This window comes from Muscardinus avellanarius (assembly GCF_963383645.1).
Source record: "Muscardinus avellanarius genome assembly, chromosome: 1".
Taxonomy (NCBI): domain Eukaryota; kingdom Metazoa; phylum Chordata; class Mammalia; order Rodentia; family Gliridae; genus Muscardinus; species Muscardinus avellanarius.
Window position 1 is genome coordinate 227,911,767 of NC_137786.1, and position 67,636 is coordinate 227,979,402.

General features: G+C 58.6%; 5 protein-coding genes across 7 annotated transcripts in view; 3 read left to right on the top strand and 2 right to left on the bottom strand.

The window, feature by feature from the left end:
- DAGLA (diacylglycerol lipase alpha) overlaps positions 1–10,392 on the top strand; it is a gene marked incomplete at both ends in the record, with an annotated part of 22,497 nt that extends 12,105 nt beyond the window's left edge. Inside the window, 11 exons of the mRNA XM_080705777.1 lie at positions 2,590–2,743; positions 3,140–3,223; positions 3,320–3,397; positions 3,752–3,832; positions 4,466–4,608; positions 4,960–5,028; positions 5,257–5,329; positions 6,429–6,625; positions 7,205–7,334; positions 7,674–7,861; positions 9,432–10,392. Coding sequence (XP_080561903.1) covers positions 2,590–2,743; positions 3,140–3,223; positions 3,320–3,397; positions 3,752–3,832; positions 4,466–4,608; positions 4,960–5,028; positions 5,257–5,329; positions 6,429–6,625; positions 7,205–7,334; positions 7,674–7,861; positions 9,432–10,392 — 2,158 coding nt within the window. The remainder of the gene's footprint in view (positions 1–2,589; positions 2,744–3,139; positions 3,224–3,319; positions 3,398–3,751; positions 3,833–4,465; positions 4,609–4,959; positions 5,029–5,256; positions 5,330–6,428; positions 6,626–7,204; positions 7,335–7,673; positions 7,862–9,431) is intronic.
- Positions 10,393–18,592: 8,200 nt separating this feature from the next.
- Positions 18,593–51,650, top strand: MYRF (myelin regulatory factor; the record flags this gene model as incomplete). Of its 3 annotated transcripts, XM_080711944.1 has the most annotated exons (27): positions 18,593–18,638; positions 32,179–32,266; positions 32,370–32,633; positions 35,686–35,747; positions 36,623–36,884; positions 38,229–38,479; positions 38,554–38,677; positions 40,602–40,797; positions 41,942–42,018; positions 42,188–42,298; positions 42,572–42,662; positions 43,036–43,236; positions 43,464–43,575; positions 44,355–44,464; positions 44,996–45,156; positions 45,233–45,305; positions 45,490–45,578; positions 45,878–45,946; positions 46,297–46,377; positions 46,533–46,618; positions 46,707–46,880; positions 47,353–47,604; positions 49,411–49,513; positions 49,719–49,793; positions 50,151–50,256; positions 51,312–51,386; positions 51,570–51,650. In XM_080711944.1, 27 exons carry the CDS (start codon positions 18,593–18,595, stop codon positions 51,648–51,650), a joined length of 3,420 nt encoding a protein of 1,139 aa, XP_080568070.1. The 3 variants fall into 3 exon arrangements, with proteins under 3 accessions (XP_080568070.1, XP_080568071.1, XP_080568072.1); XM_080711945.1 differs by lacking the exon at positions 46,297–46,377 and having other exon boundaries at positions 46,530–46,618; positions 49,426–49,513; XM_080711946.1 differs by lacking the exons at positions 18,593–18,638; positions 32,179–32,266; positions 32,370–32,633; positions 35,686–35,747; positions 46,297–46,377 and adding an exon at positions 36,008–36,026 and having other exon boundaries at positions 46,530–46,618; positions 49,426–49,513.
- Positions 51,651–54,985: 3,335 nt separating this feature from the next.
- On the bottom strand, positions 54,986–55,688 carry TMEM258 (transmembrane protein 258; the record flags this gene model as incomplete). Its single annotated transcript, XM_080693457.1, has 2 exons — positions 54,986–55,112; positions 55,591–55,688. 2 exons carry the CDS (start codon positions 55,686–55,688, stop codon positions 54,986–54,988), a joined length of 225 nt encoding a protein of 74 aa, XP_080549583.1.
- A 5,759-nt stretch (positions 55,689–61,447) lies between these two features.
- FEN1 (flap structure-specific endonuclease 1) lies at positions 61,448–62,590 on the top strand (the record flags this gene model as incomplete). Its single annotated transcript, XM_080701584.1, has 1 exon — positions 61,448–62,590. One exon carries the CDS (start codon positions 61,448–61,450, stop codon positions 62,588–62,590), a length of 1,143 nt encoding a protein of 380 aa, XP_080557710.1.
- A 5,003-nt stretch (positions 62,591–67,593) lies between these two features.
- FADS1 (fatty acid desaturase 1) overlaps positions 67,594–67,636 on the bottom strand; it is a gene marked incomplete at both ends in the record, with an annotated part of 13,578 nt that continues 13,535 nt past the window's right edge. Inside the window, one exon of the mRNA XM_080697711.1 lies at positions 67,594–67,636. This exon is cut by the window's right edge and continues 9 nt beyond it. Within this exon, the coding sequence (XP_080553837.1) occupies positions 67,594–67,636 (43 nt within the window).

A 67,636-nucleotide genomic window follows, 5' to 3' on the forward strand; every position in this document is an offset into this window, starting at 1 on the left:
AGCACTTTTGCGAATCAGGGAGTTCCCGGCAGGTAGGGCTGTCTGGTGCTCTGCAGACAGCAGGGGTGTGGGCATCAGCCTTCTTAGTGCCACAGAGAGGCCCTGGGAAGGCCCAGTCGGGTCCCTGCTGGGAAAAACCAGGGGTCAGTGGGGTGGAGAAGAGGCGGACACGAGGCCCAGGCCTGCAGCCGAGGTCACGGGTTGGGGGCTGCCCACCTGCCATGAGCCTGGGCCCCTCCCCTGGTGACCCCTTCTGTCTTCACACGTGAGCACAGCGAGCCAGGCCTGCCCCTGCGTGGCTGCCCTCGGGGCCCTGGGCTCCCGTCCTGCCTGAGTGTGCTTGGCAGAGAGGCCCCACCGCAGGCCGATCACGCCTAGGCTCCCAAGGGCTCTGCAGGCCCCCAACCGCTGCGGCCGCGGCTCATGATTTCCCCTGAGCCACTCAGAGGCAGCTGGGATCGCCATCGATTAAGTGTCCATGCATGCCAGCCTTTCTGCTTCTTGGGCCTTCACTCTCACACCAGCCCGAGGAAGCAGCTGTTTCTTTTCCTTTCAGAGGAGGAAACTGGGGCCCAGATGGTTGATCAGCCTCTCCCTCCAGGCCCACAGACTTGAGCAGCGGCTTGAAGGATTCAAACCCAAGACTGGCTTCTAGACCACAGGGTCACAGCCTTGTTGAGCCAGGGGGAAAGAGGGCAGCAGAGCTGCCCAGTGGGGGCCCGGCCCTGGGCTGTGTGGCAGGGTGGTCCCACCCCCAGGCCCCAGCTTCCAGGTCTTGGCTTGACCTGGGGTTTCTGCAGTTTCTCCCCCCAGGAAGTAACAGTTCCAAGGTGCTGAGGGAAGACGGACCTCACCCACATCAGGGTGGTTTTGTTTTTGTACTGAGGGTTGAACCTAGGGTATTATATATGTATCCCTATTCCACACCTAGCCCTATTTTTTATTCTTTATTTGGAAACAGGGTCTCGCTGAGTTGCAAAAGGCCTCACTAAGTAGCTGAGGCTGGCTGCGAACCAAGATCCTCCTGTCTCAGCCTCCCGAATGCTGGGATTCCAAGCGTGTGCCACCATGTCTGGCTTTTCTAAATTTTGAAACACGGTCTAGCTAAGTTTCTGAGAGCCTCTCTATGTTGCTGAAGCTGGCCTCCACCTGCCATCCTCCTGTCTCTGCCTCCTAAGTATCAGGCAGGGTTCTTAATAAAATCCCCCTGTCAAGATATCTGTCAAGATAGCCCGCAGGCCAGTCTGAGCTCTGTGGACTGCTGGGGTCCCTGCTGGGTGCTGGCTCCCCCTGGTGGCTTGAAGAACAGCTGCACCCCAGCTGGGCACCCAGCTCTCAGTCCTCACTCTCCCACCTTTGGGGGGAGTCTCCCACGTGCCTGGCAGGCTTGGGTGCCGGGGACATGGCTGTGACCATCACAGAGCGCACTCTGCTCCGAGACGACACAGGCAGCTTGGAGCGTGTGGAAACCCGTGGGTATTTTGCAAGAGGGCTCAGGGGCTGGTCAGGAATGAGAACGCCAGAGCTGGGGGCAGAGAAAGGCCTGAAAGAACGCATGTAACATTTGATAGAGGCCTGAGGGAAGAGCCTCGCAGATGTGGCAGGAGCGGTCAGCACAGGGGGCAGGGCGGTGAGGAGCCAAAGGTGGCCATCACACGGAGGAGAGGCGTGGAGATGTTCAGAGAGCGGGGCCGGGGCCAGGGCCCGCAGCAGGACTTGGGCTTTTATGCTGGGCAGGACCTGTGCTACTGTTGGTTTTTAAATGGAAAACTGACATGGCTCCACTTAGCCTCAGAGGGTCATCCTGCTGCCGAGCTGAAATGTAGGGGCAAATGGGGACAAGGGAGACCAGTCAGCAGCCACAGAGGTGCCCAGGCAAGGAGAGGGGGTGGGAGCCTGAAGGCAGAGGTGCACTGGTGCGCGGTGAATGGGGGGGAGGCTGCCGGGGAGGGCGCGTGTGGAGGGCCTATAGATGAGACGCGGTTTGGTACCTAGAGGGTTGTCTGACATCTAAGAGAAGATGTGGTGGGGGGAGCAGTGTTGGACAGAAGCACTGGAAGTTGGGAGCAGGCCTGCAGCGGGCTTCTGAGCATGCTCATGGCATTTGAAAATAAGCCCAAGCCGGGCGTGGTGGCGCACACTTGTAATCCCTGTACTTGGGAGGCTGAGACAGGAGGATCGCGGTTCTTAGACAGCCTCAGCTACTTAGGCCCTCTGCAACTTAGTGAGACCCTGTTTCAAAATAAAAAAAATAGGGCCGGGGGTGGAGCTTAGAGGTAGAATGCTCCTGGGTTCCATGCCAAGCACCACAAAAAATAAAAATAAATAAATAATTAATTAATAAAAATAAGCCCGAATGAGCACACAAACAGCCGGGGGTGGGGGGTGGGGGGCAGGGCGGAAGCCCAGCCTGGACCAGAGCCGGGGTGTGGAGGGCTCCAGCTGGCTGGTGGACCCGGGGGTCGGGGGCTGTAGCCAGGGCCCCCAGCTCCTGGAGGTGGAGTGGCTGGAGCGGGTTCCGAGGGGGATGGAAAGAGAAAGCTGCTTCCTGGGGCGTCCCCGCCCCTGAGCCCTCCGCCACCCACCCAGGTGCTGCCTGTGCCCCGCGCGCCCCCGCTTCGCCCCCGGCGTCACCATCGAGGAGGACAACTGCTGCGGCTGCAACGCCATCGCCATCCGGCGCCACTTCCTAGACGAGAACATGACCGCGGTGGACATCGTCTACACCTCCTGCCACGACGCGGTGAGGGCCGGGCCCAGCAGACTGGCCACCTGGCCTCCAGGCCGCCCCTGCGGGCAGCGGGGCCTCCTCCACAGCCGAGGCCCCCGCCGTGGCCGGGCCAGGGAAGTAGGCGCCAGCCCTCGCCTTGCACGGGGGCTTCTGGCCCTGGCCTTGAGGTGGGGGGAGCTGGAAGGCTCAGGGAGCCCGACCCTGGCCCCCAAGGGCAGGAAAGAGAGGAGCCAGAGCGTGGGGGGCCTGTGAGCTGGGACATGGGGTTCCTCCGCGGCTTCCAGGAGCCTGGCCCTGGCGGGCAGTCCATCGCGGCTAGTGGAGCCGGGTTTCCTTGCCGGGAAGATGGGCTGAGGTCATTTTCCACGACTCTGCCCCACCCTGGGCTCAGCAGCTGCCGCCTCCTAGGTTTACGAAACCCCCTTTTATGTGGCGGTGGACCACGACAAGAAGAAGGTGGTGATCAGCATCCGGGGGACCCTGTCCCCCAAGGTAGGCACCCACAGCCCCATCCCCGTGGGCCCCCCGGTCTGCCTGCCACGCTTCCAGCCTCCTCAGCTGCCCTGACCCACCTCCTCTCTCCTCAAGGACGCCCTGACCGACCTGACAGGGGATGCCGAGCGCCTGCCTGTGGAGGGGCACCGGGGCACCTGGCTGGGCCACAAGGTACCTGCCTCACCCCCTGCCCTGCCGCGTGCAGATGCCCACTGCTGGGGGGGTTCCTCCCTCCACGCACGAGAGAGGTGCTGTCTTGGTCAGAGAGCCATAGATTAGTTTGGAAGGTCCACGTGGCCCCACCTGGCACCTGTCCCCAGAGCGCCCAAGGAAGCAGCCAGGGAGAGGCCACTGCAGTTTCTGAGACACACCACCCCTGAACCTCCGCTTTCCCGACCGAAATGGAGGCGCTCCGCCGGCGTCTACCAGCCTCCCGTCTGAGGCAGTACAAGGACCAAAGAGACCGGTGCACCGCAGGTCACGGTTCCGCTGGTCCCTGTCAGCACCGCTCTGTTCTTCACCCAGGGTATGGTGCTGTCTGCCGAGTACATCAAGAAGAAGCTGGAGCAGGAGATGGTCCTGTCCCAGGCCTTCGGGCGAGACCTGGTGAGGTGCTTCCCGGAGCCCAGCCTCCCTCCCCTCCCCCAAGCCACAGCTGGACGACGGGACCGCACCTCCTGGAGGCCAGATGCCCGCGCCTCCTCCCACCCGGCTCCCGTGCCCTCCTGGCTCTGCACTGACCACCCCCTCTTCCGTGCCAGTTCCTCCCAGGGCCCTGCTTGTCCCCAGCGGCCACTGAACCCCTGCTCTGTGCCGGGCGCGGGGCACTGCAGCCTTGTAGCTGCAGCACCACTTGTCCAAAGGAAATGTTACAGAGAAGCAGAACAGCAGAGAAGACAGTGACAGGGCAGGGGCGGCTGCTGCAGGCCCGGGCACTGCCCCTTCCCTAGTCTCAGATTCCAGTCTGGAGGACGGGTGGGCGTAGGTAATCACTGCTCATAACCACAGAGGAGCGGGCCGCTCCCAGGAAGTCAGGGAGGGCTTCCCCAAGCAGGTAACCTTGGAGTAAAGTTTTGGAGGGTGTGTAGGAGTGTGTGAGGATGGTCTGAGGGGACTTAGCCAGTCTCCTTCTCTGCCCTCACGCCCACCCACCACAGGCATGATCCCAGGGCTCTGGGCAGCCCCCTCTGCGTTGACAGGCCGTGGGGGCAGGGCTCTCAGGCTCCTCTTGGTCCCCAGGGCCGCGGAACCAAACACTACGGGCTGATCGTGGTGGGCCACTCCCTGGGCGCGGGCACGGCAGCCATCCTCTCCTTCCTCCTGCGGCCACAGTACCCGACCCTCAAGTGTTTTGCCTACTCGCCCCCGGGGGGCCTGCTCAGGTGAGCAGCAGGGCCTCATAGTGGCCGCAGAGTTGAGCGCCCTGCCGGGGCTGAGGGCAGGCTGGGCTGGGCGGCTGCGAGCTGGGCTGAACTGGCCAGTCGAACTGTTCACCTGGAGGCCTGGGATGGCCAGTAAGTGGAGGTGCTGGCCGGGTGGGGCTCAGTCCTACCCTGGCAAAACCGTATGGGAAGAAAGGTAGGCTGGGCCAGCCAGGGCCCCATGAGCTCCCTAGAAGGCCCTGAGGCCAGAAGGTGACCCCAGGAGCGCCGGACCCAGGGCTGCTCCTAACAGAGCCCCTCCGCCGGCACACCACCCCCTCCGCCTGAGCACCACCTCGGTTTCCCTTGCAGCGAGGACGCCATGGAGTACTCCAAGGAATTTGTGACTGCTGTGGTTCTGGGCAAAGACCTCGTCCCCAGGCAAGTCCCTCCCTCCGCCTGGTCCCCTGGCAGGGCCTCGCCCCAAACCCTAGGCCCCAGTTGCTCTGACTCAGCCTCCCGTCTCCCCGGCGACCCCAGGCAGCCACCCACCCCGCACCCTGTGACCCTGGCTGACTTGTCTTCCTGTTCCTGGGGACGGGGCGTGGGTCCTGCTCCTCTCCCAGCCCCTGGCCAGGCCCGGCTGACTCTGTCTTGCTTTCTCCCCAGGATTGGCCTCTCCCAGCTGGAGGGCTTCCGTAGACAGCTCCTGGATGTCCTGCAGCGGAGCACCAAGCCCAAAGTGAGCGCCTGGCTGGGCGGCCTGGGCTCCAGCGCCCCATGTGTCCCTGCCCCGTCCCCTGCGGGCAGCATGGGCGCCTCTAGCTCAGCCCACCCACACGGGGAAACTGAGGCCCTGCCTGGGAGGGACTTGCTTTTGCTCAGATAACCCCATTTCGGAACTGGAACTAGCACTCCCACTTCTGGGAGCTGCCTAGAGTCAGCATGGGCGGTCCCTAGGACTTAGTGCTTTAAGGGGCAGAGGAAAAGGCCTTCCACAGCAGTGGGTGGAGGGTGTCTAGGCTCAGGCAGTGCCCTAGGGGGAAGGGTTTGGGTTCAGTCTCCTCTGATCTGCTTGGGGGCAAGAGGAGAGGGTCAGCGTTCCTAAGCTGCAGCGGGGCTCAGGGGCTGCAGCGGGGCTCAGGGGCTGCTGCTGGGCTCTTCCTGGGTGAGGCGGCCTTTGGTGCCCCTGCAGATGGCGTGGGGTGGGGCTGTGGCTGGTCCCGCGAGCAGGCCAGGAGCAGACAGAAGCACAGTGGGGCCCGTGTGGGCTCGCCCTTCTTTAGCCCCAGGGGGCCCTGGCCATGTTTGCGCTGTGCCCAGCCTCTGTGCCCTGGGTCAGGTGCAGGCAGTGGGCGGGGCGGCAGAGCTCCATGGGACGGCATCTGCCTGGAGCAGCCTGGTTCTGGGGAGGAAGCGCTGCTCCTACCAGACCCAGGCCTGGCATTGACCAGGCCGGCAGCAGGCGGTTTTCCTGGTGGGTCCCGACACCGCTGAGGGCTGTTCTGCCTCTGACTTGCAGATGTCCTAGAGCAGCCCCTTCCCTCACCGGGCCTGTCTCCCCACCCACTAGATGAGGGCTTGGCTGGCCTTCCGGCCCCTTGCCAGCCCTGAGATTCAACAATTCCATGTCATCTGTCCTTGGCATCTTATTGGCCACCTGGCCATGGCCCACCTCAGCCACTGCCTCCTCAGGTGGGCACTGACCTTTAATGCTCCGGCCACTGCCCCCCCGCCCATCGCATCCCCCCACCTCCTACCTGCCGAGCCCCCCTGAGCACCCGGCCCTGCTCCCCCAGCCAGTGATCCTCAGCTCGGTTCCATCTCCCCTGCCCACGCAGTGGCGAATCATTGTGGGGGCCACCAAGTGCATCCCCAAGTCCGAGCTGCCTGAGGAGGCGGAGGTAACCACTCTGGCCAACACGCGGCTGTGGACCCACCCCAGCGACCTGACCATCGCCCTTTCAGCCAGCACCCCACTCTACCCGCCCGGCCGCATCATCCACGTGGTCCACAACCACCCTGCGGAGCAGTGCTGGTAGGTGCTGCCCGGGCCTGGCTCCACTGCTGCGGGGTCAGGGTCTAGAGCTGGGGGCCAGGGCGGCCTCTGCTTAGTTATTACTTGGGACCTGGGGGTGACGGGCCAGGGGCCCATAGAGGGAGCTTCCCAGCCTTGAGCCCTGGGAACAGATCAAAAGGTCAGCTCCAAGCAGGACACCAGGCTCCTCTCTGAGCAGCGCCAGCCTCTGCCCCCGCGGCTCTTCCCTAGCGTGCCCCAGCGCCACTGCCCCCCGGTGACCATGTAAAAGTGGGTACATGGAGGGATTGCCCCTTGGCCCTGAGGCTCACGCCTCAGCATCGCCAAGGGCATTCTTGACAGACAGCCAGGCCCAGGAGCCAGGGCAGGAGCAGGAGTAGACAGGAGGCAGCCAGGTCATTCTCAGAGGCCCGGGCCCTCCCCAGGTGGGCCGCCTTCCCTGAGCAAAACCTGGTGAGCCGTGTCCTGCCCCGTGGAGCGGGTGAGGCCCAAAGCAGGTAGGAGGCTGTGGCAGGCCCGGGGCTGAGGCTACAGCCAGCCCCCAGCCCCTCATCTCTCCTGCCCCCGTGTTCCTTCCAGCTGCTGCGAGCAGGAGGAGCCCACGTACTTCGCCATCTGGGGCGACAACAAGGCCTTCAACGAGGTGATCATCTCGCCGGCCATGCTGCACGAGCACCTGCCCTACGTGGTCATGGAGGGGCTGCACAAGGTGAGCACAGCCGCACCTGCCCGGTGGCCCTGCAGGACACAGGCCTTACAGGTCAGGTCGCTGTCCCCTTCTGCAGACAAGGGGCCGAGCCAGAAGCTCCAGTCCTTAGGCTCTGCACCCTGACTGTGTTGCCTCCTGGAGCGGAGGAGTTGAGGAGACTCCCGGCCCTCGGGCAGGCTGAGCTGAGGCCGGCCAAGCAGGGCCAGCTCAGCTGTCATTGCTACTGGAGGGTGGAGTGTCGGCCACAAGGTGAAGGAACAGGGCCCTTTGAGGAGAGAGTGCGCCCGCCCCACGCCAGCCCTGCCTCCCCTCCAGCCAGCCTCGCTGTCCTGTCCCCAGGTACTGGAGAACTACAACAAGGGGAAGACAGCCCTGCTGTCTGCCGCTAAGGTCATGGTGAGCCCCACGGAGGTAGACCTGACTCCAGAGCTCGTCTTCCAGCAGCAGCCGCTGCCCACAGGTCCACCCTTGCCCACCGGCCTGGCCCTGGAGCTGCCAGCTGCAGACCACCGCAACAGCAGCGTCAGGTGCGTCCTGCCCCGCCTCGCCCCCGGAGACGTGCGTGCGTGCGTGCGTGCGTGCAGGGCTGTGCGGGATCCTGTGCTTGTGCACACACGCGCACTGTGTGCGAACTGGGCCTACATAGGTTCACAAAGCTCTGCAGGAGTGACAGGAGGGGCCAAACTTGCCTCCTGGGCTCAGGATCCTCCCAGCCCTGTTCTTGCCCACCTTCAGCTTGCCACCACTGAAGGGGGCAGTGTCCCAGAGGATTCCCGGGCTAGGGAGGCCCTAGGCACACACAGACCCGCAGTCCACAGGCTGCAAACACATTCACTCGGACCCATATGTTTACATGGACATGCACACATATTTGTGCTGAGGCTTATACAAGCACATGCATGTATGCATAATTATGTAAAGTACACAAATTTCCCTATATAGACATATACATGCATAGGACACATACTCAAACAGAGGTAGAACACACACACACACACACGCACACACACACTTGGCTGGGCAGATGTGTGTGTGAATGCATGAACATACCTGTGCTAGACACACATGACCTGGCAGACATGCACAGACCATGGGTGTGTGCAATGGGCACACAGACACGGGGCACACACAGATGCACACATTCCTCACAGCCATGCACACTCTTGGGAGGGCATCCGATTCTGAAGCCATGCTCTTCCAGGGGAGGCCCGCCCTGCCTTCCAGGACACCCCACGCCCCAGCCCTGTGCCCTCTGTCACAGATCTGGCCAAGAGGCTGCTGAGAAGGGCAGTTTCTGCCCTGCGGCACCCCTCGGAGCCCTCTGTGCATTTCCTCACAAATGGGTGAGGGAATCTGTGTCTGTCCTCCCTCACTCCCTGACCCCATCCACACCCTGAGTCTGGTCTCAGTGCTCAGGTTCCCTGTCCAGCAGAGGCCTGCACCCCTGGGAGGGACAGAGGAAGAAAGCGACGGGAGCCCTGCAAAGGGTGGGGGCGGGCACACGCTTGTAATCCCCGCACTTGGGAGGCAGAGACAGGAGGATCGCGCAGGTTCAAAGCCAGCCACGCGTGCTGGCTTAGGAGACCCTGTTTCCAAATAAAAATTATAAAATAGGTCTGGGAGTGTAGCCCAGAGATAGAAGGGCTTCCAGGAACCCCAGTGCCACCAAAATAAAACAAAAGAAAGAAAGAATAGCTGGGCGTGGTGGCGCACACTTGTAATCCCCGCGCCTGGGAGGCAGAGACAGGAAGATCGCACAGGTTCAAAGCCAGCCTTGCTGGCTTAAGAGACTGTTTCCAAATGGAAGGTCTGGGAGTGTAGCTTGGAGGTAGAAGGGTTCCATCCCCAGTACCACCAAAATAAATAAATTAATTAAAATTTTTAAAAAAAAACAGGACTGGGGGTGTAACTTGGAGGTAGACTGCCCCTGGGTTCCATCCCCAGTACCACACACACACAAATAAATCAGGATTCCTTACCCCAATCCATTCAACATTGGCTGAATTAGCTTGCCCTGCCCCTTTCCTGCCGGCAGAGAGCTGGGGTTTGGTCCCTCTGAGCCTCACCTGCCCTCCCTGTCCCCCACCCTAACCCCAGGAGCAAGTCCCAGTCTGAGATGAGTCTGGAGGGCTTCTCCGAGGGGCGGCTGCTGTCCCCGGTGGCGGCGGCGGCGGCGGCCCGCCAGGACCCTGTGGAGCTGCTGCTGCTGTCCACCCAGGAGCGCCTGGCGGCTGAGCTGCAGGCCCGGCGGGCACCACTGGCCACCATGGAGAGCCTGTCGGACACGGAATCGCTATACAGCTTCGACTCGCGCCGCTCCTCGGGTTTCCGCAGCATCCGCGGCTCGCCCAGCCTCCACGCGGTCCTGGAGCGCGACGAGGGCCACCTCTTCTACATCGACCCCGCCATCCCTGAGGAGAACCCGTCCCTGAGCTCTCGCACCGAGCTGCTGGCAGCCGACAGCCTGTCCAAGCACTCGCAGGACACGCAGCCCCTGGAGGCGGCCCTGGGCAGTGGGGGCATGACTCCCGAGCGGCCCCCCAGCGCCCCAGTCAACGAAGAGGAGGAGGAAGCGGCGCACAGGGAGGACGGCGAGGCGCCCCGCGGAGAGCTGGCGCTGCACCAGGGCCGCCTGGGAGACTCACCCAGCCCTCAGGTGCTGGAGTTCGCCGAGTTCATCGACAGCCTCTTCAACCTGGACAGCAAAAGCAGCTCCTTCCAGGACCTCTACTGCATGGTGGTGCCCGAGAGCCCCACCAGCGACTACACCGAGGGCCCCAAGTCCCCCAGCCAGCAGGAGATCCTGCTGCGTGCCCAGTTCGAGCCCAACCTGGTGCCCAAGCCCCCACGGCTCTTCGCGGGCTCAGCAGACCCTTCCTCGGGCATCTCGCTCTCACCCTCCTTCCCGCTGAGCTCCTCCGGGGAGCTCATGGACCTCACGCCCACGGGCCTCAGCAGCCAGGAATGCCTAGCCGCAGACAAGATCCGGACTTCCACCCCCACTGGCCACGGGGCCAGCCCCGCCAAGCAGGATGACCTGGTCATCTCAGCACGCTAGCACCCCGCCCAGGCCCAGGCCCGTGCAGGTGGCCCTGTGGACACCTAGAGGCCATCCCCAGGCCAGGTAGCTTTAAGAGGGGCCCCCAGGGGCCGGTTAGCCTCAGACCTGAGGCGCTGCTGCTGAGCTGGGGGTCCGCATCCCTACCTCAGCTTAGGACCCCCAGAGCCAAGGTGGCTGGGATCTACCCCCCCCTCAGATGGGGAGTGGTGAGGGGCACGGTGGGGAGCAGCCGCGGCAGCCTGCTGGGCGGGACTGCCCCCCACAGGAGCATCCTGGTACCCTCTGCTGAGGGATAGGCGATAGGCAAACTGGCTTCCCCGCCAGCGCCCTCCGGTTGCACCCCCAGGGCCGAAAGGGAGAGCGGCCCCTCACCAGTGTTCTGACCAGGCCACCCTCAGACCTGGTGCTGCTGGCCAGCCCCCTGGGGTGATCTCACAGTGCTACAAGCGTTTACAGAAGCTGTGAGCTTGGCTCAGGACGCGCCTAGACGAGCCCCCTCGCCCCGTCCTGTGTTCAGTAGTGGCCCCCCCCAGCAGGGCCCGAGGCCGGCCAGGGGCCTGCCCCTCCTCTGCCTGGTGCCTCTCGTGCTGGGCCCTCTGTCCGTGGGCCCTGGGCGCCCCTGGCCCACTCCAGCTACCTGCGACTCCGTAATACCTACCTTCTACCCCCAGGGATCCTGGCCACTCAAGGGGTGGTCGCACAGCTATGACCACCCTGGCTGCAGGGTCAGCCCTGGGAGGAGTGAAGGCACCCAAGCCCCCTCTCCAAGGGTCCCCCTAACCCCTACGTCACCCACCATGCCTAGGCACCTCCAGGCCCTGGGATCTGAAACCAAACGCACCTCCGCCTTGCTGCGTCCTGGCTGGCCTGGGCTTCCTCCTGGGAGCTGGGCTCTTCCCTCTCGGGGTCCTGTTGCTAAGGAGTGGGCCAAGTGGAGGGACTGTGGGGGGACCTGGCTGGAGACTCTCTGCCCAGGGGAGGGGCCAGGAAGGCCGGGGCTCAGGACTGTGCCAGTTTAGCCTAAGACCCCCAGGGGTTCCTCCCGTGCTGGGTTTGGGGAGTGTGGGGTGGGGGACCGGGCCTTTCCCCGAGGCAGGCGTGGGGCGGTTGTGCATGCTAGTGTCGGGCATGAGTGTGCATGTGCATGGGTGTGCACCATTCCTGAGGGGGGCTGCCCACGCTCCCCGCCTGCCAGCAAAGCTGTCAGTCAGCAAGCCTGGGGTCAGGACGCCGGGAGCTGGGGCCCTGGTGTGGGCGGGCGCACTGGCTGCCCGCTTGTGCCTCGTCTCCCCGGAGGCATGGGCCCTCTTGCTCTGGGCCCCCCACAGCCACCCAGTGCTCCTGAGCTCCCCGGGACCCCTCGTGTGATCACTGGTGTCAGGGCCTTGACCCTCTCCGTTCACGTCCCCCACCACACACACGCACAGCTGGGGCTGGCCTGGACTACTTCCCTGGGAGCCCCCGGCTACCCTGACAGAGGGAGGCAGAGGCGGGGGGGCTGGGCCTCCCCTTACTCTCTGTGACTCCCCCACCCCCCCCCAGGCTGAGCCCCGGCCCAGCACAAAAGCAAGACAAAACCAGTGTCTCCTAGAACAGCCAACAAAGAGATAAGATTTTAAATCCCATGAAAGTTCCAGCAAGCACCCAGGCCAGTAGCAGGGAGAGACTTGGGTCTGGCCTTTTCATTCCTCCTCCACCAGGGTGGGTCTGGGGACCTCTAGGGTGGGTGTGTTCCCACACACACACCCAGGACTGAGCCATCAGGGACAGACCCCCACCCCCAGGGCTGCAGACACACGTTACAGGCTTGGGGCTGGGGCAGACTTGGACTCAGCCCTGGACACCCGGGGTCAGCTCACGCCCCCCCTACCCCCCCCCCCGCCCAGCCCCTGAAGGATGGGCCTGCTGCACGTCTGCCCTTCCCCATGCCACCTCTGGGGGGTCTGAGCCACCCCCCTCAGCCCAGCTAGGCTCAGAATGACCCCACACCATCCCCCAGACCCTCAGCACAAACTCTCCCGGCCATGCGCTGGCCTGGGCCCGGGGCCTGGTGACTCCATATGCAATCGGTGGTGAGCAGCCGGCCCACAGACCCTGGCTCACGCCGCGTGCCATTTTCCCTTGACTTTTTTTTTTTTTTGTACTTAATGTATGAAAGATCCTTACTAATATTGCTGTAAAAAGGAGAGACAAATTAATATAGCTTATTCTATAAATATATCTGTATATAAAAGTTTCTGTACATTGTATAGAGTGTGTATAAACTGGACGTAGAAGCACACTGGCCAGCCTGCGTGATCTCTCTTCCCATCGGGTAGGGCTTGAGAGGGGCCTCTGCCGCCGTCCCCTGGGCATACCAGAAAGCCCAAGAGGGAGCCGGGCGCGGTGGCGCATGCCTGTAATCCCAGCATTCGGGAGGCCGAGACCAGAGGATCGTGGTTCACAGACAGTCTCAGCAACTTAGTGAGGCCCTCCGCAACTCAGTGAGACCCGGTTTCAAAAGTAAGAATAAAAAATAAATCGGGCAGGGGCTGTAGCTCAGAGGTCAAATGTCTCTGGGTTCCATCCCCAGACCAGCAAAAAAAAAAAAGCCGCCCAAAGAGGCAAGGCATGTTGGGTGGTTCACACGCCGCCCGTGTGCGGCCAAGTATTAGGTTAGATCTCTGTGGCCCAAAGTTGGCACAGTCTCCCTGGGTCGTGTTAGGATGTGGGTGCTGATTCCGTGGGCCGGGGAGGCTGAGGGCCTGTGTTTTTCATGGGCAAGCTCTGCCGGCGCCAGTCCCAGGACCACCCACCCCGAGTTGCAGCACAGGGCAGAGCCGGGTGTGCGTGGCACCGGGGCGCCCGTGTGAGAAGCGCCGGGGGCTCGTGTCTGTCAGATCACAGGACCTTGACAAATCCAGCTGGGCAGTCCTTTCTTCCTTCTTGAGGGGTCTGAGGCTCAGAGAGGGTAAGCTACAAAAGACGGCACAGCCAGTGACAGGCCGAGAGCCAGGGCGGGGATGGAGAATGCCAGGGGCCGCTGAGTCTTGCTGGGGGTGCCCTAGGAGAGTACAAACACGTGGCTGGACCAGGGCACCCCAGGGACCCAAGCCCGCCTGGCTCCAGGGCAGTGAAGCCTGAGAGTGGCTGGAGAGCCGGTGGACAGGCGCCTCCGCCTCCTGCCAGCGCCAGGCGGGCCTGCCCCTTCTGCACAGCAGGGGGCGCTGTTTCTCCAATCCAGCCCACGACAAGTCCACGCCCCACTTTCTCCTCCTGCACTCAACTGTTGCCCCGGGTCTGACCGACGTCACTGGGCGAGGGGCTGGGGAGCATGGTTCTGGGGCTTAGGAACCTGTCCTCACGCACAGCCTTGGCTCCAGGTCACATCAGAGGTAGGGACAGACCTGGGAGCAGGATCCAGGCCTCCCAGCCTGGGGTTCTGGCCTCTGCCCTCTCCTGACGCTTTCCAGAGGCTCTTCCCGCTCTGCGGTGCCATTGGGCTACAGATTCTCTTTCCCCAGGGGAGGAGAGCAAACGGGAACAGAGATGTTCTGTAGCCTGCCCAGGGCCACCCAGCACATAGGGGGACTCGTCAAGGATGGGACCCCTCAAAGTCCTGGTGCGCAGGCCTCCCTGGGGTTCCGTCACCAGCAACAGCCACTGCTTGGACCACAACTACATCATGGTGGCTAAGCCTGGAGCCCGGGCTAATCCTGCCTCCCCTTCTCCTGCAGCCCAGACTTCAAAACCTCTGGGGACAGTTGCTCCTTTGCTTGGTGACCCAGCGGGATCAGGGGAGATGGCAGGGCCCGACTCCACCCCCACCCCAACATCCCCAGCCAGGGGAGCTCCCAGGGAATTAATAGGAGGCTCCTCCAGCCGGGGGTGGCGGCGCACGCTTGTCATCCCAGCATTTGGGAGGCTGGGACGGGAGGATCACAGTTCTCAGACAGCCTCAGCTACTTAGGCCCTTTGCAACTCAGTGAGACCCTGTTTCAAAATAAGGAATAAAAAATAGGGCTGTAGGTGTAGCTCAGAGGGAGAATGCCCCTGGGTTCGATGCCCAGTACCGCAAAAAATGAAATGAAATGAAATAGGCTCCTTCCCGCCTAGTGCAACTTCAAGGCTGACCCGGGATGGAATGGAATATCCTATCATCTTACCGATGAGGTGAAGTGTTAGGGACAATATGTCTCTCCCTTGCACCCCAGCCCTTGGTGGCCAGGACAAGGGCGAAGAACACGCGGGCACTTTGGGAGGAAAAGACCTGTGGATGGGTGGATGGTGGACACTTGTAGCCAAGACCTTCCCAGCTGGTCCCAGGCAACTCAGAAAAAAAAATTTTTTTAACCCCTGAGCTACACTCCCAGCTCTATTTTTTTCTTTTGACTTTGAAACGAGGCTTCACTAAGTTGCAGAGGGCTTCACTAAGTTGCTGAGACCGGCCTCGAACCTGTGATCCTCCTGCCTCAGCCTCCCAAAAACCGGGATTACAAGCGTGCAGTAAATTAGTTTTATAAATCGCACTTTGCTGGGTGGGTGTCTGCTTTGTCCGAGGGCAGCCTTGACCCCGGTGCAGGAGGGGCCAGAGCGGAGAGTAACAATGGTCTCGCGGGAGTCTGCAGAGGGATGAACTTCTGGGTCCATCAGCTGGAAAAGAATGGACAGTTCAGTATCGCCTGGCCCCTCAGCCCAGCCCCTGCGGGTGAGGGAGCGTCGGTCAGCGCACAGCTGGGCCTCCAGCAAAATCCCGTTCTATATACCTAAGAGCGACAGCTTGGAGCTCCGCAGGGACAAAACCTCATTGTGAGGCACCCGCCGGCCTGGGCGCCCCCTCCCCCAGCCCAGAACTGTCGTGGCATTGACCCTCCCCAGCAGGCCACCGCGGGCTGCGGACTGGGCCACATCTGGGGCTCTGGTAATGGCCGCCCCTCCCCCCCGGCTGGCCACCGAGGAGGAGGGAGGCCAAGGGGCGGCCCCTCAGGACCTCAGCCGGCCCCCTCCCCTCCGCGGGCCCCAGCCAGGCAGAGTTGGAGGATGTTAGAGGATGGAGAGGTCGCATCTCCACGGCCCGGGTCCCGCCCCTCGGGTCATTTGTCAGAAGGCGGTGGGGTGGGCCGGGTCGGGATCCGTAGTGGCCTGGGATTCCCGAATTCTCTGCTCCCAAGGCGTTGGAGGCCTAGAATTCTATACTTGAAAGACACCGTCATTCATTCGCCCAACATTTATTTATTGAACACCTACTGTGTGCCAGGTACTGTTTTCTTGGTGTGGAAGTTACAGCAAATGACCGAATCAGAAATATCTCTGGAGCCGGGCTTGTCATCCCAGCATTCGGGAGGCTGAGACCGGAGGATGGCGGTTCACGGACAGCCTCAGCTACTTAGTGAGGCCCTCTGCAACTCAGTGAGACCTGGTTCAAAATAAAGAATAAGCCGGGCGTGGTGGCGCACGCTTGTAATCCTCGCGCTTGGGAGGCAGGGACAGGAGGATCGCGCAGGTTCGAAGCCAGCCGTGCGCGCTGGCTTAAGAGACCCTGTTTCCAAATAAAAATGTTAAAATAGGTCTGGGAGTATAGCCCGGAGGTAGAAGGGCTTCCAGGAACCCCAGTACCACCAAAAAATAAATAAGAAAGAAAGAAAGAAAGAAAGAAAGAAAGAAAGAAAGAAAGAAAGAAGAAAGAAAATAAAAATAGGGCAGGGGGTGTAGCTCGGAGGTCAAATGCCTCTGGGTTTCATCTCCAGAACCGCAAAAAAAAAAAAAAAAAAAAAAAAGAAATATCTCTTGCCTTCAGAGGCTTTCTGTTCTAAAGAGAAGGATAATAGGAGAAACTAAATAAAAATCTACGTGGTAAGACAGGCCTAGTTGGGAAGATGGGCCTGGTGGCACACCCTGCAATCCAGTACTTGGTGCAATCCCAGTACTTGGGAAGCTGAGACAGGAGGATCACAGGTTTAGGTTTGAGGCCAGCCTCGACAACTTAGACACTGTTTCAAAATAAAAAATAAAAGGGCTGGTGGTAGAGCTCGGAGTTACACTGCCCCTGGGTTTCATCTCCAGTACCAAAAAAAAAAAAAAAAAAAAAAGCCTAAGTGGTAAAGAAAGGCAAGGCTGAGAGCAGGGAGATGGGCATGGAGGCTTTTTCCTGATACATGTACCAGTAAAACCTTCAGATCCTGCTCTATCAGGTGAGAACATCGATTCCTGAGTGAGCCAGGATTTGGCTCTGAGCCCGACTGGCCTTGAATCTCTTGACCTGTATTGTCTGATACCTTAGCCACCTGTGACTTTTTTTTTTTGGTGGTACTGGGGTTCCTGGAAGTTCTCCGGGCTACACTCCCAGACCTATTTTTACATTTTTATTTGGAAACAGGGTCTCCTAAGCCAGCGCGCGTGGCTGGCTTCGAACCTGTGCGATCCTCCTGTCTCTGCCTCCCAAGCGCTGGGATTACAAGTGTGCGCCACCACGCCCGGCCACCTGTGACTTTTTTAAAAAGTTAAAAAAAATTATTTTCATAGTACTAGGCATTAAACCCAGGAGTGCTCTACCACTGAGCTATGTCCCCCCCCCTTTTTTGGTGGTACTGGGGTTCCGGGAAACCCTTCTACCTCCAGGCTACATTCCCAGACACCTATTTTTTATATTTTTATTTAGAAACAGGGTCTCTTAAGCCAGCGAGGCAGGCTTCAAACCTGCGCGATCCTCCTGTCTCTGCCTCCCAAGCGCGGGGACTATAAGTGTGCGCCACCACGCCTGGCTATGTTCCCCCTTTTTATTTTGAGACAGGGTCTCACTCAGTTGCAGCGGCTAGCCTCTAACAATCCCCCCTGCCTCAGTTTCCCAAGTCACTGGGATTACAGGCCCACGCCACCATGCTGAGTTCTCACCGGCGACTTCTGTGGTGCTGGGACTGAGTCCAGGGACATTGCGCCTCCAAGCTTTACCCCCAGCCCTGTTTGGCAACAGGCTCTCACTAAATTGCTGAGGGTATCACTAAACTGCTGAAGCTGGCCTCAAACCTACAATCCTCCCATCTCAGCCTCCCCAAAACTGGGATTACAGCCCAGCTTCTCCTGTGACTATTTTTTTTGTTTTGTGGTACTGGGGGTAGCACCCAGGAGCATTCTACCTCCGAGCTGCACCCCCTGCCCTATTTTTTATTATTTACTTTGAAACAGGGTCTCACTAAGTTGCCCAGGGCTTCACTAAGTAGCCGAAGATGTCCACGGACCACAATCCTCTAGTCTCAGCCTCCCGAATGCTGGGATTACAAGTGTGCGCCATCACGCCCAGCCCATGTGACTATTTTTAAGCTAGTTAAAAATTAAGTGAGGGTGTATTCATTCGAGTCACCCCTCCATGCCACTCTGGCATGGGGCTGTATTTCTATTTTCTGTATTTCTATCTTTCCAATAAACTTCTTTAAATCTTCAAAAAAAAATTTTAAGTGAAATTGAAAACTCCGTTCTTCAGTTTCGAAAGCCACTGTAGATAGACACTGCCTTTCAGACAGCACCATTTGCATGAATCCAGAAAGTTCTACAGGACAATGCTTCCTCAGGCAGAATTTAGCCTCATCAGGCCTCAGCTCCCTCATCTGTAAAATTCGGATAATCATATCCTTAAATGCAGATTGGGAGGAGCATAGTGGCAGGAGCCTGTAATTCCGGTACTTGGGAGGCCGTGACAGGAGGATCACAGGTTCGAGGTTAGTCTCAGCAACTTAGTTCTGTTTAAAAAAAAAAAAAAAAAAAAAGTTTGTATTATTGCTGAGATGGGGCAGGTAACAGAGGAATGGGGCGGGGGGGCTTGGGTACATCTCAGGGCTTGTCCTGGAAATATCAGACTCAGAATCCTGGAACTCTGCCCTACCCTAGAAGGGAGCAAGCAGCCACTGATTCCAGCCCCAGCCCACTGCGACCCTGGCTCCGCCGCAACCTGCGCTGAGCGCCTTCTGGGGCCGCCGCGGCGTCCTGCGGTGCGGGCCGGCGGCCGGCAGGGGGCGCTGCGCGGTGGGCGTGGCCTGGGCGTGGCCGGGGCGTGGCCGGGGCGTGGCCTGGCCGCGCTGGGGGGCGAGCGCGGGGCTGCCGCGCGGGCTGGACCGCAGCGGCCGGAGCCCAGCCGGGATTGTCGCGCGGGTCGCGCCGGCGATGCCGCGCCCCCGGGCCGGGCTGTAGCGGGGCCGCGGCGGGAGCTCGCGCCGGGCAGCCGGACATGGAGGTGGTGGACGAGACCGAGGCGCTGCAGCGCTTCTTCGAAGGTGAGAGACCGCGGGCTGGCGGGGCGGCGACCTTTCTGAGCTGGGACCCCCAGCCGATCTCCCCCGCCGGGGTCCTGAACACCTCCCCAGCAAGGGCCGTGGTCCTGGGTGGCACCCGCCTGCTCGCGCGGCGCCCGGGGCTGAGCGTCCAGGAGGTTCCTGCCCACCTCTGCTGGACCGGCCCCTGCCCACCGCCCAAGTGTGGGGCTGTGTCGGGGACCTTTCCTGGAAAGGCATCCAGACCAGACCCCTAGAGCACCTTTTTTTTTTTTTTTTTGGTGGTGGTACTGGGGTTCCTGGAAGCCCTTCTACCTCCGGGCTACACTCCCAATTTTTACATTTTTATTTGGAAACAGGGTCTCCTAAGCCAGCGCGCGCGGCTGGCTTCGAACCTGCGCGATCCTCCTGTCTCTGCCTCCCAAGCGCGGGGATTACAAGCGTGCGCCACCATGCCCGGCCCTAGAGCACCTTTTACAACCTCCTAAGGCTGCCCCCCAGAACCGAGCCTGCTCCCCAAACACCTAGGCTCTGTGTGCCTTTCAGGTTGGAGCCCTCCCCTCTGACTCCCAGGAGTCAGGACCTCAGAGTGGGCTTCTCTGAGGCCAGGACCCCCTTGGAGACTGTGACCCCCGTGGAGACTGTCACCTGCTTTGGGCAACACTGCCCCCTCCCACCCCCGGCAAGGCCGAGATTCCCTTTGAGACAGCTCCCCTTCCCTACCTGGGGCTGGGACCCCCCCTCCCCAGCATGCCCTGCTAGGGCTGGAACCTTCTCGAGGCTGGCATCCTTGCTGCCAGCCACCTCTGCTCAGGAGATCCTCCCAGTGCTGCAGACGGCAGCTCACGGGGCCCCATGAGGCTGCCCGGGTCGTGTCCCCCACACCTGTCCCAGCAGGAGTGACCTCACCCCCTCTCCTGGATCGTGAAGTCAAGGTCCTCCCATGGGATCTACACACACACACATCCCACCATATTTTTACCCCACCCCCACATGGGTTTTGGAGGTCTGCCCCGGGTCTAACCACCTCCCTGAAGCAGCCCGTGTCCCTCCTCCAGGGCTGCTCCTCCTCCTCCAGGGCCAGTGGAGGAGAGGTGGGAGGGGGAGGGGAGGTGCAGGCTGACATCTCACAGCCACGGGGCTTCTCAGACCCTCACTACAGCATCTAGCCAGGCCTTCTTCTGGGCCCTCGCTACCATCCTGGGGAGCCCACCTCTTACTCTGGGGTGTATTCAGAACCCTCAAGTAGCTGGTCTTGCTGTGCTGGGACTGTGAGTCCGTGGGGCAGGAATCGGGGCCCAGTGCCTGCCTCTCTCTGTGCATGTGGTGCTGGGGATTGCATCCAGGGGTGTTCTATCACTGAGCTACACTCCCAGGCTTTTTTTTTTTTTTTTTTTTTTTTTTGGTGATACTGAGGTTCCTGGAAGCCCTTCTACCTCCGGGCTACACTCCCAAACCTATTTTTTACATTTTTATTTGGAAGCAGGGTCTCCTAAGCCAGCGCGCGCGGCTGGCTTCGAACCTGCGCGATCCTCCTGTCTCTGCCTCCCAAGCGCGGGGATTACAAGCGTGCGCCACCACGCCCGGCTACTACCAGGCTTTTTTATTTTGAAACAGGTTTATCACTAAGTTGCTGAGGGTCTAGCTAAGTTGCCGAGGCTGGCCTTGAACTTGCAATCCTCCTGTCTCAGCCTCCCAAGTACAGGGATTACAGACATACACCACCACTGCACTCAACTCCTGAGGCTCAAGTTTCAAGCCCAGTCCTCAGTTTGAAAGTCCTCTGGGCAAGAAAGAAAGGCCCCTCTCCCTGCCCGCGTCTCTCTTTGTCCATTCCTGCTCCTGAGCAGCCCAGCCAAGTGCGCCCCAGGCCTCAGGCCGCCCCGCTTCAGGCCGCTGGCCGACCCCAGCCCAGGAAGCCAGCCTCACACTAGGTTAAATGGCCGATCCTGAGACCGTGGTGGCCACTCGAAGGTGCTAGGCGATCTGCCTTAGTCCCAAGACCTCCTCTCCCTCCCAGACACTGTTCATCCTTCAGTTCTCAAGGGGCTTGGGGTCTTTGGGGATGGAGGGGAGGGGACGCTGGTCCCCGCCTGGGGGTACTGATTGCTGGTGCCCCATGCCAGTGAGGTACCCAGCCCCGATGACCCAGGAGCCAGATACCCTTTTATTCCTAAAGAAAGCCCTGTCCCTCTTCCCTTGGGCCCCTGGGCCCCGGCTGGCCAGGGCTCCCGAGCTCCTGAGCCCAACCTTCACTCCTGGCGTGGGGGGGGGCAGGGGCTGACGCCACGGCTCAGCCATGCGGCCGGCCTGGCAGGGAGGCAGTGGCTGCTCCCTCCAGAGAGATAAGAGGAGACTCAAGAATGTCTGTGGGGAGCAGGGCTGGGTGTGGGGCGGCCCAGGAGGGCCGAGCTGGAGGACTCTCCCAGAGCCTGGGATGGGGGTGGGGTGGGCTCCGAGGGCAGGGGGCTCTGGGGGAGGCTCTTGGGAGGGGCAAGCCTGGCAGGGAATGCGGGTGATGGTGGAGACACCCGGTGGGGGGTGCGGGAGCCTGTGGGCGCGTAGGGCGCTGCGTGCTCTGAGCGCAAGGGACCAAGAGCAGGAAGCGTGTTTGCGCCTGCGTGGATGTGTCTGCCGCTCCCGAGTGCATGGATCAACCCTGCACTCGCCCCGGGGGTGGCAGCACCCAGGCCCCTGCCTCCTGTGGTGCCCGCTCGGGACACAGGCCGAGGCCCTGGGTCCTGCCCTGAGCGGGCGGTGGGGCTGGGGGCTAAGGCGCTTTGGGCCTCAGGTGGGAGGCCGGGACAGGGCGGCCCCCGGAGGCTGGTACAGCCGGGCCCCCGTGTGACTGCCCAGCTAATCCCCTGGAGAGAGGTAACGGCAGCCCTGATCAGCGGGCACAGGGCCTGTTAGAGAGGGGACCCGCCGGGCAGGATGCACTGGCTCCCAGCAGGTAACCGGGTGGAGGTGGCAGGTGTACCTCCCATCCCCTGAGAGGCGCTCAGGTCAGGGATGGGGCGGGGCAGCATCGCAGGACCAGGTTCTGGGGCAGGCTGGGCTGCAGAGTCCACCTTCTCTGGGCTCCTTTTCCTCACCTGCAAGACAGGAGCGGGTGGCAGAGGTTTCCACGGCGCCTTCAGCTCTGATGAACTTCCCCTTTCAGTCCTAAGAAGGAGAGACATTTTAGAGTCTGAACAGATGAGCCCGGGAGGAGCTGGGTGCCGTCTCTGATTCTAGGGGCACAGGAGGCCCACACGGCAGGTGGGTGTGGAGGAAGCCTTAGGGACCAGGGACCTGGTTTCAGCAAGTGACGGAAAGGCCATTGAGTTTGGGGGCCTCCCCCTGGTCACTGGAGCCCCGCCAGGGCTGGGGTGGACCCTGGAATCTGCTGCTTTCTTCCCCGGCCTCGTTTCCCCCGAGAGAGTAAGTTTATCAGTTGGACCAGAGCAGGGTTCAGTATGATGATGGTGTGGATGGTACAAGCGTTTGAACCCAGGGGCATTCTTTTTTTTTTTTTTTCCATGCTGGGGATGGAACCCAGGGTCATTCTGCCTCCCAGCTACACCTCCAGCCCTATTTTTTATTCTTTACTTTGAAACAGGGTCTCACTGAGTTGCAAAGGGCCTCACTAAGTAGCTGAGGCTGTTTGCGAACCGCGATCCTCCTGTCTCAGCCTCCCAAATTCTGGGATTATAAGCGTGCGCCACCACACCCGGCTCCCAGGGGCATTCTATCTCTGAGCTACACCCCCTTTTTATTTGGCAGAGCATGCTTGTAATTCCAATACTTGAGAGGCTGAGACAGGAAGATTGCAGGTTCATGGCCAGCCTCAGCTACTTAGTGAGGCCCTCTGCAACTTAATTAGACCCTATTTCAAAATAAATAATAAAAAAATAGGATTGGGGGTGGAGCTCAGAGGTAAAATGGCCCTAGGTTTTATCCCTAGTACTGAGAAAGAAAGAAAGAAAGAGAGAGAGAAAGAAGAAGGAAGGAAGGAAGGAAGGGAGGGAAGGAGGGTGGGTATCTCACTAAGTTGCTGAGGCTGGCCTCTAACCTCCAATCCTCCTGTCTCAGCCTCCCAATCACTGATATCATAGGCATGCATGCACAAGTGGGCACTGCCAGTATGATTATTTTTAGCCATCAAAGACAAACGCACAGCCTCCTGTTAGGGACATATAAGGTGGACAAGGGTGGCTGGGCTCCTCACAGCCCCCAGAACACAGGATCCTGATGTGAGAGCCACTCTGGCCTCTTTGGGCTGGGTGAGGGGACCGAGACTGAGACTCAGAAGCGAGCTAGCCAGCGCTGACATGGGCCCCAGCTCTGTCCTCCACCAGCCGGGCCTCGGCGGGCTGCTCGTCAGGGGACAGTGACTCTGCTTTCCCTCCAGAGGGTGGGAACCCCGCTGTCTGCACGGGAGGCTGAGCTGAGCTGCAGTGTGTGATGGGGTACCTCTGCGATCAGGCGCCGTTTGTCTGTCTGTCTGTCTGTCTGTCTGGGGTGGCCTCAGGGAATAGGTGGATGGGGATGCAGCTAGGTGCAGGAGGTGAAAAGAGGTGTCTTGGGCGCACTCAGAAACCCCCTCCCTAGGACTCCTGACCATCACTCATCCATGAGCTGATTGCCAGACCCACCTCTCAGGTCCCGCGGCCCTGCAGGAGAGGAAATGAGAGGGGGTCTGACTCATCCCCCTGTCCCCACGCCCAGCCAGGACCACAAGGCCCTGTGGGTGGCAGGAAATGTTCCTGGTCAGCGGAGGCTGCGATTGGTCCAGGGGCCCCTCCTGTAAGCAGTCCCTGGGAGGGCCTGGGGGGTGGCACGGGGTGAGGAGCAGGCCTCCAGCGACCCTGCCTTCTGAATCTGGGGTGCTGAATAGAGTGCCCCTTGGGGCTCTAGACTGTTTGGGGACAGATAGGCCACTCTGGGCAGAATGGCTTCTTCCTCGGGGACCTGGCCCCCCTTCCCAACTCCCAGGGCACTGGGGGGCCCTGGCAACAGAGGCTTCTGGGTAACACTCACTAGGGCCGCTGATTGGCTGCTGGCCCCGGACTTTGTCCTCCCCGATAAGAACCAGTACAGAGATCTTTCACTGAATCATTAACTGGGAGTGGTCCAGCCCTGCATGGGCAGCCTGCCTCCTGATTGTCACCTTCTTCCTTACAGCCTAGCCAATTCCTCTGGCCTCAGTTTCCCTGACAACCTAGGGGGCCTCCTCTCCCACCTCAGGGGCCCCCGCCCTGCCGTCGCAGGTGTGGGTGGCTGCGGATGGCTGTCGAGGAGGAGGATGTGATGGACGGCGCAGACCCTGGTGGGCCCTCTGGCCTTCTGGGGCGGCTCGCTGCCCCTCACTGCGGTGCTTAATGTCCTCCCAGGGCTTCTGGGATACTGGGCATGATAGCGCCTGTGAGGGCCCCCATAGCGCCTGGCCTGCATAATGCTCTATCAGTGCCAGCTGCCGGCTGATGATTATACCCAGGCCCTGCACAGCCCATTCAGCGGGCTCCCCAGGGTGGCAGGCGCCCCACCCGCCTCGCGTAGGTCAATGCTCCCAAGCTGGGGCCGGGGCCCTGTAGCTGGTGCTGTGTACTTCTGGAAAGCACCTCGGCCTCTCTGGGGCACTTCTTTCAGGGAGAAAGGGCATCTCGAGGGCATCCTGTGTGCTCGTCTTCAGCTCCCCAGACCTGGTCCTGATGATGGTCCTGGTCCCTGACACATCCGGTCTCAGAGATGCGGGACTTGTTTCTTCAGAGCAGGGCAGGAAGGGACTTGACTGCCTTGTCTCTGTCGTGGCCCCTGGGCCGGGATGCTCTGCCTGGTCCTCTTCCTGGAGTCCTGGATGCGGTGGAAGGGAAGATGGTGGCTCCTCCTCCTGAGAGGGGCAGCTAAGGCCGGAGGGAAAGGGGATGTGCCGGCCTCACTCGGGGTCGCAGCTGAGTGCCCACCTGCGGTAGACAGGAAAGGGCCTGTCCTCACTGCGTGCGGCGGTGCGGATCCACTGCTGAGGGCCAGGCCGGCCCGCCAGACCCCAGCGTCCGCCCTCACCTGGTCACAGCGTTGCGATGTGGGCAGAGACTCCAAGAGCGCCAGGCCCGGAGCGGGAGGGGACAGAGGGCAAGGCACCTGGGGGGGCAGTGTGGTCCAGACACCCCGGTGGCCTCGAGGATGCATTTCCTGTCCTTGTTCTGGGCTTCCCTCTGTCTCCAGGCTGGGGTCTGTGGCCAGGGGGCAGGGACTCTTCGTCTCTGTCCCTTTTGGAGGAACTTGGGACCATGACGTGAGTTCCCTCAGTGGGACTGGGCTCCTGCTGAAGCCGATGGGGAGGGTCTGGCTGCAGCCCAGGGAAAGACGGAAAGGAAGAAGATGGGTATAAGCCCTTCCTGGTGGGTCCTGACCCCCGCATGGGAAGCTGAGCCCCAGGTGGGCGGTGGACTGGGGCTGCCCTAGGGCCAGTGGCATTCACGTGCCTGTGTGTCCTGGCACACACGCCCGTCAGGTGTGCTGAGATGTGAACTTGCCTGGGAAGCTCGTACCTCAGGCCTGGAACCTTCTAGATGCGGTGGGGTTGGAGGCCTGGAACCTTCTACGATGCGGTGGGGCTTAGTTTTGGTGCTGGGGATTGGAGCCCGAGGCATTCTGCCTCTAAGCTACATTCCTAGCCCTTGTTCTTTTTTTTTTTTTTTTTTTTTTTTTTTTGGTGGTACTGGGGTTCCTGGAAGCCCTTCTACCTCTGGGCTACACTCCCAGACCTATTTTTTATATTTTTATTTGGAAACAGGGTCTCTTAAGCCAGCGCGGCTGACTTCGAACCTGCGCGATCCTCCTGTCTCCGCCTCCCAAGCGCGGGGATTACAGGCGTGCGCCACCACGCCCGGCTGTTCTTTTTTTTTTCTTTTCTTTTTTTTTAATGTTTTGAAACAGGGTCTCACTAGGCAGCTGTGGGTCTAAGTTTTTGAAGCTGGCCTTGAAACTGTGGTCTCTTGTCTCAGCCTCCCAACTACTGAGATTACAGGTCTGCGCCACCGTGTCTGGCTAACACAGTGGATATCCCTAGCCTACCTCGCCATCTGACTGTCCCCTAGAAGTGGGCTCCGTGCGGGCCAGGGGTCTTTTCTGCTTTTTGTTTATTGCTGTTACCAAAGCTCGGCGTTATGTCTGACCTGAACAGAGCTCAGTGCGAACTTCCCAAATGGATGGGGGGGGGGGCCCACGTGGAGCACGACGCCGGGCACCATGTGGATGTGTGTTGTAGGCAGGCTGGGGCGTGATCACGCATGTCAGTGACACCTGGCCCTGGGACATGCTCTTATGTACACGCGTGCATGCTGGAGTGTAGACGCGTGCAGGACCAGGGTTGGTGGAGACCCAGCGCCACCCAGAGCTACAGGGTCCCTGCACCGCATGTGTGGCCCGCCTTCCGTGGTCCCCGTGCGAGGGGGAGGAGCCACCGGGGGAGCGAACGTGGCTCCCTGGAAACGCAGACATCCCGGGGAAGCAGGGCCAGGCCACAGCTGCCGGCTCCGTTCCCTTGGACCCGGCCAGGAGTGTCTTGAGTTCAGTTCCTGTTGACCTAAGGGAAGGGAGCAGCCGCGTGGAGACCAGGGAGGGCTTAGCCGTAGCCCAGGAGTGGCTTGACCTTCTGGGTCCCCGGGAAGAGCAGAGTCTTGGCAGGCAAGACCTTGCTCTTCTGTATTTCTGGTGGGAAGTTGGGCTCCAGTTTGCAGACCGGATGGTAACAGAGTTACAGGCCTTGGTCAGGTGCTGCCGATGGGTCCGCCCCAGCTGAGAAGTGGACGCAGACAGGTGAGGGTTTTTACCTGAAGACATTTTGAGCGAGAAGGCTCTGGTCACAAGTTGAAGCCTGAAGCAGGGTCAGCTCGTTACAGATGCTATTAAGGAGAGTCCACTTCGAAGCAAGTTAAGAGCCCTTCTGCCTTGCCCCAGCCCGGACGGACTTGGAGTGTGGCCGGCACTGGGGGACTAGCCACAATGTTGGGGCCTCCGTGACCGGGGGATGCCTGGAGGGGCACTGCTTGGGCAGGCAGGGGGCAGGACCAGAAGGCTAACCCAGTGGGCAGGCGGCCGGGGCCAAGGCCTGGCGACGGCCATGTCGCACTTGTGCAGGACGGCAGCATGGTACTGGTTGGGGGGCTTCTGAGGGGCCCTGGAGCCAGGGGGAAGGGGCAGGAATGGGGTGGAGCGGTACAGCTGGGGCAGAGGTGTGGAGCAGGAGGGAGAGGAGGCCGAAGAGAGACTGGACCAGAGCAGTCGACGCGGATGGGGAATGGCTTTCTGGGGCTCATGACCACCCCGCATTTCAGGGATCTCTGGTCCCACTCTTTTGGTACTGGGGATTAAACCCAGGGCATTGGGCATTCCATCTCCAAGCTACACCCCCAGGTCTTTTTATTTTGAATAAGTTGCCGAGGCGGGCTTGAACCTGCCATCCTCCTGTCTCAGCCTCCCAAGCACTGGGATCGCGGGGGTGCGCCGCCAAGCCCGACTCCTGCGCCATTGGGTGGAGAAGGAAGCTGGGGTCCACGGAGTTCAGGTCACTTGCCGAGGGCCACACAGCAGTGGAGCAGGCGTCCGCTTTGACCCCGGGCTCCCTCACTGCCCGTCTCTCAGGTAGCCAATACCTGAGCGAGGGCACCCCTTTGGATTCAGATGCCTGGGGTAGACATTCAGGACACAAGCTTGGGTCCTGAGGCCCTGCCCATCCCAAGTTCAGTTCAGCCAGGCCTGGCCAGCATCCCCAGGCCCTGGCCCACCCTGCTCACGGCCACGTGGCCGACGGGATTTCCGCCATGTTTGGGCCATGAATTGACAAGCGCCCCATTGACGGGGCAGGGGAGGGGTGGGCAGGGCACAAGCCTCCCACTGTGCAGGGTCCCCACCCTCCCCCGTCCCCCGGGACAATGGCAGAGACTCAGCCAGCAGCCACAGCTGGTGGGGTGGGGGGGCTGAGCACGAGGAGGGGAGGGGTTCAGGGTGGAGGGGCCACCTGGGTCCCCGCCGGCTCTTATTCCGCACCTGGCTTGGGTGCCCTGGGCTCCTCTCCTGCTCAGCTGGGTGGTCTTAAAAGGAGGAGGAGAGAGGCCACTTTCTCACAGCCCAGACCCTGGCCTGCCTGGGAAGGGGCAGCGTCTGGCATCTGTTCCAAGCAGGTAATAAAGGGCCTAATTAATGAGGAGCAGCTGGGGCGCAGCACAGCAGGACAGGCAGGGCTGGAGGCCCTCTGTCTCCTGCGCCCCAAGCCCGGGACAGCTGCCTGAGGTTCCCTGGTCCCCGGCTTGCCATTCGTGTGTTATTTCCACCGATATTTATTGTGCACCTCCTGTATGCCGGGAGAGGCTTTCTACCTCCAGGCTATACTCCCAGACCTATTTTTTTTTTTTTTTGAAAACAGGGTCTCACTAAGTTGCTGAGAGCCTCACTAAGTAGCTGAGGCTGGCTTCAAACCTGCGTGATCCTCCTGTCTCAGCCTCCCAAACGCGGGGATTACAAGCGTGCGCCACCACGCCCGGCAAGAAACTTACACTCTGCAAGAGACTGAGGGTGTAGCTCGGATCTTGCCCCTGGAAGCGCAGGGCAAGGTGCCCCCCTCAGCCTCGGTCCCCCATCTGTAAAATGGAGGAGAACGAAGCCATCTGTCTCATAGAGAATTGTGTATGAGCCGCATAAAGGGCGCGGTGTGGGGCTGGGCACCACGGCCTGAGGTGAGCAGTGGGCACTCGCCCCTGGCAGTCGGGTGGGCTGGGAGGAGAGCAAAGAGCCCAGTGGACAGGCAGCGTGAGGCCCATGAGATGGCCGGAGACGGCCTCTTGGGGAATTGACCTTGCAGCAGAAACCTGAGGCATGCTAGGAATTGGCTTTCTTTCCTGGGCCAGGGAATAGGATGTGCAAAGGCCCTGCAGTGGGGCGGGAAGGAGGCTGGGGCTGGACCACAGAAAGCTGCAGGCAGGGGCCTGGGGCAGGCGGAGGGCCCCAGTGGGGTGGGGTGGGCCAGAAGGCAGGCCACCAACAGCCACACCTTTCTCCCTCTGAGTCTGGCCTTTTCTGTACCTGGGTTTGAAGCGTCCTTGCCATGTGGCCTGTGTCCCGGACCTCGGACAGACACAGGGCTCTGAGTTTATCCCAGTGAGAAATTGTTGGAGAACCGGAGGAGGGGGAGGTCAGAGATGCTGGCTTGGGACCTCAGGTGCCACTTTCTGGCTGGACGGGGTGGTAGAGGGCCAGGCAGGCGCCCCGGGGCTTCGGGGCGAGGGAGGAAGGTAGGAGTTGGCTTCCTCGGGAGGTTCTCTTGGGCTCCCCAGCCCCGGGCCCACCCTGCCCCTGGGCTGCTCCCTCCTCCCCCTCGTCCGACCGGCCCCTGGCACCAGAGGGTCCCTCCTCCCCCAACCACATCTGGTTCTTGTTAGGGTCTCCCAGGATGCCTCTGCCTGAGGCCCCGGTCCCCGGGGGAGGTGGGCAGGAGGATTAGGGGCGATTAGGAGTGCTCCTGGCCTGCGGGTGGGGTGGAGGAGAGGGGGCTGGGCTGGTTATAAATAGCAACGCCAGGATCCAGCAGCTCATCAGTCACCGGTTCCAAGTTCAGTCTCAAAAACACGCAGCTTCAGCGGCCAGGGTTGGAGGGGGCTCCAGCGCCCTCCTCCTTCCCCCTTCCCGGTTCTCCTTCCTCAGGAACCTTCCAGCCCGACAGGTGGGGCGGCCTGGGCGGGAAGGCACTGCACCATCAGCCACACCTCGCTCAGAACTCTGTGCCTGGGTTGGAAGCCTCCTTGCTGTGCAGCCCGGGTGAGGGACTTGACCTCTCTGATCGTCGGTGGAGGAGCAAACACCAAGTTCATGGCAAGAGGCCCGGGGTTGACTCGAGAGATCAAATGTTTAAAGCACTTGGCGTAGCGCTGGGCCGGCCAGGGGCGCAGGCAGCCTGACCCCGTCCCTGTCACCGGGATAATTATAAATGGCGAAGTCCTGTAGGCACTCAGCGTGAACTGCCATTGCCGCCGCTGGCCCTTTTCTGGGAGGGTAGACTTTAGTGGACCCCCCCGCCCCACCCCACCCAGGAAGAACCTATGGAAGGCTTTGCGCCGTGTAAACGCCTACGATTAGTAACGTGCTTGGCTTCAAACATGTCAGGCATACAGCAAGCGGCTAATAAATGGTGACTGGTTACCAGGGCAGGATGGGTGGGGCCTGGACCTCCACATGCAGATGGCTTATTCCCAGCCCAAGAGTTCCTCTGCCCTAGCCTCAGGTTGGGGGGCTTGGGGTGCCCCGGTTCGCAGCAGGGCGAGTGGGTGGGGGGCAGCGGGAGGGCCCTGGTGTGTCGCAGGCGGGCAGCAGCGGGCAGCGCGTGATTCCTAGGAGGGCTTAGCCGCTCATTAATCACCTAAGCAGGGGCTCAGCATTCTTGAAATGCCGGCGGGGGCCAGGGAGGGGCTGGGCTGGGGGCTCTGGGGACCCCAGAGCCTGGAGGGAAGCTGGGAACTGAAGCAGGTCTCTCCTTTTTCTGAGCGCCTACTATATGGCACACGCTTGTAATCACAGCCTCTGGGAGGCCGAGACAGGAGGATCGCGGTTTTTGGCCAGCCTCAGCTACTTAGTGAGGTCCTTTGCAACTCAGTGAGACCCTGTCTCAAAATAAAGAATAAAAAATAGAGGCCGGGCGTGGTGGCGCACGCTTGTAATCCCAGCATTCAGGAGGCTGAGACCAGAGGATCACAGTTCACGGACAGCCCCAGCTACTTAGTGAGGCCCTTCTCAACTCAGTGAGACCCTGATTCAAAATAAAGAATAAAAAATAGGGCAGGGGGTGTAGCTTGGAGGTAGAATACCCTTAGATTTCATCCCCAGACCCACCAAAAAAAAAAAAAAAAAAAGCCGGGTGTGGTGGCACACACTTGTAAATCTCAGCATTCAGGAGGTTGAGACAGGAAGATTGCTGTTGGCGGACAGCCTCAGCTACTTAGTGAGGCGTTTTGCAACTCAGAGAGACTCTGTTTCAAAAATAAAAAGAGTGGCCGGGCGTGGTGGTGGTGCACGCTTGTAGTCCCTGCGCTTGGGAGGCGGAGACAGGAGGATCGCACAGGTTCGAAGCCAGCCGCGCTGGCGTAAGAGACCTTGATTCAAAAATATAAAATAGGTCTGGGAGTGTAGCCCAGAGGTAGAAGGGCTTCCAGGAACCCCAGTACCACCAAAAATAAATAAATAAATAAATAAATAAATAAATAAATAAATAAATAAAGTGAAAAATAAGGCTGGGGGTGTAGCTCAGAGGTAGAATGCCCCTGGGTTTTATCCCCAGTACTGCAAAAAAAAAAAAAAAAAAGTAGCTGTTCACATGTCCATTTTACTAATGAGGAGATGGAGGCCCAGCGTCACACAGCAGGGCGCAGTCGAGCTGGGGTTCCTACTGGCCAGTCTGAGCTTGGTCTCCAGGGCTTGCCAGGGCAGGGGCGTGAGCTCCTCCCTGAGGAGGACGGCCTGCCTCAGTGGGGCTGGCCAGCCCAGGTCGGCCCTGTGGGAAGGGCAGTCCTCATTATCGGGGTTGACGCAGCTCCCACGTCAGCCCCTTATCACCCCACCCTCCAGCTCCCCCTGCAAGGTGACCCTGGGAGAAGAAAGGCCAGCGCCACCCCCTCTCCTCCCTTCATGGTGCCCAGGAGCCCCGGCTGCTTTTCTTCGAGTCCCTCCCCTCTGTGGGCCTGGGCCAGCAGGGAAGGCCCAGGAAAGGGCAGCGGGTGGAGGAGCCGTGGAGCTCGGGCCGCCCTGGTGCCCGCCCGCCATGATGCCAGCCTTGCCTCCTCTGTATGCCTCCGCCTGTTCTGGAAAACGGGGCCTGAGGACCGGCGCGGTGGCACACGCCTGTAACCTCAGTGCTTGGGAGGCTGAGACAGGTTGATTGCAAGTTCAAGGCCAGCCTCAGCAACTTAGCGAGACCCCCCCGTTTCCAAATTAAAAAAAAAAATTCAGCAGCAGAATGTCCCTGGGTTCAATCCCCAGGGCCAAAAAAAAAAAAAAAAAAAAGCCCAAACAAACAAACAAAGAAAGAAAAACCAAGAAAAAGAAAGGAGAGCTGAGAACCCCCAGCCCTGCCACAGGGGAATATCCACTGAGTGTGCCTGGGCCGGGCTTTCCGTCCCTCCTCTGGTGCAGGGGGCTCCCGTGAGGTGCTGGTTGTCTGGAGCTGCTCCGGAGAGGGCACCATGCTGGGTGTGAGGCATAAGAACCTCAGGCAGCACGCGGGACCCAGGGGCTTGCCCCGGCACAAAGCTGGCCGGGGTGCGGCGGGGCAAGGGCGGCCTCCCGCTGCCCATCGTGCTCTGGGCCGTTTGGAGACTGTCCTGTGTGTTGGGGGAGGCGTCCGGTGGTTGGACAGTGAATCCCCCCTGACCTGGATGTACAGATTGGGTGGGGTGGGGGACAGAGGTTTTGGAGGAGGAGGAGGAGGAGGAGGGCGGCGCCCTGGGCCCGGAGCCCTGGGATCCCTAAGGACTTGGCCATCGGAGCCCAGCTGCCTCCCCTCCCCGGCCCGCAGGCCATGACATCAGCGGAGCCCTGGAGCCCTCCAACCTGGACACCAGCATCCTGGAGGAGTACATCGGCAAGGAGGATGCCTCAGACCTGTGAGTGGGCCTGCCCCGGGCGCCTGTGGGGCCCCTGTGGGAGGGGCGGCTGCTTCCTGCCCCCACCCCTCAGGCTGGGCTGAGCTTCCTCCCTTCTCCACAGCTGTTTCCCGGACATCTCTGCTCCAGCCAGTGCAGCCCCCTATCCCCACGGCCAGCCGGCCATCCCCGGCTCCAGCGGGGCCCACCACCTGAGCCCCCCTGCGGGCGGACCCTCCCCAGGGCGCCATGGTCCCCTCCCACCCCCGAGCTACGGCACCCCGCTCAACTGCAACAACAACAACGGCATGGGGGCCGCTCCGAAACCCTTCCTGGGGAGCTCCGGGCCCCCCATCAAGGCAGAGCCCAAGGCTCCGTATGCCCCAGGGTGAGTGCGTCAGGGGCAGGGCAGGAGGTGCTGGCCCACCGCTGGTGGTGGGAAGGGCTCCAGGGATGGGCAGCCCTGAGGGTAGGTTGAGGCAGAGGATGGGCAGGAGTGACAGGAGGGATGGAAATGCTAGAAAAAGCCCTGAGAGTGTGCAAAGAGGGGACAGGAGGGGTGGAGACCGGAGGCCATGACTACATTCACGGGAACCCCGGCACATGTGCGCGAGCGCACACACACACACACACACACACACACACACACACACACACACACACACACACAGTACTGGGGCCTCTCCACTGCCTCCCAGGGCATTTACCTGACATCTTCTGTGGTCTCAGAGAGGCCAGGAGCTCAGATGTGTCCCTCAAGCCCCCCTGCCCCCCAAGACCCATGGAGCCAGTATCTTGTCTCTGTGGGGCCTCACCCTCCCCACCCCTCCCCACTCTCTAACCTGCCGCTGGGCCTGGGTTTTTCATTTGGTTGGTTTTGTTTGTTTGCAGTACTGGGGATGGAACCCAGGGGCATTCTACCTCCGAGCTACACCCCTAGTCCTATTTTTTATTCTTTATTTTGAAACAGGGTCTTACTGAGTTGCAAAGGGCCTCAGTAAGTAGTAGCGGAGGCTGGCTTTGAACCATGATCTTCCTGTCTCAGCCTCCCAAATGCTGGGATTACAAGCGTGCACCACCACACCCGCCTGGGCCTGTTTTTTTGGTGGTTGTTGTTTTGTTTATTTTATTATTATTATTATTATTATTATTATTATTAATTATTATTATTATTTTTGCGGGTCTGGGGATGGAACCCAGGAGGGGCATTTGACTTCTGAGCTATATACACCCCCTGCCCTTTTTTTAAAATTCTCTCTTTCTTGCTTGCTTGCTTTATTTTTGGTGGTAATAGGGATGGAACTCTTCTCGGGCTACATTCCCAGACCTATTTTATATATTTTTTTATTTGGAGACAGGGTCTCTTAAGCCAGCGTGGCTGGCTTTGAACCTGCACGATCCTCCTGTCTCCACCTCCCAAGCCCGGGTTTACAAGCGTGCGCCACCACGCCCGGCTCATTCTGTATTTTGAAACAGGATCTCACTGAGTTGCAGAGGGCCTCACTAAGTAGCTGAGGCTGTCTGAGAACCGCGATCCTACGGTCTCAGAGCCACCACGCTCGGCTTGGGCCCGGCTTTGACAGTGGTTCAAGGTGGACGAGGGCAGCCTCAGGACACATGCTGTGGGGGAGATGTGAGCCCGCCCTGCAGGGGAGCTAAGAGGAAGTTCTAGGTTCCCTGGGCCCCCAGCCTGGGCAGAGGACCCTGCGTCTGGTGAAGAAAGGCTGAAACATCGCTGGTCCAGGTAGCCTGGCTGCCACCCCACCAGGTGCCAGGAGATCCACTACCTCTCTTTGCCGGAGCCTCGGGCTCCTCATCTGTTTAGCAAGCCCCAGATGCCAACCCCTGAGTTTTCATCCTGGAAATCAAATGAGAGGACGTGGGGTGGACGGTGGCCACTGATCGTGGTCAGCAGAGTGTCCTGAGCCACCGGCTTGCAGCAGATGGTAGAGGGGCCCCACTCAAGGGGCCTGGGGTGAGCTTTTGCAGCGGAAGAGCTTTTGCAGACTGGCGGCTTGAGGCCCTGACGCTGTCCCTAAACCCTAGACCCCTGAGGGCAGAGGAGAGAGAATGAACATTTAGTTAGTATGGGCTAAGCTGGGTATGGTGGCGCACGCTTGTGATCCCAGCATTGGGGAGGCTGAGACCGGAGGATCCCGGTTCGCGGATAGCCTCAGCTACTTAGTGAGGCCCTCTGCAACTCAGTGAGACCCTGTTTCAAAATAAAGAATAAAATATAGGCCTGGGGGTATAGCTCGGAGGTTGAATGGCCCTGGGTTCCAACCCAAGTACTGAAAAATAAAAAAACAATGTGCAGGCTGGGTAACTTGGGCCCTGGGTGCTCCTCCTGACAGGGTTCTCATGGCTCTGAGAGCGAACGGGACTTGCCCAGAGCCACACGGGGACCAGGGGCAGGCCTTGTTTTGGGGGAATAAACTAGACAGACATGCCTCCTTCCATGGGTTTTGTAGCCGGGATGAGGAGGGGTATTAGTACGTCACAGGGCTGTGTGTAGCCAAGTGCTTAGTGCTGGCCTAGCAGGCGTGAGGTCCTGGGTCTCGTCCCAAGCCGCAGCAATGAAAGACACACGCACAAGGAGAAGCTAGAAGTTTATGGGTAGAGAAGCGAGGTCCGTTTCTCTGTTCCCCTGACACAACCTTAATTCTTGGTCCAGTCTCACAGATCTGTAAAGGAGGCCAGAGGGCGGGTGGGTGACTTGTCCAGGGACACACCTGGACTCTGGAACGGGCACAGAGCTGTGTGCAGGAGGGTGAGGGTTTGGCAGTTTTCTGGAAGGTTCCCGGGCATGGTGGGAGGGGAGTCATTCCAGAAGCTGAATCCCCCAGAACAGCCAAAGCTTTCCTCTTGCTGGGCGAACACAGGGTTCATGCAGGACATGTTGACCTCTGGGGCTTGAGTTTGTTCTTTTTCCTGAACTACTGATAAAACAAAACTTGCAAGAAAAAAAAAAATCAGCCCAGGCCCAGCAGAGCTGGCGCCCTGCCCAGCCCATACCTGCCTGCCGCTGGTGACCCATGGAGCCTCCGCCAGCCCAGCCCCGGGCCCAGGTCTCCCGGCAGCTGAAGGGCTGTGGTGGGTGCATCGAGGGAGGGAGGGGCCTGGCTCCTGGGTCTGGGGAAGGAGTCTAGGAGTCCCTGAGCCATCACCAGGGACCTGGCTGGTTACTGACTCACAAGCGGCCATTAGATCTGAGATCTAAGATCTGAGATCTTAGGAAGGACCCCCAAACCTCCAACAATTTAACCCAGGCCCTGCCAGGCACCCCAAGGTGGGTGGTACAAAAAATACCCCCCAAGGTGCGAGTGAGGAGATCTCAATGCTTGGGGGGGGGGGCTCGACCCCAGTCCTCTGAGAAGCTGCCCGACTGGAAGGCTGGGGCTCAGCTGGTGGCCCGACAGCTCCTCCTCTGGCCCTTGCAGCACCCTGCCGGACTCACCCCCAGACTCGGGCTCTGAGGCCTACTCCCCCCAACAGGTGAACGGTGAGTCCAGGGCGTGCCCTCCCCCTCCGGTCTGGGCAAGTGGTTGGGGCTGGTTGGGGCAGCCTTATCGGGGAGGGAGAGAGAGCGGGCGGGCAGGCGGGCAGGAGGGGGCCAGCGGCTGCCCAACGGGCCAGATTATCGCTGGTCAAATACTCCCCGGCGCTGGCTATTGTTTCCCCGTGGGCGGGTGGGGAGCCTGGCCCTGCCTCTGAGCAAGTATCCCTGCCGGTGATGCCACCCTCCCGGCGGCCTGCGCCATCATGGACGCGCCCTTCGGCGGTAAGTGGACGGCCAGGGGAGGCCGCGGGTGCAGTCCAAGCTCAGGCCTCACTGCCGCTGGGCCCACCTCACCTTCCGGGTACCTGGGATGCAGCAGCCCCCAGGTGGCCAAGAGCAGAATGACCATGGGCAGCTGGCTTCCCACAGCCTGAAGAGGGGTCAAGAGTTCTGTTTATCTTACCCAAAACATCCCTGGAATGCCTCCTGGGGGACAAGGGAGCTGCGCCTCTCCCTAGGGCTGGGGGGCCCCCCAGCCCGGGAGCCCAAGAGGGGCTGCGGGAGGGAGGGGGACTGGCTGATTGCTGGGGACGGGGCTGGGGGTCCCCAGAGACTCCTTTCTGAGGCCAGAGCGGATCCAGGCTGGGAGGAGTTGGAAGGCAGGAGGAACCTTGAGTTTGGGGCTCTTCTCGGGGAGCTTTGGCCCAGCCTGGGGGAAGAGCCGGCTAAGAGAGGTCGCCCACCCTCTGCCTGGGCTCTAATGGCCGGCTGCCCAGCCTCTCCGGGGCTCCAGGCTTGGCTCAGAATGGGGCAGAAGCAGGAGACCCTGAACCAGAGGGAGGTTGGCTTCTGATGCCTGCCCCCCATCTCTCTCGCAGATCCCCATCTCCTGCGCACCATAACCCCGGAGACCCTGTGCCACGTGGGAGTGCCCTCCCGCCTGGAGCACCCGCCCCCGCCTCCGGCCCACCTGCCCGGCCCCCCACCTCACTACCCCGTCCTGCAGCGGGACCTGTACATGAAGGCCGAGCCCCCAATCCCGCCATATGCCGCCATGGGGCCCGGCCTGGTGCCCTCCGAGCTCCACCACGCCCAGCAGTCTCAGATGCTTCAGCAGCTGCTCCAGCAGCAGGGAGCTGAGTAAGGCTGCGGTGGCCGCCTGGGAGCTGGGGGGGGGGGGGCTAGAGGTGGGGGGTGCAGGGTGATGAGTGGGGTAGAGGCTGTGCAGGCAGATGGGGGTAGCACGTTGATACACAGGCCCAATGCCATGGGGATGGGGGGTTCACAGCCACGGTGAGTTACCCTATTTACAGATGGGTAAACTGAGCCTCTGAGAGGGAGAGAGGTACACATAGGTCATGGAACTAGGAGAGGACTGTCCCCTTAACCCAGACAGACGCTAGCGGCTTCCCAACCACTTCGTGGAGGCCTTGGGTTTCCAAGAGGTTCCAGGCCTGGACCTGAGCCCCTCCAATATCCCACTCCAGCCTGCCCAATTATCTTTTCATCTGTTTTGCATATTGCATGGCTGAAGCTGGCCTGGAACCTGCCTGTCTCAGCCCACCAAGTACTGGGATCACAGGCCTGGGCCACCATCACCATGCCCAGGTTATTGGTGATTTTCTTTCTTTCTTTCTTTCGTTTTTTTTGCCTTTTTTTTTTTGTTTGTTTGTTCTGAGGATCAAACCTGGGGCATTTGACCTCAGAGTTAGACGTCTGTGCCACCATGCCCAGCTTAGACCTATTTATTTATTTATTTATTTATTTATTTATTTATTTATTTATTTATTTATGTGTGGTACTGGGGATGGAACCCAGGGGCATTCTACCTCTGAGCTACACCCCCTGCCCTATATTTTATTCTTTATTTTGAAACAGGGTCTCACTAAGTTGCTGAAGGCCTCACTAAGTAGCTCAGGCTGTCCATGAACCGCGATCCGCGATCCTCCTGTCTCAGCCTCCCAAGCGCGGGTATTACAAGCGTGCGCCACCACGCCCAGCTTCCAGCCCTCCTTTTTATTCTTTATTTTGAAGCAGGGACTCACTGAGTTGCGAAGGGCCTCACTAAGTAGCTGAGGCTGACCTTTTTTATTTTGAAACAGAATCCCCTTAAGTTGCCGAGGGTCTCGCTAAGTTTATAAAACTGGCCTTGAACCCGTGAGCATATGGAAATTTCATCAAAGACGCAGTTCAAGGAAAGATTCAGTTTGAACAGAATGTTTTGTAAAACCGAAGGGGAAGGGGTGCCTTACAGGTTACCCAGACTTTCCCCTCTCCCCTTTCCCTGGGGACACTACCTGCTGGCCCTCTGTGGGTTGTTTTTCTAGAGTCCCCGTGTCAAGAGTGATGCAGCAGGGAAGGGACCCACTCATTCTGTGCATGAGGGCAGAGCGCTATGTGTGTCTGGTCCCTTGCTGGGTGTGCTGGAGACACGCGCTGCCCAGTGCCAGCCAGCCCCCATGGTGCACAACTCTGTCCCCCCAGGCTCCCCACGCACCCCTCCAAGAAGAGGAAGCACTCCGAATCACCCCCTGACACCCTCAATGCTCAGATGCTGAACGGAATGATCAAACAGGAGCCCGGGACGGTGACAGCCCTGCCCCCGCACCCTGCGCGAGCCCCGTCCCCTCCCTGGCCCCCCCAGGGCCCGCTCTCGCCCGGCCAGGGCTCCTTGCCCCTCAGCATCGCCCGGGTCCAGACACCGCCCTGGCACCCGCCGGGTGCACCCTCGCCAGGTATGCGGCCGGCCAGCCCCGGGAGCTGCGGAGCGGGGTCTGGGGCCGGGGCCCACGTGGGTGTTCTCTTCTAGGCCTCCTGCAGGACAGCGACAGCCTCAGTGGCTCCTACCTGGACCCCAACTACCAGTCCATCAAGTGGCAGCCGCATCAGCAGAACAAGTGGGCGACGCTGTACGACGCCAACTACAAAGAGCTGTGAGTGATCGGTACTCGGCCACCCACCTCCCGCCAGCCTGGGGGCCCCCAGGTCCCAGCCAGGGCCCGGGAGCCCCGAGAACAAGGGGGTCCATTTCACGGAAGAGCACGCAGGCGCAGGGAAGAGCCAGGGCTGGTGCTCAGGGCTCCTGACTGCCCAGTCCCAGGACTCCCAAAGGGGTGGTGTTGGCCAGGGAGGGGCCTGGGGGGCACGCCCAGGCAGGAGGAAGTGGGCTGAGGCCTGTTCCCCCCACACACACCTCCTTGCATTCCGAGAAGGTAGCCTAGCCGGAAGCAGAGTGTAAGCAGGGCCCTCGCAGCAGCCCTCTCCCTGCAGAGGGGCGAGGGAGGCTGGGCCACAGGCTGCCATCATTCCTGGCCCTCCCTCCACACCCTTGGGTTCATCTTCCCAGGCCCTAGGCCAGGAGCCCTGTAGGAGCACGCCCGCCAGCCGCCCGGTGGGAGGGCGACTCTCTTAACTTGCTTTGGGGCTTGCCAGGCATGGGAGATTTTGAAGGGTTTGGAGGACTTTGTAGTGGGGGGGAGAGGGAGACCCACCTCTAGACAGGTGGGGTCCTTGGCTTACACAATGGAAAAGTTTCAGCACTTGGGAGGCCGAGACAGGAGGGTTGCAGGTTTGAGGCCAGTCACAGGACCTTAGTGAGGTCCTGTGTCTCAGCGATCACAAGACGAGGCTATTTTGGCCGCCTTCTGTGGGGTGTTAGGGCGTCTTCCAGGTCCTGATGGGGTCTTTCCCCTCAAACGCTTCACAGGGGGATGGATAACGGTGCCCAAGGGAGTTAGCGTAAGTGAGGGGATTTCCGCTGGGTATTTTAACAGAAGCTTCCCCATTAAGGGGACATTTCCCTCGTCCTTCCTTGATGTCTCCTTTGGACCTATTTTGAATTTCTTCTCTCCTACCTTACCGTGAGATCTGCCAGGGTCTCATGGTAAGGTGTGCGAGAGTCTAGTCCTTATAGCCTGGGGAGAACCCCCACGCACATACCCTTTTACCTCCGCATCTGGGGCCAACCCTGCCATTCCAGGCTGCAAGCAGAGGTCCTTGGTGTGGCCAGGCGCTGCCTTGGCCCTCTGCCGGGCCAACCTGTGGGTGGAGGCCCAGGAGGGAGGAGGCGGCGAGCTGAGGCCTTCCCGTGGACCTGAGCCAGGCCCAAAGGCCTCTTCCCCCTCCAGGCCGGCGTCTTCAGGGGCAATGCTTGTGCCTGGGGGTCTGGGTCAGGATGCCAAGCCGCCAGGCCAACAGCTGCCCTCTTTACTGCCACCTGGAGGTCCCCCACAGGGCCGACTTGGACAGCCCTTGAAACAAGAGATGGGCAGACTTCCGGCTGAATCTGAAGGGATGTTCAGAAGTGCCCCTCTCCCAATCCGGGCAGACTTGGGGGTCAGAATGAGGGCGTTTGGGGGCTCTGGCATGCCGGTGGGCTGGGGCTGGGCCTGTAGCAGAGCCGGCGCCTGGTTCCACCGTTGCCAAGACAACCAGCTGTCAGGTACCATGAGGCTCTGCAGACAGCCCCTCTCACCTCATCCCCCGTGAGGGAGGGGGCTTCAGGGAGCCTCTGGGGAGCAGCCAAGTGTGGCTGGGCTGACAAGCCCCCTCCTCGGAGTTCCCGCCCATCTCAAGGGTGGGCCTCAAGGGTCTTGCCCTGAGTCACCCATCACTGGTACAGGAAGTAGCCCCCGGCCCAGGAAAGACCGTCTCCGCTGAGCAGTTAGCAGAGCCGTGCGTGTGCCCATCTTGGGGACTCAGTTTCCATCTCTGGGAGGTGGGGACAGCCCCCTTGGTGGTTTGAGGATCTCGGGGTACAGAATAGGACATTGCTTCAGAGCAGGGTGTGTGGGAGGAAGCCACATCCCAGCCCCACCCCTGGGGGGCCCCAGGTGATCGCCCTGTCCGGCCCCCCAGGCCTATGCTCACCTACCGCGTGGATGCTGACAAGGGCTTCAACTTTTCGGTGGGCGACGACGCCTTTGTGTGCCAGAAGAAGAACCACTTCCAGGTGACGGTATACATCGGCATGCTGGGCGAGCCCAAGTACGTGAAGACGCCCGAAGGCCTCAAGCCGCTCGACAGCTTCTACCTCAAGCTGCACGGCGTGAAGGCAGGTTCCGGGTCGGGCAGGAGGCCGGTGGGCTAGGGCACTGAGAGGCCGCAGGGGGAGTTCGAGTGTGTGAGGAGACACCCTGCTGCCAGATCCACCCACCACCCAGCCCTCCGCCTCCTCTCTCCCTGGCTCCATCAGCTCTGTTCCCCAGCTCTCTGGCTTGCTCCCCACCCACAAGCCTGCGTCCCCACCCAGATCATCCCCTGGGCTCTCTACCAGCTGGGGCTCCGAGTCCCAAACCAGGCTCCCTGTGACCCCATCTCTCCTGTGGGCTTCTCTGGAACGGGGCCCTGCTAGGGTCCTGGTTACCCAAACCATAATCTTGAGGGTTTTCTCTCTCCCTCACCCCATCATGTCTCTGGGCCTGCTACCCTCCAGAGCACCCCTCCACTAGTTCCCCCCCCCCCCGTCCTCCCTTCAGCCCCTCTCCTGTCCCAGGTCTGCATGTCCGTATCAGCTTCTGCTCTGCTCTACTTGTGACACAGGGGGTCACGGTACACCCCATCCTTCCAGGACCCTGGTGTCCCGGCAGAGCCACACCTTCTAAGCTGAGCCCGCAGGGGCCTTGGGGAGCCGGCCCCTCGCTGCAGCCCACCTGTGTGGCGCCCAACAGGGTCCCTGCCTTCCTGCAGGTGGCTCCCACTCCCTGGGATCCCCCTCCCAGAGCCCAGGCCACTGCTCCCTCCTGGCCGTCTCCGGGAGAGTGCTCCTGCAGGGAAATCTGCCCTGAGGCCTGTTGGAACTTAGTCTCCACAGCACAAGATTTGGAGTCTGAGAGCTCCCTGAGGGCCGGCTGAGTCTGCCTGCTCAGCGTCATGGGCCTGGCATGCCAGCGGGGCTCAGGCTGTGGGGTCCTGGGTGTGCGTGGGGGCTGCTCCGGGCGGGGGCTGTGCAGGCCTGCAGGACCGGGTGTGCATGGTCGTGCAGAAGTGAGGGAGTGGTGTGCCATGGGGGTGAGGAGGCTGAGTGTGCCTGCCAGGGGGAGGGGTGTGGGTGTGGGTGTGGGTGTGGTGGCAGCTGCTCTGTGAAAGCCCTGCTTTCGGGGAGTTCGGGGAAATGAGCTGTCTCCTCACGGGGTCCAGCAGGGCTGGGCCATGTGGGGAGCCCATCTTGAGATGCTGTTGTCTCTGGCCTTTCCCAGCTGGAGGCCCTGAACCAGTCCATCAACATCGAACAGTCACAGTCAGACCGGAGCAAGCGGCCCTTCAACCCTGTCACGTGAGTGTGACCCCTGAGCGTGGTTCCCGCAGGGACCCACCCTGTGGGGGGCCAGAGGGCACCCGCAGTGTCCACCTCTCACACCCACCTGGCCTGGGTACCACCTGCCGCGGGCTGGCTCTCCGGGGCCTCCCTCCCTGCCCCCTGAGACCCTGTCTCTCCTTTGCAGGGTCAGTCTGCCCCCTGAGCAGGTCACCAAGGTGACCGTGGGGCGGCTGCACTTCAGTGAGACCACCGCCAACAACATGCGGAAGAAGGGCAAGCCCAACCCCGACCAGAGGTGAGCAGGCGGGCCCCATCCCACACGCTGGCCGGAGTCCCCACTGCGGTGTTTCAGAGCCCTCCACCAACCTAGGGACTCTTAAAGGGCGGGGTGGGGGCCTTCCTCAGCCCCGCACCTCCTTGTTTGGGGCCTGGGGGGTGTCTGCCCCCTCGTGGTGGCCTGGGTCCCTCTTGGAAGCTGTTTAATGTCACTTTGAGGGAGTGCAAGGACAGCGCGGAGCTGCGCACTGAGCAGGGCCCTGAGCGCGCCTCTGGACCCTGTGCGTCCCAGGTACTTCATGCTGGTCGTGGCTCTCCAGGCGCATGCGCAGAACCAGAACTACACGCTGGCAGCTCAGATCTCCGAGCGCATTATCGTGCGGGTGAGGGCCGCCCCCCTAGGGGGTAGAGAGTCTTCCCCAGAGCCGGAACAAACAGTACCCCGAAGTACCCGGGTGCTGGGGACTCAAGGGCCGGTGTCCGTACACTGGCACTGGCGGCGTGGCCTCGGGCACGACTCGCCCTTTCCAAGTGGCAGCTTTGCCTCCCTAGCAAAGCTTGAGGGTAGACCGCTCCGGTAGCCTCCCGGGACCCCCAGGTGACTCAGACCTCACAGTGGACAGGGCAGTTCAAGTTGGGGGTGGTGTGCCAAAGAGTCCTGGGTGGACCCGCGAGGGTGGCTGTGGGGTTCCCCCTTCCCTAGGGTCCTGCAGGTCTCTGGTTCTGCAGGACTGACCCGGCCCCGACTTTCCCTAGGCCTCCAACCCCGGCCAGTTTGAGAGCGACAGCGACGTGCTGTGGCAGCGCGCGCAGGTGCCCGACACCGTCTTCCACCACGGCCGCGTGGGCATCAACACGGATCGGCCGGACGAGGCGCTGGTTGTGCACGGCAATGTCAAGGTCATGGGCTCGCTCATGCACCCATCCGACCTGCGGGCCAAGGAGCACGTGCAGGAGGTGGGGGCGGGGCTCCGGGGAGGGCGGGGCCAGGTGGAAGGGCGGGGCCAGGTGGAAGGGCGGGGCCAGGTGGAAGGGCGGGGCCAGGTGGAAGGGCGGATGCGGGATCTCAGTCCAGTGACCCGGTAGCAGGGGTCTGTCTACACTGCAGCCTCCGGGCTGTCGCCCTTCTGTGATCCGGGGCCTGCTGCAGGAGGGGAGGGTTCAGGCGGCCTGGCTCCCCGCAGGTGGACACTACCGAGCAGCTAAAGAGGATCTCACGCATGCGGCTAGTGCACTACCGATACAAACCCGAGTTCGCCGCCAGCGCAGGCATCGAAGCCGCCGCGCCAGAGACTGGTAGGTATCCGCCTGGCGCACAGTAACCTCGCAGCCTCGCCCCTGCCCCCGACAAGGCAGGCGCTGTCCCTGTCGCCTTGGACATTCAACTCCTAGGAATAAAACCCTCCCTCTCGACTCCTGGACCTTCACCCCCAAGAATCTTAGAAAAAACCCTCCCCTTTGACCCCTGGTACTTGACCCCAAGAATCTGTTTTTAGTTTTTTTGTTTTTTGTTTTTTTTTTTTTTTCTGTACTGGGATGGAACCCAGGGGCATTCTACCTCCAAGCTACACCCCAGCCCCATTTTTTATTCTTTATTTTTTGAAACAGGATCTCACTAACTTGCAGAAAGCCTAAGTAGCTGAGGCTGGCTGTGAACTTGTGATCCTTCTGTCTCAGCCTCCCACACTGGGATTACAAGGTGCATCCACCACGCCCAGCTCAACCCCAAGAATCTTGCGGGCTAGAAGTCCCGTCCCTCAGCTCCTGAAAAACTACCCCTCCTGGGGATCCTGGAACCTCACCTTTCAGAATCCTGGCCCGGGATCCTCCCTTCCAGGTTCCCCCAGAGGTTCCTGACCTCCTCTTGGAACCCTGCTCCCCTCCCCCTGGGATCTTTACTTCCAGAAACCCACCCTGGGTAACCTGCACCTTGAGTTCTGGAACTGCGACCCTGTGCACACGTGTAGCAGGGACCTCCTCCCAGGCTGCCGGGGAGCCCGACTCCAGTCCATCTTCAGTCCCCCCCTTATTTTGAAGAGCTGCCGGCAGCCCCTCTCCCCCTTGTCCCTCCCCAGGTGTCATCGCCCAGGAGGTGAAGGAGATCCTGCCTGAGGCTGTGAAGGACACGGGAGACATGGTCTTTGCCAACGGGAAAACCATAGAGAACTTCCTGGTGGTGAACAAGGTCCGGGTGGGGAGGGACTTGGCGGGGCTCTGGAGCAGAGGGGCAGGCCAGCCGGGGCCCCACAGGGAAAGGGGCACACATTCCAGATGGAGGGTAGATTTGGTCACTGGAGGCTGTACAGTAGTCAAGGGCAAGAGGAACCCCGCGGAGACTCCCCCTTATAAAAGGAGGGTAACAGGACATTGCCACCCGGCCGTCTTAAGGCGCCAGTGTGTTCTTTATTATGAGGGTGACATTCCGTGCCTGAGAGGCCTGGCCATTCGAGGGGGCCTGGGGGGGGGCCTCTGGGACAGAGCTCTGGTTCTGACAAAGCACCTCAAGGGCCGTCCAGGCAGCTGGGCCTGCAGGGGCAAAGGTGCCAGGGGGCTGGGTAGGGAGCCAGCTCAGGAGCTAGAGAGTGGGCGGGCTGGAGGGCAGGTCTGCGCCGAGGTAGAAGGGAGAGCTGGGCTCCACTCCGACTCCCTGGTGGCCCGCAGCCTGGGGCTCCCAGGGCTAACTGCGCCCTCAAGGCTGGCCCGCCGCCCCTGGCAGGAACGCATCTTCATGGAGAATGTGGGCGCCGTGAAGGAGCTGTGCAAGCTGACAGACAACCTGGAGACACGCATTGACGAGCTGGAGCGCTGGAGCCAGAAGCTGGCCAAGCTGCGGCGCCTGGACAGCCTCAAGTCCACCGGCAGCTCGGGGGCCTTCAGGTGGGGGCGTGGCACGGGTGGGGGGCGGCAGGGTCCCCTTCCGGAGTCACCCCTGACCCCAGCCCTCTTCCTGCAGCCACGCGGGGAGCCAGTTCAGCCGGGCGGGCAGTGTGCCCCATAAGAAGAGGCCCCCCAAGGTGGCCAGCAAGGTGAGGGCCCGGGCTGGGAGGCAGGATGGGCCGCCTCCCTTTCCAACTTGCACCTCCGCAGCCGCACAGCTCCCGGTTCTTCCTCTCCCTCTGCCCTTGGGGACGGTGGCCCTTGGGGCTGGGTACGGCCGCAGGCTCCTTAAGACTGCCCTCTTCTGCTGCTCCCCTTGTCTCCTGGCCCCAGTCGTCCTCGGTGGTCCCGGAGCAGGCGTGTGTCGGCCAGCGCTTCCTGCAGGGAACCATCATTGCCCTGGTGGTGGTCATGGCCTTCAGGTGACTAGTCTCTCAGGCTCTGGCAGGGGCTGAGGGGAGAGCCGAGCTGCCCCATGGGGTCAGCTGGCCTTGGGCCTCGGCCCCAGGGAGTACAAGGTGTGGTTGAGGGGTCAAGTGATGGGGTCTCAGGAAAGGTGGGCTGCCCTCTTTGCCTTCTGTCTCCTCCCGGGTCTTGGGAAACCCACGGGCAGGTATCAGCTGGGAGCCGGCCCTGGCTCAGGGCCGCACACCCTGACCTATTGAGAGGGTGCCGGGTGGTGGCTCTGCTTCTAACAGCGGCCCTCTTCTGTGGCTCCCAGCGTGGTGTCCATGTCCACACTGTATGTGCTGAGCCTGCGCAGTGAGGAGGATCTGGTGGACGCAGACGGGTATGTCCCTAGAGGCCGGGCTGCTGGCTAAGCCCAGGCCAGGCGGGGCTTCCGCGAGCAGCCCAAGGCCAGTGGGACCTACAGGGACCCAACCGTAGGCTCTCAGCCTGCGGGGAGCAGGAGGGGAGGGAGGCCTCCGGGAGGGGGGAATCTCTGCTGATGCTGAGGTTTCTGGTTTGCTCAGTGTCCTTCCAGGGGTGCCTTCTGAGGGGCCCTGGTTAGAATGGGGGGCAGGGAAGGGTCAGGACAGGCCCACCATCACCTTAGCTGTGGGGGCTGCCTCTGACTGTGTCTTCTCTCTCTCTCCTCCCTGCACCTGTCTCCCTCTTGGTCTCTTTGGTGCCCCTTAGCTCTTTTGCCGTGTCTACTTCCTGTCTCCTGGCCCTGCTCCGGCCCCAGCACCCGGGGGGGAGTGAGGCCATGTGTCCATGGTACGTGTCCGACCGAGTGCCCCTCTGTCCTCTGGCTCCTGCTGCCCGTCTTCTGCCTCCTTCCTGCCTCCCTCTCCTCTTCTTCTTCCCCCTCTTGCTTTCTCGGGACGCCCAGCTCCCCAGCCTCTCTGAGCTCAGCCCACCTTCCCCAGCAGGTCCAGCCAGAGCTTTGGGACCACTCAGCTCCGACAGTCCCCTGTGACCACTGGATTGCTGGGCACACAGCCCTCTTTGCTGCTGGGTGCGTGCCCAGAAGGCCTGGGTGTGTGTGTGGGGAGGCGGTGTTCCAGGTGGGGACCCTCCAGCTCATACAGCTCCTGGCTTCCTAGTTACCACCAGGCGGCCCAGCTCGGCCCCAGGCCTGGCCGTCCGCACCTTGGATCTGTGCTCCAGCCCCTCCTGCCCTGTCGTCTGCTGCTCCTCGCCCACCCCCAGCCCTGCCACGGACCCCAGTCCTGGACACCGTCCCAGCCCTGGCCCCAGCCCCAGCACTAACCGCTCAGGTATGGCTATCTTGAGACAGGGCCTGGATTGCAGGTGGACATTCTTGGTTACCTGAGTCCAAAGAAAGGCCCTAAAGGCTAATTGGTGGGAAGGGCTACTGTAGGCCAAAAGGAAGGCTGGAGAAAGATTGGGGTATCCCCCTGAGGGGGCCAGGAGAGGCGTTCACAGAGGCCCTAGAGAAGGCTGGACAGGAGGCAGGCAGTCAGCTCCCTTTTTTTTTTTTTTTTTTTTTGGTACTGAGGACTGAACCCAGGGGCATTCTACCTCCGAGCTACACCCCTAGTCCTCTTTTTTTTTAATCCTTTATTTTGAGACAGGGTCTCACCAAATTGCAGAGAGCCTAAGTAACTGAGGCTGGCCACAAAGCTGAGATCCTCCTGTTTCACCCTCCCACGTACTGGGGTGACAAGCATACGCCACCACACCCGGCTAGTTTTCCTCTTCTCAATTCGTCCCTGATTCTATCCACAGGCCCCAGCCCAATGGCCCAGCTCCCGGTCACCAACATCAGAGCCAAGTCCTGGGGCCTATCAGCCAATGGCATTGGCCACTCCAAGCATCCTAAGGGCGTGGAACCTGTGGCCAGCCCTGCAGTCCCCTTCCCTGGGGGGCAGGGCAAGGCCAGGAACAGCCCCAGCCTTGGTCTCCATGGCCGGGCCCGCCGAGGAGCCCCCCAGCCCAGTCCGGATGCTGCTCAGCCTACGGGGACCCAGGGCCAGCCAGGTACTTGTCCACGCAACACCTCCAGCCCAGCCTGGCAAGGCGCACTGGCCAGGGCCCAGTGCAGCCCAGTCTCGGGGTGTTTGGCTGCAGAATTGTTAGTCGCCAGACATTTGATGAGCACATACTAAGTACCAGGAGCCTTATGCAGATCCAGCAAGAAAGGAATTGTTCCTTTTGTCTAAATGAGGAGCCACAGGTGAAGGGCTTTGCCCAGGGCCATTCTGAACCTGATCTGCCTAACTCCAGAGCGTGGCACCTTTGTCAAGAGTGCCAAGGCCAGGAAGGTGCTGTGGGGAGGCCTCCAACTCCCCCCAAACCTCAAAGCTTAGGTTTTCACAAAGCCAGAGAACCTTTTATTGCAGAGGTTTTCAAACCGGCTTCCTCCGAGGTGCCCAGGGCTGCCTTGGGGTTGAAAGGGAGGCCAGGAGATCTTCCTGGCTCCAACCAGAGCTCTGTACTAAGATGCAGAGGCCTTTGTGGCCCAAAGAACCAAAAAGCGTGGACATTGTGGCTTTTAGAGACCAAAGTGCAAAGTGGCAGGGGCAGTCCCTGGGTAGCCGCTCACCGCGCATGGAGCAGCTCTTCCTGGGCCAGGGCTCCGAGGGGGTGAAGACGGAGGCGCCCTGCCCCAGACTCCAGAGGGAAAACTAGCAGCAGAGCGGGCCAAGGGGGCACTCAGCCTCTGCGGGGCTGGGGCGAGCACTTGCCCTGGGCGAAGGTGGAGAGGTGGCGGAGAAGGCTTCCTTGCAGAAGGTGACACTGGAGCTGTCTTTGAAGAACATTTGGGGGCACGCTTGTAATCCCAGCATTCAGGAGGCGGAGACTGGAGGATCACGGTTCGCGGCCAGCCTCAGCTACTTAGCGAGGCCATCCGTAACTCAGTGAGACCCTGTTTCAAAAAATATAAAGAATAAAGAATAGGACTGGGGAGCTGGGCATGGTGGTGCACACTTGTAATCCCAGCATTTGGGAGGCTGAGACAGGAGGATCGCGGTTCACAGACAGCCTCAGCTACTACTTAGTGAGGCCCTTTGCAACCCAGTGAGACCCTGTTTCAAAATAAAGAATAACGCTGGGCGTGGTGGCGCACGCTTGTAATCCCCGCACTTGGGAGGCTGAGACAGGAGGATCACACGGGTTCGAAGCCAGCCTCAGCTACTTAGTGAGGCTCTCGGCAACTTAGCAAGATCCTGTTTCCAAATAAAATATATATATAAAAAAAGGTCTGGGAGTATAGCCCAGAGAAAGCCTCTGGGTTCTACCCCTAGTACCACCAAAATAAATAAAGGAAGAAAGAAAGAATAACAAATAAGGCAGGGGGTGTAGCTCAGAGATAGAAAGCCCCTGGGTTCCACCCCCAGTACCTCAGAAAAAAAAAAAAAAAAAGATGAAGCCAGTGGTCCCATTGCCCCCTTTCTGGGTGGGAAGGTTATGCAGTGGTAAGCCCAGATGTGAACTAGGATGCACCCCCACCCCACAGCACTCTTCAGGCCCACCCCCCCCACAGCCAGCCAGCCTGTGGTGGGCTCCTTCAGCGAGGACAGGCTGTGAACACTGCTGGCAGGGATTGTGGGAGGCCTGTCCTGCTTCTGGGCACCTGGTGTTTTAGAGGAGGCCGAGCTCAGGCTCATGGAAACTAGCTGGTTGTAGGTCTATTGGGAAAAGGGTGTGATGTCACTCCAGCCATTGTGGCCGTCTGGCAGGAACCTGAAACTCATGTACTTAGTTCTGCTGTACTAAGCTGTGAGTGACTGATCATGTCTGGCAAGGAAAGACAGCTTGTCTTCTTCTTCCCTGCCCCGACCCCCTTTCTCCTTGCAGAGCCACTGCCCTCCTTGACCTCCATCCAGGTGCTGGAGAACTCGATGCCCATCACCTCCCAGTACTGCACGCCACAGGACACCTGCAGGTGGGCCGGCCCCTCTCCTCTCTAAGGAGGCCCCTGGGTGCACCAGCGCAGGCAGTGCAGATGCCCGGAGCCTACTCCCAGGAGGAACCTCCCCCACAAGGAAGGGCGGTCCCTTTCCCGGCCTCTGGTACAGATGGGGCTGAGGTTGGGGGCAGAAGCTTCAGCGGGGGGTCCTGGGCTCAGATGCCATCTTTGCCCCTGCCAGGCCTGGAAATGTCACCTACCACATCCCCGTCAGCAGCAGCACCCCACTGCACCTCAGCCTGACCCTGCAGATGAAGTGAGTGTTGGCGCGGGGTGGAGAGAGGGGAGCCAGAAGGCCCCTGCCCGGGTTCAGACCATCCACCGAGGCTGGCCCAGGTGCCTGGTACACCTCCCGTGTGGTGGTCCCATGCAGCTTGGGGGCCCCGGAGGGCAGTGACTTCATTGTCAGCTTCGTGGCTCGGTGGGACACGGCCTCACCTCACAGGCTGAGGACCACAAGGGGTGACAGATGGGAAAGGTCTTGTGCCAGGACCTGGGCTGTTCTGTGGATCAGAGGCTCTGAAGACAGGGCTTGCGGCAGGGGTGGACCGGGGCGGGAGCTGGAGTTGAAGGACTCGGGGCCCATTTCCTGCTAACTGGGCTCTTTCCGCAGCTCCTCCTCCCCTGTGTCCGTGGTGTTGTGCAGCCTGACGTCAAAGGAGGAGCCCTGTGAGGAGGGGGGCGTTCCGCAGAGCCTCCACACCCACCAGGACACCCAGGTAGGGGGCAGGAGGGAAGCTGTGGGCCTTCCTGGTGGGGACAGTGTGGTCTCCAAACAGAGGAGAGGGAGCTGGGAGTCACAATGCAGGTGCCTCAGGGCCTGGGCCTTTGTGCCGGGAGGGGGATAGGCATCCAGGTCTCCTTCATTTCATCCCTGCTGAAAACAACTCCCCAGGCTAACCTAGGGCAAATGCAGCGAGGGAAATGGGAGCATCCCTGCCGGCCTGGGAGCCCATGTAGGACCCCGCTGCTGAGGCTGGCCTGCAGTTAGCAGAGCCCTGGGGTGCAGGGCGGGGCCGCCTCCTAGTTGGGAGCTGGATGGCTGGGCCTGCTTACAACCTGGGCTGGAGCATGCTTGGCCAGAGGCCATGGGCGACTCAGAAAGTTACAGGAAATAAGTGATTCTTCTCACCCATTCACGGCCTCTGTCTCAGGCCCTGTGCTCCCAGCAGATGTGGCAGACAGATGTGAAGTAGACAGACTTTGGTTTCTATGTTCTCTGACGAGGAACAACGTGCAGGAGGAGGCTGAGCAGAGCAGGTGGTGGGTGAGGGAGAGAGACCGCCTAGAAGTAGAGGGAGCCCTGCCAGACACTCAGCAGACGCGGGCTCAGGCCTGCACCTGCATGCCCGAGGCCAGGCCAGGCCTCGGGCAGGGGATACACAGGCTGCCTATGGCTGACCTGACGCCGCCTGCCAGGACAGGCAGACCTGGGTCTGACCCCAGCTCCGCCGCACCCTGCAGCTTTAGTTGAGATGCAGCTGGCAGCACCAGCACCTCACCTCACGGGGCTGCAGTGAGGATGGGGTCCATGAGACCCTTCTGAGTGAGTGAGCACAGCGGGGGGCAGCAGGGCCGGGGAAGGCCTCTGAGCCCTTGGAGGCTTCCGGGAGTCTTCAGGGGCGGCTGCCATTGCTCCCCAAAGCAGCACGCGCTCCCTCTCATGCTTCTTTGAAGCGTCTGCTTTTCTCCTCCGTAAAACTCACCACAGACCCTGGGCGGCCAGGACCGTGGCGAGAAGAACACGGGCTGACCCCCTCTCCCTGCTCTCCAGGGCACCTCTCACCAGTGGCCAGTAACCATCCTGTCCTTCCGGGAATTCACCTACCACTTCCGGGTGGCACTGCTGGTGAGCACGGGCACCCCACCCCCAGAGGCCAGGTGCTTCTCTGTAGTGGGGGGCTTGGGGAGGAACGGGGCTCTGCAAAGCCCGTGGTAGGACCTGGGCAGTGCCAAGAATGCCAGCCGGGAGGAGTGCCTCCTGCCCCGCAGCCCCAGGGCCACCTCACCCGTCCCCACGCCCTCTGTCCAGGGTCAGGCCAACTGTAGCTCGGAGGCCCTGAGCCAGCCAGCCACAGACTACCACTTCCACTTCTACCGCCTGTGCGACTGAGCTGCCCGTGAGGTGGCAGCACACCAGGGACCCGGGCCCCGGCCCTCTGCACTGGACGCAATGGTGTTACACTGGAGTCCGCTGCCGGCCAGCTGAGGTTCACTGGCCTCCCCAAGACGCGGGACACTGGAAGTCTTCACACTGGAGCTGCTGTTCCTGCTGGCTGACCTCACACAGCACAGAGGGGGCCAGAGAGACATCTTGGGTCTTCCGGCCTGCCACTTCCTGGGAGCAGAGCAGGACCAGTTCTCGTCTGTCCAGATACGGTGGCTGGAGGGCAGGCTTCAGGGGCCCTCGAGGCAAGAGGAAGCCTGTGGCCCTGTCCTGCCCAGAGCCCACCTTCCCCTGCCTCCCTTCTGAGATGGGGGGCTGCCCCTTTTGGGTAGCTCCCAGGGGCTTGGATCCGGCCCTGCCAGACCTGGCTAGACTCAGTGAGCCACTGGAGGCCAGGTAGCGGTCACCCTCGATGCTGGCCCCTGGGGTGGCAGCTTGGTAGTGGACTTCTTAGGGTCTGACTGTTACGCTGGACTTGAATTTCTAAGCTTTAAGTGTGGCCCAGGAGGTTTCTTCTCCGAGGGAAAGTTGGCTCCCGAGAAGTTCCAGGGCAGTCTAGGCCAGCCCTGGGAGGGATGGAGACTGACTTTATGCCTTAAGTCCTCTCAGTGCCTGATGAAGCCACGCTCAGGCCTTCGCACGCCTGGGCCAGTGGTGGCCAGCCGGCCAGGTAAGCCTTGGACCCTTGAACTGGAGTATCCCGTGAGCCCCCAGGGCCTGTGTTCCTGGGAGCTCACAGTGGTGCTGGTGACTCCCTTACTCTGAGCAGAGGAGCAGGAATCCCTGCAAGTGGCAGGCTGGTCTGGGCTAGTGGGTAGATGCAAGTAACTTTTGCTGTTATTAATGAAATAATTACTAAATGCACTTAAACCAGGGCTGGAAAGAGTAGAAGGCCGGAGCTAGAAAGCCGAGCGGGCCAGGGCCCTGCGGTGACACCTGCGAGGACAGAGGGGCTCTGCAGTGATTCTCAGGTGCCTGGGACGCCCACTCCTCTGGCCCCTTCCTAGGTCAGCGGTCCCCTGCTGGGCTCGGAGGCGCCATCGCTGATCTCCCTCCCAGGAGCAGTGGCGGGTTTGGGTTAAGGAAGTTTTATCTCAAGTGCCAACTGGAATGTTTCTTAGTCGTGCCTGAACATCCTGCGGCCGCACGCAAGGAGCGTGGCAGGCTTCTGGCCACTTCTGCATGAGTTCGGGTATGGGAAAGGGAACTGCTGCCCTTGCCGTGTGGTACTGTGCCAGGTGTTTGGAAGCCAGGTCTTGCCCCTATCCTACCTCTCATTCTCAGCTCTGAATGGGAGGCCTTAGTGTGGGGGGCTGCATCCTAGGAGCTTATGCGCTGTGGGCCACTCTGCCATGAATCACAAAGCACTTATCCTCAGGATAGGGAAACCCCAGGGGGACCTGGGGCTCGTCTCCCAGCCCTTCCCTGACGTGGCTCTCCTCCCTCAGGCTGACATAGGAATTGTGGTTCCCCAAACCACACAGGGGCTGAGCCTTAAAATGACTGTTCTCCCTCCTCCCACGAGAGAAGCCGCACTACAGTGCCTTAGAACTGCGAGCCCCGCCCCTGAAATAGGATTCTGGGGCTTCCTCCCTGCGGGTGTGTATTGGACTGCACTCCCTCATTCCTTAACTGGAAAGTGACCCTCCACTGCCCCCTGGAGTCCATCTGGCCGAAGCACAGCCCCAATCCCAAGGCAGCTGGCAGTTCCCGTGCCTGGGGAGGGGTCGTCAGTGCCAGAGCTGGGGCCAAGCTTGGGCTCCAAGCTGCTTGAGGGGGTCAACCTCGGACCAAAGTTGCCTTAAGCCCAAGGTATAAAAGGGCTTCGGGGAAGGCCTGCCTGCCTCCCTCCCTCTCCCTGTGGCCATGGGGCTGATCTCCACTAGCTTCGAGCTGTGCATAGGACCTCCTAGTGCAGACGCCCTGCCACGCCCCCCCCCCCAGCGCCTGCGTGTGCAGAGCACCCGCCCTGCTAACTCCGTCCTGTCCCTGAGCTTGTATTTATCACGTACCGACTCTGAGGCGGGCGGAGGGAAGCTGCCCAGGGCCGGCTTGCTTCTTGTCCCCGAAATGTCCTTTTCTTTTCAAGTAAATATACATGTATAAATAAATGTATAAATACTGCTTTGTATCTGAGTTTGTCTCCTTGTCACTTCTTGAAAGTTCTAGTGGGAGAGGGAATCACCTGTGGCGCCAGAGCCAGCTAAACTCAAGGTTCCTCCAATTCCTGGGGGGATGCTTTGTGCCCTCCCCCCCCATGCTTGGTTTCATACTAAGGATGGGAAAGGACTCAGCAACCCTTCTTGGGCTACCTGTCCCTTGGCCACGCCTCCCCTTGCCCCCATCCAGCTGGCCGTCCAGGGAAAAGCCTTCTCAGGGAACAGGCTTAGCCTGGAGGGGGCGCCCAGCCCAGAGAAGGGTGACTATGTTTAGAGGAGGGGGTTGGCCCAGGGCAGCACTGACTGGTGTGGGCTCCTAGAAAAGTTTGTTCTTGAAAGAGAAGAGGGTAGGCCTAGCCCCTTCCTATGCAGAGGTAAGCCTTAAATTTCAATGGCAAGGTATCCTGCCACACAGCCCTCCCCTCCCCTCCCAGGTAGAAAGTAGGTTCCCAGCAGCAGCAAAAAGCACGTGAAAGGCAGACGAAAGGAGAAAGCCTGGGATCAGGGAGGCCAAGCAGGCCCCCGCCCCACCCCACCCCTGCAGAAAGGGCACAAGCCAGGATGCCACACATCTGCCTTTATTGTGAGCAGGAGGTGGGACGCTTCTAACAACAGTAAAAAAATTAATTTACAAAAGCAGGGACTCCGTGCAACTGCCTGGTGGGTACCTGAAAGAGGAGAGGGATATCAAAACGAGTCCAACAACCCTTCTTCCGCCTCCTCTCTCTAAACTCCATGTCCCTAGGCAAGGGCCGCTCTGCTCGCTGGAGGGCGGGGCGCACCAGCTAGCTCGCAGTGGCCTGTGGGTTGACTGCATGGGGTGTGAAGTCCCAGGTCCCCTCACAGTCGTCGTCTATGACTTGTAGAAATGCAAATATAAAGTGCAGAAAGCCCCCACCCTCGGCCCTCCCAGTGAACCCCAAAGCCAGATCAAGGCCCTGGGCAGTGTGCGGCGACAAAGGTGACACTTGGCCCAAATCCCCGGACCCCGCCCACCCTAGCGAGTCCCTGAGCATGGGCTCTTGCAGCCAGAGCCTCTGGGGGGTGGATGAGGCTGAGGGAGGCTCCTCTAGGCTGCGCCTCCGAGGAGGCCCATGTCCCGCCCTCTCACAGTCCTTACCCTCATACGTAGATGCCGACCCAGAGCAGGAGGAAGAGGACTCCGTAGCCCATGAAGAGCGAGGCCACCAAGGAGATGAGGAGCTCTTTGTAGATGTCCCGTGTGTACTTGGTGGAGGTGACCTCATAGCTGGGCAGGACGGTTAAGGAGAAGCAGAGATGGCCTTCAGGGTACAGGAAGCCCAGACCACCCGGACAGGAAGGTATGCCTGGCTTGGTGCAAAGGGCCCAAGGAGTGACTTACACCCTGCTGCTCCACAGCGCGCCTTGACCACTCGTGAAGAGAAGAGAGCACGGGGTCAGGTCGCCGAGGAGGCAGTCTCCTTAAGCTGCTCAGTCCTACGCGCAGCCGGGACCGGCCCTCAGCCCTCAGTCTGTGGACACCCTTCTTTCCAGGCTCAGCCACAGCCAGGCCCTCAGCTCACTGACCTGGAAGTCAGAAGAGCACGCTGAGCTCACCTGAATTTAGAAAATAAGGCCGCAACCTGCCCTTGGGTCACGCCAGCCTTCTCCTGTTCCCAACCCAATGCAGAATTAGCAGGGCACGAGCACCAGAGAAGTTTCTCCCTCAGTTTCGTTGGCTCACCAGGGCTTTGGTAAAAGGATACACGAAGAACCAGGCAGTGAAGAACATGCCAATAGCCAGAAGCACCACGGTCAGGTGGGGGAAGACAGCCGGGTTGACGGGGCTGGTGTACCTGCTCATGGCCTCGAGCTCCTAGAGGAGGCACAGGATTAGAGCCATCAAAGAACCCGATTCCGCCGGGGAGACTCTGGAGCTGCTGTGACTGCTAGAGGCCCTAGAGCCTGGGAAATGGGAATCCTTCAGAACCAACATCAAGTGATTCATTAGGACAACTACCATGCCATCTTAAAACAGAGGTGGCGTCTTTTCTTTTCCATACAGGACAAGAAGGGCAGCTGGGAGCCAGCAACTGAATATGTAGGAAGCCTTTAGCTATAAGCCCTTGGCATTCTCTTTTCTTCTTCTTTTTTTTTTTTTTTTTGGTAGTACTGTGAGTGGAACCCAGGGGCTTTCTACCTCTGGGCTATACTCCCAGACCTATTTTATACTTTATTTGGAAACAGGGTCTCTCTAAGTTGCTGAGAGCCTCACTAAGTAGCTGAGGCTGGCTTCGAACCTGTGCGATCCTCCTGCTCAGCCTCCTAACCTTGGCATTTTCTGAGGCCAGTGACTACTGCAAAAATGTGATGAAAGCTATGAACTCTGCCTGAGGAAAACCACATATCAGAAAACTTTCATCTATAATTTCTGGAGCCAGGCTATAGACTCTAAGCTATTAATCCCTGCTGTAAATCAGAACCATGACCTGTTCCCAGATCTCACCTTCTGTCCCCCTCCTCTTCTTTTCTTTCTGGTATTGGGGATTGAATCCAGAGGCATTCTACCTCTGAGTTACACCCCCACTCCTTTTAATTAATTAATTAATTAATTTATTTATTTATTTTTGTGGTACTGGGGATGGAACCCAGGGGCATTCTATCTCCAAGCTACATCCCAGCCCTATTTCTTTTATTTTGAAACACAGTCTAAGTTGTGGAGGGCCTCACTAAGTAGCTGACCATGAACCCAGATCCTCCTGTCTCAGTCTCCCAAATGCTGGGATTACAAGCGTGCGCCACCATGCCCGTTCCCTTTTTATTTTGAAACAGGGTCTCACTAAGTCCCTAAGGCTGGCCTCAAACCTGCATTTCTCCTGTCTCAGCTTCCCAAGAACTAGGATGAATGTGGTTCTATCCTCAGTACATTATGATGAAATCTCAGGATCTACCAGCAGAAAACAGGAAAAATTCTGGCTCTACTGAATAACCTGAGAAAAATGGTTATAATAATATGTATTTCACAGGGTTGATGTGTGATTTAAGAACGATGACTAATGTTGACGTATTTAGTTTAGTGCCTGGCTTAGAGTAGTTGCTGAATAGGTGTTTCTTTCCTTTCTAAGGCTGCAGGGACAATTATGAGATAATGCTGTAAAAGAGGGCTAGAAGCGTAAAGTTCTGTACAAATGTTAACCTCCATTGTCACTCACCAGCCAACCTTCTAAAATCCAGAACATAACAACTCTAGAGAAGTAAACTAACCCCATTGTTCTAAGAGACACGGGAATTCAACTCAGTAAACAATTATGTCCCCCTCTCTCCCCCCCAAAAGCAATAAAGACAATCGCTGCCATTTACTGGGCCTCCAATTGCAAGCTCTGTGTTGGGCACTGAGAATACAAAGATGAATAGACATTATCCTAGAGCTCCAAACACGTCAGATGGTGGTCACTAGGAGGCGTGGCAGATAACAAAGATGTCCATAAAACGTGGCAAGAAGTCTGTACAGAGGCTGTAGGCCCTCCAGGAGAAAGTGGCCAAGCGCCTGAGTCACAAGTGCTTCGAGAAACAATAATAATATATAATATAATTATATTATAATATTATGTATTATTATCATTATTTTTTTCTTTTGTTCTGAGGATTGAACCCAGAAGCACTCTACCACTGAGCTACATCCCAAGCCCGTTTTACTTTTCGAGACAGTCTCAAGATGCCCAGTCTGCCCTCGACTTTGCTGCAATGCTCCCGCCTGACGCCTGAGCCGCCAGGATTGCAGGCGTGTCACCGCACCCAGCAAATGACACTCGCTCGGGGCAGGGCAAGAAGAGTAAGAGTTCGGCGGGCGGAAGTGCTTTCCGGATTGAAAGCACAGATCACAAGTTATAGGGACACAAACTCGAAGGTGTTCACAGCGCGCCTCACGCCCCTCACCCTTGAAAACAGCGAGATCAGAAGCCCAGTGCGAGCTACCGCTGAGCCCAAGGCGTCCGCGGCAAGGGCTTCCCTTCCCCGCTGCCCCGCTCCCGCCGGGGTCCCAGGGGCGCCCCAGCCTCCGCACCTCGGGCGTCTGAGGCCTCCGCGGTAGCCGCGGGGAGGGCCCGGCGCCCAGCGCTCCCCACAGCCCTGTTAGGAACTGCCCTCAACCCTCTCACCATTTTGCCCGGCACTGGGAAAGCCGCCGCTCAGCCACCGGAAGAACACGTCCGCAGGAGCGAGCCCCTGGCCCGACCGGAAGAGGAAGTGCGCTAGCGCGCGGCATTGTGGGACTTGTAGTCCCGCGGTTCCGGTGTAGCGGGCGCTGGACCTGGGGGGCGGGTGTATGGTGTGGATGGGGCGTGGGCGGGCGGTGGGGAAAGCCGGACTCGGGTTCCCCAGAGCTTGGGCTCTCCCCGGCGGGACTGTCCGCCGTGAGAAGCAGTCCGAGGGGGCGGGACCGCGCCACATTTCCCAAGAGGCTGTGCGCGGCGGCCCGGTCACGTGACGGGAGCGCGGGCTTTGGAAGGCGGTAGAACGAGACGGGACCCGCGGCCGAGGTGAGGAGGAACCGGGTTTGAGCCTCCCCAGGGTAACAGCGGACCCAGCGGCAGCTGCCGAGGCCTCGCGCCCCAGAGACCAGGTGGACCCCGAGGGTAAGCGCCTCCGAGAACGACGGGGTCCTCGGGGCGCAGTGGGGAGCGGGGTCCGGCCGCGCGGGCTTCGCAGGCGGGGGGTCCTGCTACCTTCCCGCTGCGAGGCGCGGGCGGCTCGCACAATCTCGGAGTCACTTTTCTTCATTTGTAAGAATAAAACGGTACTTGTTACGTTAGGGGTCGTGGCGTATTTTTGGTGTATTTTTTCTTTTTGTGTGTGGTCCTGGAGATTAAACCCAGAGGCATTCTACCTCCGAGCTCTATACCCCCGGCCCTGTATTTGGTTTCGAAACAGTCTTAAGTTGCGTAAGCTGCCGACTCTGGCCGCGAGCTTGCCATCCTCCTGTCCCAGTCTCCCGAGTTCTGAGATTACAGGCGTGCGCCACCTGTGATGTAGTTTTTGGAAACATTTTTGAAAGTGAAGTTTTCTTGCCTATGTCTCTTGGATGCCGCGAGAGGATAAACGAGTTACAGGGCTTTGCTCCCATTGCCTTTAGTCGATCTAACAGCCAGCTTCAGCCATGAGCGCCAAAGGGTCGAATGGGGAACATTACAGAGCATCTGGTGTTAGGAGTTGGTGTATCTGTCGTCTCAGTTTACCGTGGCAAGAATCCTGCAAGCCAGGCATGGGCATTATTTTACAGATGAGAAAACCAAACTTAGATGACCTAATGTTACACAGAGGGCAACCGCCAGAACCTAGATTCCAGCTTGAGCTTCTGCCACTGCTTGTCGTAGGGGAAACTAAAATGAGATGGTCCTTGAAGGGGGGGGAGGGGAAGGCACAGCTGAGCAAAGTGAGAAAAGGCAGGCCTCAGCCTGTCCTCTCTCAGCTGCTCAAAAGTGAGACAAGGCAAGCCCATCTAACTTTTCCGTTGGATTTCCACGCTGTAGAGGTAGGTTGGGATCCTTTATTTCTTTATTTTTTGTTTTTTGGTGGTACTGGGGGTGGAACCCAGGGGCTTTTCTACCTCCGGGATATACTCCCAAACCTATTTTATACTTTATTTGGAAACAGGGTCTAAGTTGCTGAAAGCCTCACTAAGTAGCTGAGGCTGGCTTCGAACCTGTGTGATCCTCCTGTCTCAGCACTTCCAAGTGCCGGGATTACAAGCGTGCGCCACCACGCCCGGCTTAGGTTGGGACCTAGAACCTGACAGATCTTGATGCCATGCTGAGATTTGGACATTTATCCTTAATTAGGAGAAATGTAATAGAGTCACTTAGGCCTCAGAAAGAACTCTGTGAAGGAAGAGTGGAACAACTAGAAGGCCTAGTAGAAAGTTCTTTTTAATAGTTGTATGTTTAATGCAAAAGGCAGCTGATATGATATAGATATTATTGCTGAAAATGAGCTTTTGTCAACTTTTACTTCCTCAAAATTGAGTGCATTTAAATATTATGTGTGAATGGAAGTTCAGTTTTAGTTGGAAGTTTCGTGGCTTGGCAAACTGTGCCCTAGCAAAGATTTAACAGAGGGCCTGAGTCACTTTTGTGACTACAGTGTGCCTGTCCCTAAAATCAGGACACAGAGTCGAGAAGGAGCGGTGGAGTTCACATTTCAGGCTTTCTGGTGGAGAGGAAATACAAACGGGAAGACTTAAAACTCACTCTAATCCCAGCACTTGAGATACTGTCCCGAGTATTATAATGTCGGTACTTGGGAGGCTGAGACATGAGGGTCACAGGTTCAAGGCCAGTGCACAGTAACTTAGTAAGTAATAAAAATAAGGCTGGGGTATAGGTCAGGGGTCAGATGCCCCTAGGTCCAATCCTCAGTCCCTACACACACACACACACACACACACACACACACACACACAGTAGAAACTCTTATGTGCTAAAGGAATACTAAAGAGACACTAATACAGTTTATAAGAAGGCCACATTAGCCCATTCACATATATCTACAACTTTCTTCAAGGCTGCCTTATCTGTCAACTCTCCAGAGAAAGGTAATAAATCAGACATAAGGTTTATGTGCTTAGCTGATACTTGCCTCTTCTCTGGGGCTCAGATCTGCCATTATAATCTCTAGATTTCTCAAGTTGAGCCAAATACTCTCCTCTGGCCTTCCATAGTCCTTGATGCAGACAAACCCAGGAGTGCCCTACCTCTGAGGTATACCCCCAGCCTTTATTTATTGTTTTATTTTGAAACAAGATCTTGCGAACTTAACACATGCTGCCGGGGAACCTGCTATCCCCCTGCCTTTTAAATACTGAGATTATAGGCATATGCCACCATTAAGTGATGGATTATGTCATCCTCTCATCCACAAAACTTCTGAGTCCCTCAGGAACATCCCCAGTGTCTTTTTTTTTTTTTTTTTTTTTTTTTTTTTACAGGTCTGGGGATGGAACCCAGGGGCATTTGACCTCCGAGCTACATCCCCTACCCTATTTTTTTATTCTTTATTTTGAAACCGGGTCTCACTGAGTTGCAGGGGGCCTCACTAAGTAGCTGAGGCTGTCCGCGAACCGCGATCCTCCAGGTCTCAGCCTCCCGAATGCTGGGATTACAAGCTTGCGCCACCACGCCCGGCCCCAGTGTCTTAATTCCTGTAAGCACCTAGATCAGTTCTTGATACTTGGTAAGTCTTAGCTTTGTTTTGTTTTTAAACTTTATTTTTTATATTTTTATTGGTGCATTGTACTCATACATCTTAATGGAGTACAAGATGGTAGAGGCATACATCGCTCATTTAGCCCTTTCCCAGTTCCCACCCTGTTCCCTCTCCCTCCCTCCTCATGTTTGGGGTACGCCTTAGTTTTTATTGAGCGAATGCTCCTGCTGAACTGTTTCTTGAGAATGAGGGAATCTTGTCTTGTTCTTTTCATCTTTTGCTCTGCTGACTTAGTGTCCTTTCTTTCCTCCCTTGTGCTAAATATAATTAGATGTGAAATGGCACCAGTTTTAACCCTTGCTCCTTTTATGTTAATTTCCTCCTCTTGCTTGTCTTTTTTAGCTCTCCCTCCTCAGTATTGCCATGGGAATTCAAGGTCTGGCCAAACTAATTGCTGACGTGGCCCCCAGTGCCATCCGGGAGAATGACATCAAGAGCTACTTTGGCCGCAAGGTGGCCATCGACGCCTCCATGAGCATATATCAGTTCCTGATTGCCGTCCGTCAGGGTGGGGATGTGCTGCAGAACGAGGAGGGTGAGACCACCAGTCACCTCATGGGCATGTTCTACCGCACTATCCGCATGATGGAGAACGGCATCAAGCCTGTGTATGTCTTCGATGGCAAACCACCGCAGCTCAAGTCTGGCGAGCTGGCCAAACGCGGCGAGCGGCGGGCCGAGGCAGAGAAGCAGCTGCAGCAGGCTCAGGCTGCTGGGGCCGAGGAAGAAGTGGAAAAATTCACTAAGCGGCTAGTGAAGGTCACGAAGCAGCACAACGACGAGTGCAAACACCTGCTGAGCCTCATGGGTATCCCGTACCTTGATGCACCCAGCGAGGCCGAGGCCAGCTGTGCTGCCCTGGTGAAGGCCGGCAAAGTCTACGCCGCGGCCACCGAGGACATGGACTGCCTCACCTTCGGCAGTCCAGTGCTAATGCGGCACCTGACGGCCAGCGAGGCCAAGAAGCTGCCCATCCAGGAATTCCACCTGGGCCGGATCCTGCAGGAGCTGGGGCTGAACCAGGAGCAGTTTGTGGATCTGTGCATCCTGCTGGGCAGCGACTACTGTGAGAGCATCCGGGGCATCGGGCCCAAGCGGGCTGTGGACCTCATCCAGAAGCACAAGAGCATCGAGGAGATCGTGAGGCGGCTGGACCCCAACAAGTACCCCGTGCCAGAAAATTGGCTCCACAAGGAGGCCCAGCAGCTCTTCCTGGAGCCCGAGGTGCTGGACCCAGAGTCTGTGGAATTGAAGTGGATCGAGCCAAATGAGGAGGAGCTGGTCAAGTTCCTGTGTGGCGAAAAACAGTTCTCTGAGGAGCGAATCCGCAGTGGGGTCAAGCGGCTGAGCAAGAGCCGCCAGGGCAGCACCCAGGGCCGGCTGGATGATTTTTTCAAGGTGACCGGCTCGCTCTCTTCTGCTAAGCGCAAGGAGCCAGAACCCAAGGGATCTGCTAAGAAGAAGGCAAAGACTGGGGCTGCCGGGAAGTTCAAAAGGGGAAAATAAACATATTTCACCCCGGTGTCCCTCTGTGACCCCACAGTATCTGCCCCGTACCCTCAAGAGCTAGAGAAACTCCAAAGGGTTGGGAGGGAGGGGGTTTCATTGCAATTCTAGGGCTACCCTTCTCAGTAGTGCTTTTTGCTTTCTTATGTGACCCCTTATGGCAGGAAGGCCACAGATGTGCTTTGTTGTTGTTTTATTTTATTTTATTTTTTTTAGCTCAGGAAAGTATGTCAGGCTCAAACCACTTCTCAGGCAGTTTAATGGACACTGGATCCGATGTTACGTGAAGGTGATAGCGACAGGACTTAAAGAAGGAAGAGGGAGATCAATGGCGGAGACAAGACTGTATGGAAACGATTTCCAGGCTCAGTAACCGGTGGCTGATGGGAGGTGATGGCGGAACCAGACTGTGTTCTTCCTAGTTCAGCCTTGACCAGCCCTGAGAGACAGCCATAGGAAGATCCAGGCTTAGCGGACGGAAAGAGAGACTGAGAGAAAAGCCATCCAGAAAACCAGAGTCCCTGCAGTTGGCGGCAGTGGTGTGATTACTGGTTTGGGTCTTGAGGTGGGCAGACACTTGCAATTGCTGTGTAATAAATCGTTACAGTAGTCATTCAGAATGAGATGGCAGTGTTATGACGGCCTTTCTGAGGCAATTAACTGAGTTGAGACTTTGGGATAAGACTGGTTTTCATGTGTTTTTGTTTTAAGGATTTGAAGAGAAAAATAAAATGGTAAAAGTATTCAGAATGCAGTGTTCTTTGAGAAGATCTGGAAATTCCCATAGTGCTCTGGGCTCTGAGTAGAATGTAACATTCTTTTTACTCTAAAATGAGATAACAGATGTGGTGATGCACACCTGTAACCAAGTACTTAGGATCACAGGTTGAGACCAGCCTCAGTAGCTTAGACTCTCAGCATTCTAGTGAGACCCTGTTTCAAAATAAAGAATAAAATAGGGCTGAGAGCATAGCTCAGGTAGAATGGCCCTGGGATCCTCAGCACACCCGCCCCCCAGCTTGCCAGCGGCTACGTGTGTGAGTGGCCACGAGATGGCGCCATGCCTTAGACAATGGCCAGACCTGCTGTGGTGGCGCTTCGCTCAGCCCTTTGGAGGAGGTGCCTAGTTTATGTTGCTGCAACAGGAGTTTCAATAAAGTGAATTTCTTTTCTCTTTTTTTTTTTTTTTGGTGGTACTGGGGTTCCTGGAAGCCCTTCTACCTCCGGGCTACACTCCCAGACCTGTTTTTTACATTTTTTATTTGGAAACAGGGTCTCCTAAGCCAGCGCGGGCGGCTGGCTTCGAACCTGCGTGATCCTCCTGTCTCTGCCTCCCAAGCGCGGGGATTACAAGCGTGCGCCACCACGCCCGGCGATAAAGTGAATTTCTAAGGCTCTATCTATATTAGATGAAGGAGCTCCTCTGAGAAAGCTTCCTAACTTAGGTCAATTACCTCACGACATCTGAGCATTTATTTACTTTGCCAGTTTGTAAAGCGTAAAAGCTGCCATTCAGAAACCACTTTGCTGTTCCTTTTGTGATACCAAATTCAGGTTGCTGTTTCTCATAGAGATGAAAGTTTAATAATCCTGATAAAGCCTGGTGGTGAGCTAATCTACTTAGGTTTCTGATTTTTTTTTTTAAAGCATTCCTTCCAAGGCCATTTGAGGTTAACAAGAGTGGGTACTGAAGCCCAAAATTTAAGTTGAAAATATCTGACAGATTAAGTGGGTAGAAGACAAAACCCCATTGGTTTCCAAATCTTAAATGGAGCAAAGTATTTTCCAAGTGAGATGTGATAACCTCAAGGTATGAATTTCTCTGGTTGAGGCAGCTGAGATAAAATCTCCCAGCAACGGCTCCACATCAGGACTCTGAAAACCATCAACACAAAGTTCGGTCCTGAAGACAAGGAACTTAGTTTTGTCCTCTGCTGTATTCCAGTAATTGGTGAATGAAACTCGCTTTTCCAGACTGAACCAAGCCAGTGTACTTGAGCATCGTTTTCTGACTCAGGAAATTTGATTCTAAACCTGTATTAAGATTTAGGAGCAATTACCTCCAGGCAGTTACCTCTACGGGCTTGTATCCTGTGGTAGACAATGTAAGTTTTCCTCTTATATTTTGAATTTGAGTTGCTTTATCTATTCTAGAAGTTAATTAACCTTTGTATTGGCACCCTGCAGGGGAAATCTTTTTCTGCCTCGCAAATGTTTTTGCCCAGGAAAGCTGTCAGTAAGACGGAAGGCTAAGGCATTCCTCTGCAGTCCAGCTGAGACACTGTGCTTGCAAAGATTTAGGCAAATGGGGCTTAGGAGGGCTAACCATTCTGAAACTAGAAATAAATTGAAAAGGAAGAGTGACTTAAAATGGGAAAGCAAAGGACCAGAGGGCACTGTCAGAGGAAGCTATACACGTTAAAACCTGTCTAGCGTCTCTAGGCAGTCTAGCTTTGAACACATGGGTGTTTGGCTTTGCTCTTCCTTGCCTTGGTGTTGACTGCAGGGTTCTGATGTTCTTCCTCTGCCCAAGGGGCTTTTACCAAATGGAATCTGCAGTGATTCATGTTCTAAAAGAAGTTGGAAGTTGGGCGTGGTGGCGCACGCTTGTAATCTCAGCATCCCGGAGGCTGAGACGGGAAGATCCCGGTTTGGACAACCCCAGCTACTTAGGCCCTCTGCAACTCAGTGAGACCCTGTTTCAAAGTAAAGAATAAAAAATAGGGCTGGGGGTGTAGCTTGGAGGTAGATTGCCCCTGGGTTCCATCCCTAGTACTGCAAAAAGAAAGAAGTTGGAGCACACAGGTAAGCAATAACTTGTAGCAGAGACACCAGGGGATCTCGCACATATGTACAGACAAGCCATTATGGATTACAAATGAATAGCCTTCATTTGGTCGCAGTTAACTTTATTTTTCAGCTTCATTGGGATGTAGTAACATTGGCACACACACAAAAAGATACTCAGATTGGACCTGATTAAGGAAAATGTCTCTGGCCAAAGAGTAGAAAAAGGAAAGAAACAGAAGTTGGGAGTTTAAAAAAGTGAGTTGGAATGTTCTACCATCATCTCTCTGACCAGAGTGACTTTCTATTTCCTCATCTGCCAGTGGCCTTGAGACCACTCGCTGTAACACCGTCACATTCCCAGTCTTCGTCACTCCGTGTCCCTGTGGCCACGCGAGACCACTGCTGCGGGCCCAGGAGAGAAGGCCACGGCGGCTCGGGTGCTTTTGAGGACCTGGTCTTGGCACAACGGCGCTCGCTGGTGTTTGCTCAGCCTGGTGGCTCGGGCCCAAAGCCGGCTGACTGAGCAGGTGGTAACCTCGCACCTCGTCAGATGGGGAGGATCAGGAGTAGCACCTCTTGTGGAGTGAGAGCCGATGAAAGTCAAAACTCTGAGTTCCACCTCCTCATTTCCTACCCGGGCTGTTTGAGGCCAGGTTCTCCAGCAGTGCCAATCTGGCCTGAGATCTGCAACCTGCTCCCCCCAGTGCTTGACACACCTGTAAGTAGCCCGTGCCAGCGCGCCTTGCACCCTCATCTTCACCGCCATTCCCCCGGGGTAGAGGCTTGCTCGGCCTTTGCCTCCAGCTTGAGTCTTTTCCCAGTGTCCAAGTGGTCCTCGGCCTGATAGTAAATGCTGCTGAACAGGCAAAGATAATGCCCTCGCCGGGACTGAAGGGCTGTGGGCCTGGGGAAGCCTGTGTGAATGTTGATGACGCCCTGGGCGCTAAGGCCAGACCCCAGGCATATTCCTATCTCTGCTCTCTGGAAACATGAGTTAAAACATGAGTTTTTATCTCTTACACACCAGATTTAGACTGATAGGAATTTAAAATAACCTCTTATAAAGCCTATCTGGTCCCCAGATGAATGAAGTACTTGGACAAAGGGGGGGGGGGAGCTGCTTAGCTACGGCAATGATAGTCACAAACTTCTGTGCCTTTAACCTTCCTATTTCCGACTTAGAACTACTAAGTGATTAGTTTAAACCACTGCTCCTGCTAAAAAATATGATGCTATAACATAAATGAGGGTATAGAAATTTGTTTCTGCTTGTAGCCCCTATAACACTTGATTGAAACTTTGATTATCTGGGCTCACTACTTCCTTAGACCTAGACCGACAGGTTCGGTGGCAAAGGGAAACCACTGGGAGCCCCATCTGTTTCTGGGGAGGAAAGACAGTCACCCTGTATGCTCACTTACAGAGCAAGAAGAGAGAGAAACGAGCTCCCGGTCCTGGCAGTTCTCATTCCTTGCAGGGTGGTTAGAAAAGGTGAATAAAAATGGAATTTTCTTTCTGATCAACAAGAAACCTTCCCTACCTAATGCTCCCTCTGGACCCTGATTGGAACATGAGACCAAAATCCTTGGTGCTAGGCTCCTTTAAGGCCAAATAACTCTGAAACCTTTGCCTTGGCTGCTTCTGAAATGGGAAAACGGCTTCTCCCAGCAGCCCGAGGCAGATGTGGGCAGATGTGGCAGCCGAGCTCCCGAGCACAGAGTTGCCAGGCCTCAGAGTTCTGGGCATGAATCACACTTCCTTTCTGCATCTTGCTCAAAGGCCTCGGCTGCCCTGTCCCTCAGAGGTCAGCAGGCGGGGGTGGAGAAGTCACTCAGATTCTCTTCCCTGTGCCAGCGGGACCCGTGTGACCCTCCGCCTGGTGCTGGGCTTAGGAGGTCCCCTTTCTCCTCCCTGCCTGGTCCCCCTCTGCTCACCAACCACCTGCATCGGCCGAATTAGAGAAAGGAAACAATAAGACAGACTCCCTTCCTGCCCCCAAAGCTCCTTCCCTCCAGGGGGTTCGCTGTCTCCCCACCTCTCATAGGGTCTTAGATCCATGCCTAGAAGATTGAGGGGAAGGGTCAGAACCTGAACCTTCATGTGCCGGACCCATCCCCTCAACAGTAGCTGCTCAGTAGCCTCATCCCTCCAGCTGCCCTCTGCTTTGGCTCCAGGTCCTTTCTTCGTCCAGCTGGAGCGGGGAGAAGCTCTTGTTACTGGTGAAGATAGGCGTCCAGCCAGAGCTGCCCTGACTCC